This window comes from the organism of the source record quoted next, unplaced genomic scaffold (genome assembly GCF_019419815.1).
Source record: "Pyrus x bretschneideri cultivar Hongxiangsu unplaced genomic scaffold, Pyrus_bretschneideri_v1 Contig35, whole genome shotgun sequence".
Classification (NCBI taxonomy): domain Eukaryota; kingdom Viridiplantae; phylum Streptophyta; class Magnoliopsida; order Rosales; family Rosaceae; genus Pyrus; species Pyrus x bretschneideri.
The window spans coordinates 3,840,349-3,896,559 of NW_025999668.1; the positions used below are offsets into that span (position 1 = coordinate 3,840,349).

Genomic DNA, 56,211 nt, shown 5'->3' on the forward strand with positions numbered 1-56,211 from the left:
ACATCTTCAAGAGGCACTTTTAGGAGTGGAAGTATGACGTTGAGCGAGATGCAGAACTACATCGAAGTCCTAAAAGAATAGCGGAGTAAAAGTGTTATTATTTTGTTTTTCAATAGTTATGGATGAACAATAATTTTTTTAGGTAAATGTTTTGTGGATGGTATTTTTAAATATTTGTTTAATTTGTATTTGGATTTAAATTTACATTTAATTGTTTATTTGGTTAATATAATTTGGTTTAAGTTTTTATTTGAATTAACTTTAAAGGAGTATGAATTAAATTTAATAATAATTAAAAACTTGCGCGACGATTCATCGTCACAAAAAGTTTATAGAACGAAATTCGTGCGAGCAATGTGGTAATTGTTGCGCAAGATTTCAAAGAGAAAAACTTTGCACTACGAATCCTTCGCCGCGCAAAGATCGTTGTGTTTATAAACAAATTGCTTAGCTACAAAGGCAGAAACTGTAGAAATTTACAACAGCAACCTCTGCACCCTTGTCTCCCATCGCTTTCCTTCAATCCGGAGTCCCTCCCTCCTTTTCTCTTACTTTCATCCTCTAATACTCCCTCCACCTCAATCTCCATATTCTCTTCGTACATCGATCTATTCCGGTGTATTGGGTAGACGATTTGATTTTGTATTTAAAAGTATCATTGTCAATTCATATTAACACCATTAATTTTGTTGTCTATAGCGCTGTTGTATACAAGTAGGGATCGGTGGGTAAAGATTTTGGAGGTATTATTTTTATTTTTTCTAATAACATAAATAAATTAAAATATATGTATATTATATTGTCATTTAATTTATTTGTATGGAGATTGGGCCGGGATCAGTTTTATTACAAAAAGAAGGAAACTTGACTCGACTGCTGAGAAGGGGGGATACAACTGTCCCACACCGGGTACAGCGCTGGTTATTAGTCCTAACTGCGCAACGAAGAATGTCCCTTCGGACCTTCGATAAAATTGGAACGATACAGAGAAGATTAGCATCGCTCCAGCGCAAGGATGTCACGCATAAATCGAGAAATGGTTCAAATTTTTTCCATGAAATTGAATGGATTTTGAAGCTTTTTCCTTCTGTATTTTTTTCCACCCAGTTTGGGTCAATTGGAATGCAGATTGAGGATCTTTTGGTGTTGGGAAGTATTTCGCGCTTTGGTGGCTCTGTCTCACTGTCTGACAGTCTGAGTTTTCATATTCCAGGTTTGCCTACTAACTGTTTGATAAAATGACTTTGTTACAGTGGCCCTTAAACGATTGTTAAGCTTAAGCATTTAGTTTTCTATGATCTCTGGACGATCCCTCTATATATATATATATGTTGTGTTTATATATGTGTGCGGGCGTGTGCACATTGTATTTGTGTACCAGTTTCACTTGGTTGAAGCTCTTGAAAGACTCCATTTGGGTTTTGCTTGTTTTAGTTCAATAACAAATCCAAGATATGATTCTTTTAGTTAGTTTACGTAACGTGGATGTTAAAAGTTTCGAACTTTCATTTTGGTTGTTTGAGACATTTGTAAATCACAGTCGTAGTCATTTAGGATAGACAATTTCTCCAAAGAAGATGATGTATGCATTGCGATTGCAGGTAATGTATGTCGTATACGAATCTCATTGAGTTTCTAGTTCCAGATTTGCAAGTACATAGTTGGGAATACAAATGAATGTATTTCTCAAATCTCTAGTAAAGTTGAGGTGGTAGATTATATTTTACAATATTTTTCAACTCCCTCACATTCCGTACCTAACTCTTCCCCTCATTTCATTCTTTTAAGATACTGTCACGCATAGCCTGATACCTGGCAATAAGTTTGTCTCTAGACGGCAAATTGTCTTTGATGATAGGAACATCTGCAAAAGTCGCCGCCCATGCTGATAACAATGGAAACTCTTCTTTGGTTACCACTTTCATTCCCGCTATGTCTTCAAACAAACTCTCATAGTATGTAAGCCATCCAAGTGCAATATCCACAAATCCAACTTTCTCTCCGCCAAAGAATTTCTTTCCCTTTAGCTCTTCTTCCAAGTACTTCAAGTTCTCCTTGGCTTTTACAATACCTTCCTCTTGCTCTTTCCCTTCCTTGGTAAAGGATTCCCAAATAGATGGCAAAACCTTCATAAAAAATCACAAACCAAACCGAATAATCAAATATCGAAACTAAATTATGATATGAACTACAATTTTCTTTTAATTTGCTTCAGGCATGCGCAAGTAGAGTGAGGTCATATACATAATACACCACTGAACGAAAAAGTGCAGCCAAATATCTGCAATTTACTGCGGAAATTTGCAAACTGATCCGACAGCGCATTTTCTTACTATTTCAGGTAAATAATGATGGTTCAGTTCAGCTATCTGATGCACTTTCACTCGATGGGTATACTTATTGTGCAAGAAACTATCTGATTACGAAAGGCTAGTTCAGATTACCTTATCATCGATATATCTGGCCCAAAAGCGTGCAGTGGCTCGGTCAAGAGGATCTTCCGGCAGTAAGGGATTCTCCTTCCATGTTTCGTCAACATATTCGAGAATTATGAGTGACTCAACAACTGCATTTCCATTGTGCAGGAGCACTGGAACTTTCTTATGAACAGGATTAGACTGAAGAAGTAAAGGGCTTTTGTTTGAAAGATCTTCGTAGATTGTTTCGTAAGGGATGCCTTTAAGTTGCAGCGCCCAAACGATTCTCAGGCCAAAACGGCTTGACCATGTCCTAAGGAGTTTAACTTCTGCCATTTTTGCTGGTAGTTTGAGCTATCTTGTGCTAGGCAGGCCTTTTATGCTCAACTTTCAGTGTGGAATTTGGAAAAAAAATGGGGGAGAAAGTGAGTGGAGAGAAAAAGTAAAGGGTTTTTGTGTGAAATTAAATGACGATTGGGTTCAGTGATGTAAGCTGTGATGTAACCAAAGGAGAGAAGGTTCTGTTGGTTTTCTTCCAAGTTTGGACGTTTGTTTTGGTCCAAGGTGCCGGCTGTTTTGAGATGCCCATTGTTAGCAGAAGAAATCGTTTAAGCCCACTTCACGACAAAATCTTAAAGGGGTGTAATATCCACATACTTCTTTTATAGTTTTAAAAATACTTCTTGAATAACTATCATTTATGTGGCTTTTTAAAGGGATTTGGATACTCTCCTGAGCCAATGGAGAGGATCTTCCTGACCAACCATCGTGGGCCGTTGAATTTTCATCCAACGGTTATAATTATTATAACTTTAAAGGGATCTCCCTGTTACAATATGCGGAAAGCTAAAACTAGATTGAGCATGTGTGTGGTTCAATTACAATATTTGATAAGGAAAGCTAAACCTAAAAGTCTTGACTTCACACAAAGAAAATGTGGGAGGTTTCGGGTTTGATGCTTCGAGTTGATGAGTTTGCTTGACCTAGCCATGGACAGAGTGAAATTCCCCATAGCCTCTCCAGGCCCAGAAGGGGTGGATAACTGTGGCTTACCACCAGTTGTCCCCCTTTTTGTGAAACAAAAATAACGTAAACTAAAACATTAAGAAATTCAAATTAATCAGTCTACTACGTTAATGAATTCCAACATACTTCATATTTAGCATGAAATTTTGTAATATTCTCCACATGCGTAACAATTTCACCATGAATAAACTTTATAATTCGATACTAGCAGCTCAAAAACCAGGGAATTACTTTATTGGCTTGAGACTTTCCCTCCTAGAGGCCTAACATGACAAATTGGCTACCAGTATGCATCCAACAAGGTTGCTCTAGTGTAATATCGAGAGTATATTTGGATCATGTTCCGCCCATTTTGTGGGCAAACATCGGACGCATCCCTACAGAGAATACCATTCAGTTGATATTGTCTGCATGAGCAAGTCTCTGTCTCCATGTTGACTTCACCATTATACTCACCGGTCATGTACCTCGGAATGCATATTACTTACTGGGCAAACAATGAGCCTAGAGCTTTCGTTATTAGTTCTGTAATGATTTCCTGCACGTAGTTCAACGTTAGTTGTGATGTACTGGTCTTAGCCACAAATCGCCGTGCATGCATGGTACCAATGTTGCATTGTGCCCCTGATGTAATTAACCAACCAAGCTAAAGGAAGCAGACTAGCCTATTTGAGCAACCTATTCAATGCTCTAGAATGTTAGTGGTCATTATGTTGTACCTCGACGTGGGACAATACAACCCAGTCCACCGCTGGAGTCTGACATCCTTGGTCAAGTATTTCTAGTACGGAGGGTTTCAACATTAGTACGGAAAATAGCTTGTGGGACGACACTTTTGCCCAACAACGAAAATTTCGTCGCTTAAAGTGTGTTTGCATAACAAAAATGGAATCCATCGCGCACAAACGTGTTGCCTACCAAAAATGTTAAAAACTTTATGCGGCAAAAGATTTTGTCGAAAGGGATCTTTGCTCGACGAATCAAACCATTCAACGCGCAAAGTCCCATAAGAAAATGCAGATTTCGTCACGCAAAAGGAGTCTAAAAAGGTTAGTGTCGTCGTATTTGTTGCGTAGTTTACATGACAAAGGTTCTTTAAAAGCATTGTTTCACTTTCACTTTTTCTCACATTGGTAAATTTTCCCCCATTTTCTTTTTCCCCAAACGCTCTCATACCCCAAGTTCTTGTTTTAATTTTCGAGACGATGGCCGATTCCGCTCCTCTTCCAACTAAAGGATGTGAGGGAGAAGGCTCTCAGAAAGGTAATACTAAATTTTATGTGGAATTTAATTGTTTATTTTTTATTTTTTGTTGAAAAGAAATTTTGGATGAATTACTTATATATTTTTTAGTAGACAAAAAAACCAAGAGAGCTGGGGTGCAGGTGCGCATGGGGGTCGATTGCCGCTATAAGCGAATCACCTATGATGATTTAACGGGATATGGCGTGTCAGAGTCGCACGCCATGTTGCGACATGACATTATGGTGCTAGTGTGGACCAATTGTTCTGCGAAGTGGGCATCTTGGAAAATGGTGTCGGATGAGTTGAAGAAGTATATGGTGCAAGAGTTATTTGTAAATTCGAATTAGTGAATTAATAATTGTTTTTGTTAAATAGTACATTAGAGTGATTACTAATTTATTATTTTTTGCATAACAGGGTTATTAGGATATTGATGAAACCGATTCAAAGCTGTTAAAGTTCATCGATAACATCTTCAAATAGCACTTTTGGGAGTGGAAGTATGACGTCAAGCGAGATGTAGAACTACAGCAAAATCCTGAAAAACCAACGGAATATGAGTGTTATTATCTTGTTTTTTAGTTATGGACGAATAATAATTTTTTTTTTAAGTAAATGTATTTGTGGACAATATTTTTAAATATTTGTTTAATTTCTATGTGGATTTAATTTTGAGTTTAATTATTTATTTGGTTACAAATTGTTTTAAGTATTTATTTGAATAAATTTCAAAGGAACACGAATTAAATTTAAAAAATAATTAAAACTTGCATGATGAATTGTCCTCTCAAAAAGTTTTTAGGGATGAACTTCGCGATAAATGTGGTAATCGTCGCGCAAGATTTCGAAGGGAAAAACATTGCACGACAAATGTTTATAAACAGATTGCTCAGCTACAAATGCAGCAATTGTAGAAATTACAACAGTTCGCTCTGCACCCTTCTCCCCCATTGACTTTCTTCAATCCGGCGCCCCTCCCTTATTTTCCCTCAATTTCATCCTCTAATATTCCTTCCATCTCAATCTCCATCTACATCGATCTATCCTAGTGTATTCGGTAGGCGTTTTGGTTTTGTATTTAAAAGCATCATTGTTAATTCAAAGTTGTTGAGAATGAATCTTACATTGATGGTTAGAGTAACCTTGCATAAGCTTATAACTAAGTTGGATTACTCGCTATATTGCCAATAGGTGTATGATGGAATCTCAACTTTCGTCAATAGTGATATCATTAAATTTGTTGTATACGAGTAGCAATCGGTGGAGAACGATTTTGGAAGTAATTTTTTTTTTAATAACATAAATATATTATATTATATTTTATCCGTTAAAAAAAAAAAAAAAAGGTGAAAAAGACCACTGTTGAGAAGGGGATGCAATTGTCCCACACCGGCAAAGAGCGCTTGCTCGTCAGTCTTTTATATACAGAAACTGCACAGCAAAGCTTATCCTTCCGGGGACATCGATAAAATTGGAACTGACAAGATTAGCAGCGCTCCTGCGCAAGGATGACACATAAATCGAGAAATTGTCCAATTTTTTTCCCATTAAATTGAATGGATTTTGAAGCTTTTTCCTGTTTCTTTTTTTATTTTTCTTTTTCCACACCCAGTTTGCGTCTTTTTTCTTTTTCCACACCCAGTTTGCGTCAATTGGAATGCAGATTGAGGATTTGGTGTTGGGAAGTATTTCACGCTTTGATGGCTCTGTCTCACTGTCTGACAGTCTGAGTTTTCATATTCCAGGTTTGCCTACTAACTGTTTGATAAAATGACTCTGTTACTGTGGCCCTTAAACAATTGTTAAGCATTTAGTTTTCTATGATCTTTTGGTGTTGGGAAGTATATTCTTGATGCTATATTTATGTAAACTCACCAATAACTTTGGCAGGATTTATTAAAAATGGTTTTGATAGATTGTCCACATTCCGTACCTAACTCTTTCCCTCATATCCATTCATGAAATGATCATAGACCAGATCATTTCATTCTTTTAAGATACTGTCACGGATAGCCTGAAACTTGGCAATAAGTTTGTCTCTAGACGGCCAATTGTCTTTGATGATAGGAACATCTGCAAAAGTCGCCGCCCATGCTGATAACAATGGAAACTCTTCTTTGGTTACCACTTTCATTCCCGCTATGTCTTCAAACAAACTCTCATAGTATGTAAGCCATCCAAGTGCAATATCCACAAATCCAACTTTCTCTCCGCCAAAGAATTTCTTTCCCTTTAGCTCTTCTTCCAAGTACTTCAAGTTCTCCTTGGCTTTTACAATACCTTCCTCTTGCTCTTTCCCTTCCTTGGTAAAGGATTCCCAAATAGATGGCAAAACCTTCATAAAAATCACAAACCAAACCGAATAATCAAATATCGAAACTAAATTATGATATGAACTACAATTTTCTTTTAATTTGCTTCAGGCATGCGCAAGTAGAGTGAGGTCATATACATAATACACCACTGAACGAAAAAGTGCAGCCAAATATCTGCAATTTACTGCGGAAATTTGCAAACTGATCCGACAACGCATTTTCTTACTATTTCAGGTAAATAATGATGGTTCAGTTCAGCTATCTGATGCACTTTCACTCGATGGGTATACTTATTGTGCAAAAAACTATCTGATTACGAAAGGCTAGTTCAGATTACCTTATCATCGATATATCTGGCCCAAAAGCGTGCAGTGGCTCGCTCAAGAGGATCTTCCGGCAGTAAGGGATTCTCCTTCCATGTTTCGTCAACATATTCGAGAATTATGAGCGACTCAACAATTGCATTTCCATTGTGCAGGAGCACTGGAACTTTCTTATGAACAGGGTTAGACTGAAGAAGTAAAGGGCTTTTGTTCGAAAGATCTTCGTAGATTGTTTCGTAAGGGACGCCTTTAAATTGCAGCGCCCAAATGATTCTCAGAGGAAAAGGGCTTGACCATGTCCTAAGGAGTTTAACTTCTGCCATTTTTGCTGGTAGTTTGAGCTATCTTCTGCTAGGCAGGCCTTTTATGGTTAACTTTCAGTGTAGAATTTCGCATGGTCTCCCTAGACTTCATTGTATTTATTATTGAAGCCTTATATATTGTAAAATTTGAATTGCTCCCCTGTAGATGGATATATATATATATATATATATATATATCACTCATTGCCACGTAATTTTACATGATTTTTCATTTTCAATTAATTTTCTCTAAAAAATCAAACTCTAGTTAGTTTAATGTTTAGAAATGATAAGACACGCTATTTTTGTGTCTATGACACAATCTTTATTTTAGTTATTGAATTAAATAAATCAAACTCAAACAAAAGACAAATGATATGGTTGCTTAGGGGGAGAGAAAAAGTATGGAATTTGGAAAAAAATGGGGGAGAAAGTGAGTGGAGAGAAAAAGTAAAGGGTTTTTGTGTGAAATTAAATGATGATTGGGTTCTGTGATGTAACCGAAGGAGAGAAGGTTTTGTTGGTTTTCTTCCAAGTTTGGACGTTTGTTTTGGTCCAAGGTGCCGGCTGTGTTGAGATGCCCATTGATAGCAGAAGGAATCATTTAAGCCCACTTCACGACAAAATCTTAAAGGATGTGATATTCACACACTTCTTTTTACTTTTCACATATCTTTTTAATTTTCGACCGTCAGATCAGATGAATTAAAGAAGATCAACGGACAGAAATTAACAAATGGTGTGTAAAAAGTAAAAAAATATATGTGGATAACACATCCCTTTGAGATTTTGTCGTGAAGTGGGCTTAAATGATTCCTTCTGCTAAACTATTCTGTTGTGATTCCGCTTGACAACTGATCAAATAATTTTATTTGAGGGAGCCTTATGTCAAAATGTATATTATTTTTAAAGGAATGAAGAGGGTTTGAAATTATTATAATAATTTAGAAAATGAAAATTTTCAAATTCTGGACGTATGTGTGTAAACTAGGTCTGACATTTTCAACCCGACCCGTTAACCTCACCTGACCAGTTAAAATTAGCACTCGGGTGAGTGATAAATGAGTCGGGTGGTTAACGAGTCAACTCGTTAATCACCTGTTAAATAACGAGAGCGTGGAAGTTGAGGGGTCTAATGGACTCAAGGATGACGCCGAATATGAGGTTTGCGAGGAGGCAATAGAGACACAGGAAAATTTGCAGGATCAGGGGAGCAAAAATAATTTAGTGGATGCTACTGCTGTTGGTGAAGAAAGAAAGGCTGAGATGGTTGGTGGTTTGGAAAAAAAAAAATTTGTTAACGGGTGACCTATTAGCTTAACGGGTGACTTATTAGCTTAACGGGTGACTTATTAACATAATGTAAGCTGTGATGTAAGCAAAGGAGAGAAGGTTCTGTTGGTTTTCTTCCAAGTTGTGACTTTTGTTTTGGTCCAAGGTGCCGGCTGTGTAGAGATGCCCCTTGTTATGAGATTTTGTCGTGAAGTGGCCTTAAATGATTCTTTCTGCTAAACTATTTTGTTGTGATTCCACTTGACAATTGATCAAATAATTTTATTTGAGGAGCCCCGTGTGTCAAAATGTATATTATTATGAAGGAGATGAGAGTTTGAAATTATTACAGTAATTTAGAAAATGGGAATTTTCAAAACCTGAATGCATGTGTGTAAACTAACACTATATCCACTAGAATATTAAACCACATGCAGGACAAATTGATTTTTTTTTCTTTTTTGAACAAACAATATTTTCTACATTAAAGGGGAGAAGATGAACTGAGCCACACAATGAGATAACAATAATGTGATCCAAATTTGCTTTTGACGAGAATCGAAACTAAGACCTCTCACCAACAAGTAAAAAGAGGAATACCTCTAGACCGTAGTACTAAATGACATAGAACAAATTGATTTGGCTAAGGCAAGACTGGGAAAGCTGAATTCTTGATATGACTTGGCTTGCGGAAAATAGGAAGTGCTAAGAGGACCAACTGCCAAAAAGCTTGCAGAGTTTTGGGTTAAGGAAACGACTTTGCTCCAATCCATCCCTTTAAGGGGGCATTCCTCCGGTTACCGGATAAATCATGTGTGCAAACAATTTTCTTTATGTGCTTTTCATTTATGCATCGGACTATGAGTTGTGAGTCATGAATGACTCCCTTCATAGTCCGACCTTATGAGGAAGGAGTCAAATAGTGTTAAGAAAGTTTAGTGTCAGTGACAAGGATGAACTAAAATGGTTAACTTCCAAAAGACAACTATTTGTATATGATTAAGACACGATCCACTATATTTGAGACACGATCCACTATATTGGAGCATTCTATTGACTTTGTCAGGCAGCGTAATCATTAAGACACGATCCACTATATTTGAGACACTTAGAATAAATTAGTAAATTTATAAACATATTTTTGACTCAAGGGATTATATGAAAGAGAATTAAAACTTGAAGGGTAGTTAGTGTAATGTTTCAAACATGAGGGGGTTTTGTGAAAACGCGATAAACCTTAGGGGGGTGTTAGTCTCTTGACTATTTCCACGTCAGACTTTTATAATAAATATTTTACATGTCAGCAATTTGTATTGGTATTTAAAAATAATATCTATTTATTCCCCATTTTATAGCCTTGGCTGTTGGAAAATTATTTTTGATAAGCTTTTTTTTTTTTTTAATTTTGAATGACTTATTCCTAGCTAATCAACAAGATTATATCATTCAATTTTATTTTATTTTTGTTAAAACAAGATTATTCATTCCCTATTTTATTGTTCACGGAATATGTATCAAGTTTGTACCCACAAATCACTATCTCATGACTTATATACCCATATATATTACTTGCATGCACATTTGAGGATGGCAATTTGAAAATGTTCTTTCCAAAACATTAAAATGTTAAGGGCACTCAACTCAAATATTGTCTTAATATTGTCCTTTTATACACACCCTACGATATTAAAATCCAGTAATTCAAAAACAAAAAAAAAGATCATAAACTGTAGCATGAAAGAACGCACCTTTAATCTCATAGCCACCTGTCATCAAAATTAACTTGTTAAACATGCAACAAAGGTGAAATGGTCTAATAAAAGTTCATTTTATCAAACAAAGAGCAAGCAACAATCCATGTTCTCACCAATGAAAACAGTGCTGAAAGCCCAACACCAATGCCAATGCAAAACAGAGGCGACCCTCTAGAACATAAGAGGAAAATGAAGGTGTAAAAATGAAATGGTTATGAGCATTATTTTGGAGGTATTATTTTTATTTTTTCTAATAACATAAATAAATTAAATTATTTTGGAGGTATTATTTTGGAGGTGTAAAAATGAAGGTGTAAAAATTAACACCATTAATTTTGTTGTCTATAGCGCTGTTGTATACGAGTAGGGATCGGTGGGTAAAGATTTTGGAGGTATTATTTTTATTTTTTCTAATAACATAAATAAGTTAAATTATATGTATATTATGTTGTCATTTAATTTATTTGTATGGAGATTGGGCCGGAATCAGTTTTATTACAAAAAGAAGGAAACTTGACTCGACTGCTGAGAAGGGGGATACAATTGTCCCACACCGGGGACAGCGCTGGTTATTAGTCCTAACTGCGCAACGAAGAATGTCCCTTCGGGACCTTCGATAAAATTGGAACTGATACAGAGAAGATTAGCATGGCTCCTGCGCAAGGATGACACGCATAAATCGAGAAATGGTTCAAATTTTCTCCATGAAATTGAATGGATTTTGAAGCTTTTTCCTTCTGTTTTTTTCCACCCAGTTTGGGTCAATTGGAATGCAGATTGAGGATCCTTTGGTGTTGGGAAGTATTTCACGCTTTGGTGGCTCTGTCTCACTGTCTGACAGTCTGAGTTTTCATATTCCAGGTTTGCCTACTAACTGTTTGATAAAATGACTTTGTTACTGTGCCCCTTAAACGATTGTTAAGCTTAAGCATTTAGTTTTCTATGATCTCTGGACGATCCCTCTATATATATATATATATGTTGTGTTTATATATGTGTGCGGGCGTGTGCACATTGTGTTTGTGTACCAGTTTCACTTGGTTGAAGCTCTTGAAAGACTCCATTTGGGTTTTGCTTGTTTTAGTTCAATAACAAATCCAAGATATGATTCTTTTAGTTAGTTTACGTAACGTGGATGTTAAAAGTTTCGAACTTTCATTTTGGTTGTTTGAGACATTTGTAAATCACAGTCGTAGTCATTTAGGATAGAAAATTTCTCCAAAGAAGATGATGTATGCATTGCGATTGCAGGTAATGTATGTCGTATACGAATCTCATTGAGTTTCTAGTTCCAGATTTGCAAGTACATAGTTGGGAATACAAATGAATGATTTCTCAAATCTCTAGTAAAGTTGAGGTAGTAGATTATATTTTACAAAATTTTTCAACTCCCTCACATTTTTTTTTCTTTTAGCCAAGACACCATAGATTTGATTGCTAGATCGATTCCTAGCCATAGATTTGATTCCAGCGTATTGAGTTTCACCTTTATTTCTACTAAGCAGGGTTTTCTCTTAGTCAAAAATCAAGTGTCATCATAGTATTGTGGAACCTAATGGGTTAAGGTATAGTAACTATAGTAGACATATTTTAAAGAAATTAATCTCGACGAATAATCTCTCTTCAGTTTCCATTAATGCGCATCTATAAGGTAAGCAGTGATGTTGTTTTGTTCCGTTTCTCTTCAGTGATTCCTCTACTTATTTGGTAAATGCTTAATCGAAGTAAGTGTAGTTACGACTCGTTTGGTAATGTTTCTGTTTCGTGTAAACATGAAACATTTACTTTAGAATCTCCCAGAAAACACTTTGATATATATATATTTTAACCAGACATTACTTATTTTTCCAAAATCCATGATCATCTCTGTAATTCTTGATACTACAGCTATATAAACTCACCAATAACTTTGGCAGGATTTATTAAAAATGGTTTTGATAGATTGTCCACATTCCGTACCTAACTCTTCCCCTCATATGCATTCATGAAATGATCACAGACCAGATCATTTCATTCTTTTAAGATACTGTCACGCATAGCCTGATACTTGGCAATAAGTTTGTCTCTAGACGGCCAATTGTCTTTGATGATGGGAAGATCTGCAAAAGTCACCGCCCATGCTGATAACAATGGAAACTCTTCTTTGGTTACCACTTTCATTCCCGCTACGTCTTCAAACAAACTCTCATTGTATGCAAACCATCCAAGTGCAATATCCACAAATCCAACTTTCTCTCCGCCAAAGAATTTCTTTCCCTTTAGCTCTTCTTCCAAGTACTTCAAGTTCTCCTTGGCTTTTACAATAGCTTCCTCTTGCTCTTTCCCTTCCTTGGTAAAGGATTCCCAAATAGATGGCAAAACCTTCATAAAAAATCACAAACCAAACCGAATAATCAAATATCGAAACTAAATTATGATATGAACTACAATTTTCTTTTAATTTGTTTCAGGCATGCGCAAGTAGAGTAAGGTCATATACATAATACACCACTGAACGAAAAAGTGCAGCCAAATATCTGCAATTTACAGCGGAAATTTGCAAACTGATCCGACAACGCATTTTCTTACTATTTCAGGTAAATAATGATGGTTCAGTTCAGCTATCTGATGCACTTTCACTCGATGGGTATACTTTTGTGCAAGAAACTATCTGATTACGAAAGGCTAGTTCAGATTACCTTATCATCGATATATCTGGCCCAAAAGCGTGCAGCGGCTCGCTCAAGAGGATCTTCCGGCAGTAAGGGATTCTCCTTCCATGTTTCGTCAACATATTCGAGAATTATGAGCGACTCAACAATTGCATTTCCATTGTGCAGGAGCACTGGAACTTTCTTATGAACAGGGTTAGACTGAAGAAGTAAAGGGCTTTTGTTCGAAAGATCTTCGTAGATTGTTTCGTAAGGGACGCCTTTAAGTTGCAGCGCCCAAACGATTCTCAGAGGAAAAGGGCTTGACCATGTCCTAAGGAGTTTAACTTCTGCCATTTTTGCTGGTAGTTTGAGCTATCTTGTGCTAGGCAGGCCTTTTATGGTTAACTTTCAGTGTAGAATTTCGCATGGTCTCCCTAGACTTCATTGTATTTATTATTGAAGCCTTATATATTGTAAAATTTGAATTGCTCCCCTGTAGATGATATATATCACTTATTGCCACGTAATTTTACATGATTTTTCATTTTCAATTATTTTTCTCTAAAAAATCAAACTCTAGTTAGTTTAATGTTTAGAAATGATAAGACACGCTATTTTTGTGTCTATGACACAATCTTTATTTTAGTTATTGAATTAAATAAATTAAACTCAAACAAAAGACAAATGATATGGTTGCTTAGGGGGAGAGAAAAAGTATGGAATTTGGAAAAAAATGGGGGAGAAAGTGAGTGGAGAGAAAAAGTAAAGGGTTTTTGTGTGAAATTAAATGATGATTGGGTTCTGTGATGTAACCGAAGGAGAGAAGGTTTTGTTGGTTTTCTTCCAAGTTTGGACGTTTGTTTTGGTCCAAGGTGCCGGCTGTGTTGAGATGCCCATTGATAGCAGAAGGAATCATTTAAGCCCACTTCACGACAAAATCTTAAAGGATGTGATATTCACACACTTCTTTTTACTTTTCATATATCTTTTTAATTTTCGACCGTCAGATCAGATGAATTAAAGAAGATCAACGGACAGAAATTAACAAATGGTGTGTAAAAAGTAAAAAAATATATGTGGATAACACATCCCTTTGAGATTTTGTCGTGAAGTGGGCTTAAATGATTCCTTCTGCTAAACTATTCTGTTGTGATTCCGCTTGACAACTGATCAAATAATTTTATTTGAGGGAGCCTTATGTCAAAATGTATATTATTTTTAAAGGAATGAAGAGGGTTTGAAATTATTATAATAATTTAGAAAATGAAAATTTTCAAATTCTGGACGTATGTGTGTAAACTAGGTCTGACATTTTCAACCCGACCCGTTAACCTCACCTGACCAGTTAAAATTAGCACTCGGGTGAGTGATAAATGAGTCGGGTGGTTAACGGGTCAACTCGTTAATCACCTGTTAAATAACAGGTCATTTTGGATGAACCCGCAAAACCTGTTACCACCCGTTATTGAGAACTTTTGTGTAATTTTAATAGTCCTAAAAAGGTTTTTGTATGTTAATTCCAAAGTTTGATAATTGGGGTTTTCCGGATTTTTGTGAATCTAGGGTTTTGAGGCTGCATTTTGAGGATTTGGGGATGGAAAATGGTGATAAGATTGCTGGTGGGTCTGAAGTGGTGGAGAACGAGAGCGTGGAAGTTGAGGTTGTTGAGGAGAGGGTTGTTGAGGGGTCTAATGGACTCAAGGATGACGCCGAATATGAGGTTTTCGAGGAGGCAATAGAGACACAGGAAAATTTGCAGGATCAGGGGAGCAAAAATAATTTAGTGGATGCTACTGCTGTTGGTGAAGAAAGAAAGGCTGAGATGGTTGGTGGTTTGGAAAAAAAAAAATTTGTTAACGGGTGACCTATTAGCTTAACGGGTGACTTATTAGCTTAACGGGTGACTTATTAACATAATGTAAGCTGTGATGTAAGCAAAGGAGAGAAGGTTCTGTTGGTTTTCTTCCAAGTTGTGACTTTTGTTTTGGTCCAAGGTGCCGGCTGTGTAGAGATGCCCCTTGTTATGAGATTTTGTCGTGAAGTGGCCTTAAATGATTCTTTCTGCTAAACTATTTTGTTGTGATTCCACTTGACAATTGATCAAATAATTTTATTTGAGGAGCCCCGTGTGTCAAAATGTATATTATTATGAAGGAGATGAGAGTTTGAAATTATTACAGTAATTTAGAAAATGGGAATTTTCAAACCCTGAATGCATGTGTGTAAACTAACACTATATCCACTAGAATATTAAACCACATGCAGGACAAATTGATTTTTTTTTCTTTTTTCAACAAACGATATTTTCTACATTAAAGGGGAGAAGATGAACTGAGCCACACAATGGGATAACAATAATGTGATCCAAATTTGCTTTTGACGAGAATCGAAACTAAGACCTCTCACCAACAAGTAAAAAGAGGAATACCTCTAGACCGTAATACTAAATGACATAGAACAAATTGATTTGGCTAAGGCAAGACTGGGAAAGCTGAATTCTTGATATGACTTGGCTTGCGGAAAATAGGAAGTGCTAAGAGGACCAACTGCCAAAAAGCTTGCAGAGTTTTGGGTTAAGGAAACGGCTTTGCTCCAATCCATCCCTTTAAGGGGGCATTCCTCCCGTTACCGGATAAATCATGTGTGCAAACAATTTTCTTTATGTGCTTTTCATTTATGCATCGGACTATGAGTTGTGAGTCATGAATGACTCCTTCATAGTCCGACCTTATGAGGAAGGAGCCAAGTAGTGTTAAGAAAGTTTAGTGTCAGTGACAAGGATGAACTAAAACGGTTAACTTCCAAAAGACAACTATTTGTATATGATTAGTTCAAACACCATTCTCCTTGTACATTATTATGCAGCCATAATTACCCAACCGAAGGGACTAATTTTTTAACCCAAAACATATATATAATCAAGTCTTTTAAATAAACCATAGAAGGATTGAATAGAGAACAAACTTGCAGCTAATCAAACTCCTGGCGCACTTGTTGAAACAACAAAACAGTAAGAGTTAGAAGTGATGCATAAACTGAATTGGGTAATCTCTGCACAACCTTTCCGACACCCGGTAAACCCTCGGTAGCCCTCTTTGTCACCATTGCAAACACCGGTGCTGCAACCAGCGTGAGGATCAGTCCTTGACTGACAACAACGAATGTCTCCGCTGTCAACTGCTTGATGAACTTTGCAAACTCTTCACTGTCAATCTCTTCATCAAGATTGGGATCGTTTTCCTGCAAATATTAGGGGTAAACGTTATTAAACAAATCAAACGAGTTTCGCTGAAGACAAGTCATTGATTCAACATTTTCTAAAAGAGAATAACGAGCTCATATCCAAACGGTTTCTATAGGTTTTCTAAACGGGTACGACAACTTGACTTTTGCAGCACAACACCTTAACTCAAGAAACATAGCAGATGTCATATGAAATCCCCTGCTAAATTGGATATATACCATTGAAATTTCAAAAGATATTATCTTTCTTGTAAATGGCTCGAGTCTAACAAACTTCATTTCAACCGTTTGATTGTATCCAACGAAAAAATCCCTGTATTAGAAAACTGATCGTGATTCTAATTTATTCTCATGTCTCATTAAACGACTAGAGTACCTTCATCATAGCTCTGACAGTATCTTTGGAGGGTGGATCAAAATGCCGGCCGGGTAAATGCTTATTGATATCACTAGAACAGGAAGATTAAAAAACAATCAGCTAAAATTAGCAGCATGATTTGTCAATCAGTTAAAAAAAAAGGGAATACGTTTAGCATGAAAAGCTCCTCACTTGTACACAAGTAGTACACCGATATACAGATCCTCAAAAGTCAAGTTAGCCCTTCCTCTCTCATTTTTAAAATGATCAAACACCTTATCTGTAATCCTGCTTATTTGCTTTCGCCTCCATTGCTTACCTGCAATCCGGAAAATTATCAGACACAGGAAAATTTGCAGTTAAAATTAGCACTCGGGTGAGTGATAAACGGGTCGGATGGTTAACGGGTCAACTTGTTAATCACCTGTTAAATAACGGGTTATTTTGGGTGAACCCGCAAAACCCGTTAACCACCCGTTATTGAGAACTTTTGTGTAATTTCAATAGTCCTAAAAAGGTTTTTGTATGTTAATTCCAAAGTTTGATAATTGGGGTTTTCCCGATTTTTGTGAATCTAGGGTTTTGAGGCTGCATTTTGAGGATTTGGGGATGGAAAATGGTGATAAGATTGCTGGTGGGTCTGAAGTGGGGGAGAACGAGAGCGTGGAAGTTGAGGTTGTTGAGGGTCTAATGGACTCAAGGATGACGCCGAAGATGAGGTTTTCGAGGAGGCAATAGAGACACAAGAAATTTTGCAGGATCAGGGGAGCAAAAATAATTTAGTGGATGCTGCTGCTGCTGTTGGTGAAGAAAGAAAGGCTGAGATGGTTGGTGGTTTGGAAAAAAAAAAAAATTGTTAACGGGTGACCTATTAGTTTTATGGGTGACTTATTAGCTTAACGGATTGAGTTTAGATGATCTGTTAAATTAACGGATCGGGTTGAACCCGACTCAAACCCAATAAACGCGATCTGTCTACTGGTCTAGTGTAAATTCACACTTTGTCAATTAGGATATTGGACCACAATTACACTTATAAAAATAATTTTCTAACACTCTTTCTCACATACTCTTTTTTTATTTCTATTTATCGAATTAAATAAATAAAACAAAATTAACACACATTATTAAACAACAATACATGAGCGACTAAAAAGCGTGTATGTGCCAGTTTATCGTTTCTCACACACTTACGAACCCCTCTAGTTTAGGGCCATTGAGCATGCCTTTTTAAAGGCCTATTAAACGAGTTGAAATACAATCAAGTTTGAGAGCCCAAACCAACTTCATGGCCCAAATGAATTCGAACATCACACAGCTTCTCTTTACCGATCAGTGGCGAAGAAGATTAAAGAAACCCAAAAGAGATTCAGAGATGCAGCCGTTCCTCTGTCGTCGTTTAGGTATCGTTTGGTATGCAAACGGGACGGGACGGGAAGGGACAGGACGGAACGGAACGGAACGGGAGCAAAGATGCCCTCGGATGGAAACAAGGAGGAAGAAGAAGGAGACATAGAGTTTATAATTTTGTTTTCCACGGATGTGAAACGAGTCGTTCCAGGGGGTGAGGTTGAACAAAAATTGATCACCCAAAACTCGTCCCGTGGAACAGCTCGTTCCACCCGTTTTAGGCGCACCAAACGTGGAACGGAACGTCTTGTCCTACTCTGTTCCATCCCGTCCCATGTACCAAACGGTACCTTAAGGAAAATACGTGCTCTTTCACAATGGCAGGCCCCAAACTCAGCCTTGTGAAGCAAATACGAGCCACGAAGTTGCAATTGCAGAACTCAATGCTTTTTCATTGCTAACATTGTGCAGAACAAATTGATTTTTTTTTCAACAAATGATATTTTCTACACTAAAGGGGAGGGGATGAGCTGAGCCTTACAATAAGCTAGCAATAATGTGGTTCAAATTCGCCTTTGGCAAGAATCGAACCTAAGACCTTTCACTAAAAAGTGAAGAAGAATATCACTAGACCATAGTATTAAGTGGCGTTTTATAGTTTTAAAAATACTTCTAGAATAACTATCATTTATGTGGCTTTTTAAAGGGATTTGGATACTCTCCTGAGCCAATGGAGAGGATCCTCCTGACCAACCATCGTGGGCCGTTGAATTTTCATCTAACGGTTATAATTATTATAACTTTAAAGGGATCTCCTTGTTACAATATGCGGAAAGCCAAAACTAGATTCAGCATGTGTGTGGTTCAATTACAATATTTGATAAGGAAAGTTAAACCTAAAAGTCTTGACTTCACACAAAGAAAATGTGGAAGGTTTCGGGTTTGATGCTTCGAGTTGATGAGTTTGCTTGACCTAGCCATGGACAAAGTGAAATTCCCCATAGCCTCTCTAGGCCCATAAGAGGTGGATAACTGTGGCTTACTACTAGTTGTCCCCCTTTGTGTGAAACAAAAATAACATAAACTAAAACATTAAGAAATTCAAATTAATCAGTCTACTACGTTAATGAATTCCAACATAGTTCATATTTAGCATGAAATTTTGTAATATTCTCCACATGCGTAACAATTTCACCATGAATAAACTTTATAATTCGATACTAGCAGCTCAAAAACCAGGGAATTACTTTATTGGCTTGAGACTTTCCCTCCTAGAGGCCTAACATGACAAATTGGCTACCAGTACGCATCCAGCAAGGTTGCTCTAGTGTAATATCGAGAGTATATTTGGATCATGTTCCGCCTATTTTGTGGGCAAACATCGAACGCATCCCTACAGAGAATACCATTCAGTTGATATTGTCTATAGGAGCAAGTCTCTGTCTCCATGTTGACTTCACCATTATACTCACCGGTCATGTACCTCGGAATGCATATTACTTATTGGGCAAACAATGAGCCTAGAGTTTTCGTTATTAGTTCTGTAATGATTTCCTGCACGTAGTTCGACGTTAGTTGGGATGTGCTGGTCTTAGACACCAATCGTCGTGCATGCATGGTACCAATGTTGCATTGTGCCCCTGATGTAATTAACCAGCCAAGCTACATGAAGCGGACTTACCTATTTGAGCAACCTATTCAATGCTCTAGAATGTTAGTGGTCATTATGTTGTACCTCGACGTGGGACAACCCAGTCCACCGCTGGAGTCTGACATCCTTGGTCAAGTATTTCTAGTACGGAGGGTTTCAACATTAGTACAACAAATAGCTTGCACGACGAGACTTTTGCCCAACAACGAAAATTTCGTCTCTTAAAATGTGTTTGCACAACAAAAATGGATTCCATCGCGCACAAACGTGTTGCCTACCAAAAATGTCAAAAACTTTATGCGACAAAAGATTTTGTCGAAAGGGATCTTTGCTTGACGAACCAAACCATTCAACCCGCAAAGTCCCACTCAGATTTCGTCACGCAAAAGGACTTAGTGTCGTCGTATTTGATGCATAGTTTACATGACAAAGGTTTCGTCGCACAAGGTTGTGCAATGAAGTTTGTGCAAACAAAACTTTGACGTGCAAAGTCCTTCAAGTTCTTTAAAAGCATTGTTTCACTTTCACTTTTTCTCACATTGGTTTCCCACAACCCTAAATTTTGCCCCATTTTCTTTTTCCCCAAACGCTCTCATACCCCAAGTTCTTGTTTTAATTTTCGAGACGATGACCGATTCCACTCCTCTTCCAACTAAGGATGTGAGGGAGAAGGCTCTCAGAAAGGTAATACTAAATTTTATGTGGAATTTAATTGTTTTTTTTTCTTTTTTTGTTGAAAAGAAATTTTGGATGAATTACTTATATATTTTTTAGTGGACAAAAAAACCAATAGAGTTGGGGTGCAGGTGCACATGGGGGTTGATTGCCGCTATAAGCGAATCACATATGATGATTTAACGGGATATGGCGTGTCGGAGTCGCACGCCATGTTGCGACATCACATTGCGGTGCTAGTGTGGACCAATTTTTCTGCGGAGTGGACATCTTGGAAAATGGTGTCGATTGAGCTGAAGAAGTATATGGTGCAAGAGTTATCTGTAAATTCGAATTAGTGAATTAATAATTTTTTTTTGTTAAATAGTACATTAGAGTGATTACTAATTTATTATTTTTGGCATAACAGGGTTATTAGAATATTGATGAAACCGACTCAAAGCTGTTAAAGTTCATCGATAACATATTTAAATAACACTTTTGAGAGTGGAAGTATGACGTCAAGCGAGATGTAGAACTATAGCAAAATCCTGAAAAACCAACGGAATATGAGTGTTATTATCTTGTTTTTTTAGTTATGGGCGAATAATAATTTTTTTTTGAAGTAAATGTATTTGTGGACAATATTTTTAAGTATTTGTTTAATTTGTATGTGGATTTAATTTTGAGTTTAATTATTTATTTGGTTACTATAATTTGGTTTAAGTTTTTATTTGAATAAATTTCAAAGGAATACGAATTAAATTTAAAAAATAATTAAAACCTGCATGATGAATTGTTCTCTCAAAAAGTTTTTAGGGATGAACTTCGCGACAAATGCGGTAATCGTCGCGCAAGGTTTCGAAGGGAAAAACTTTGCACGACAAATGTTTATAAACAAATTGCTCAGCTACAAAGGCAGCAACTGTAGAAATTTACAGTAGTTTGCTCTGCACCCTTCTTCCCCATTGACTTCCTTTCAATCTAGCGCCCCTCCCTCATTTTCTCTCAATTTCATCCTCTAATATTCCTTCCATCTCAATCTCCATCTACATCGATCTATCCTAGTGTATTCGGTAGGTGTTTTGGTTTTGTATTTAAAAGTATCATTGTCAATTCAAAGTTGTAGAGAATGAATCTCACATTGATGGTTGGAGAAACCTTACATAAGCTTATAAGTAAGTTGGACTACTCGCTATATTGCCAATTGGTGTATGGTGGAATCTTAACTTTCGTCAATAGTGACATCATTAAATTTGTTGTATACGAGTATCAATCGATGAAGAACGATTTTGGAAGTAATTTTTTTTTAATAACATAAATAAATTATATTATATTTGGATCCATTTTATAAAAAAAAAAAAAAAAAAAAAAGTGAAAAAGACCACTGCTGAGAAGGGGATGCAATTGTCCCACACCGGCAAAGAGCGTTGCTTGTCAGTCCTTTATATACAGACTGCACAACAAAGCTTATCCTTCCGGGAACATCCGATAAAATTGGAACTGACACAAGATTAGCAGCGCTCCTGCGCAGGATGACACACATAAATAGAGAAATTGTTCAAATTTTTTTCCATTAAATTGAATGGATTTTGAAGCTTTTTCCTATTTCTTTTTTATTTTTTTATTATTTTTATTATTTTTATTTATTATTTTTTTCTTTTTCCACCCAGTTTGCGTCAATTGGAATGCAGATTGAGGATCTTTTGGTGTTGGGAAGTATTTCACGCTTTAATGGCTCTGTCTCACTGTCTGACAGTCTGAGTTTTCAATTCCAGGTTTGCTTACTGTTTGATAAAATGACTCTGTCACTGTGGCCCTTAAAAAATTGTTAAGCATTTAGTTTTCTATGATCTCTGGACGATTCCTGCGTATATTATAATATTTGTACGCATTGGATTTATACATCAGTTTCACATGGTTGAAGGTCTTGAAAGACTCCATGTTGGTTTTGAGATAGTTTACGTAACATGGGTGTTAAAGTTTTGAACTTTTATGTTGGTTGTTTGTGACATTCATAAATCGCAATCGTAGCCATTTAGGATAGAAAATTTCTCAACTCATATGGTAAAGAAGATATTGTATGCATTGCGCATGCAGATTATGTAAGTCATAATATATATATTATATCAAATTATCAAAGAGACAGGCCGAATACCTACTTCCAACAATACCAATATTGTCTCTAACTTAGTAATTATCACATGCACAATTCATCATGTGGGAGATTTTATCACAAAATATCTTGGTATTAGTTGGGATGGGGTTATGATTTTTTTTTTTTCCCGAGTATAACGATATATTTTACATTAAGGGGAGGTGGAATTCGACTAAGTCACACAATGGACAACCTAATTTGGTATCGAATTCACCATCCACAAAATTTGAACCTGAGACCTCTCACTTACAAGTGAAGAAGAATGTCACCAGATCGTAGTACTAAGTGGCTAGGATATTTAAACTCTTCTAGTTCTAGATTTGAAAGTTCATAGTTGGGAATACATATGAATATATTTCTCAAATCTCTAGTAAGTTGAGTTAGTAGATTATATTTTCCAATATTTTTCAACCCTCTCATACTTTTTTTCTTTTAGCTAAGACACCACAGATCTGATTGCTAGATCGATTCCTAGCCTTAGATTTGATTCCAGCTTATCGAGTTTCACCTTTATTTCTACCAAGCAGGGTTTTCTCTTGAGTAAAAAATAAGTGTAATCATAGTGTGGTGGAACATAATGGGTTTTATTTATTTATTTTTAATTTTAAAGACATTAAATCTTGACGAATAATTTCTCTTCAGTTTTCATTAATGCGCATCTATAAGGAATAAAACAGAAATCTGGTAAGCAGTGCCGTTGTTTTGTTCTGTTTCTCCTTCAATGATTTCCTCTACTTATTTGGTAAATGCGTAATCGAAGTCAGTGCAGTTCCGACTCGTGTCGTGTATACATGAAACAATTACTATAGAATCTCCCAGAAAACACTTTGATATATATTTCAACCAGACATTACTTATTTCTCCAAAATCCATGATCATCTCTGTAATTCTTGATGCTATATTTATGTAAACTCACCAATAACTTTGGCAGGATTTATTAAAAATGGTTCCGTAGATTGTCCACATTCCGTACCTAACTCTTTCCCTCATGTCCATTCATGAAATGATCACAGACCAGATCATTTCATTCTTTTAAGATACTGTCACGGATAGCCTGAAGCTTGGCAATAAGTTTGTCTTTAGGCGGCCAATTATCTTTGATGATAGGAGCATCTGCAAAAGTCCCCGCCCATGCTGATAACAATGGAAACTCTTCTTTGGTTACCACTTTCATTCCTGCTATGTCTTCCAACAAACTCTCATAGTATGCAAGCCATCCAAGTGCAATATCCGCAAATCCAACTCTCTCTCCGCCAAAGAATTTCTTTCCCTTTAGCTCTTCTTCCAAGTACTTCAAGTTCTCCTTGGCTTTTACAATACCTTCCTCTTGCTCTTTCCCTTCCTTGGTAAAGGATTCCCAAATAGATGCGAAAACCTTCATAAAAAATCACAAACCAAACCGAATAATCAAATATGGAAACTAAATTATGATATGAACTACAATTTTCTTTTAATTTGCTTCAGGCATGAGCAAGTAGAGTAAGGTCATATACATAATACACCACCGAATGAAAAAATGGAGCCAAATATCTGCAATTTACTACGGACATTTGCAAACTGATCAGACAGCGCATTTTCTTACTCTTTCTGGTAAATAATGATGGTTCAGTTCAGCTATCTGATGCACTTTCACTCGATGCGTCTACTTATTGTGCAAGAAACTATCTGATTATGAAAGGCTAGTTCAGATTACCTTCTCATCACCATATCTGGCCCAAAAGCGTGCAGTGGCTCGCTCAAGAGGATCTTCCGGCAGTAAGGGATTCTCCTTCCATGTTTCGTCGACGTATTCAAGAATTATGAGTGACTCAACAACTGCATTTCCATTGTGCAGGAGCACTGGAATTTTCTTATGAATAGGGTTAGACTGAAGAAGTAAAGGGCTTTTGTTTGAAAGATCTTCGTAGATTGTTTCGTAAGGGATGCCTTTAAGTTGCAGCGCCCAAACGATTCTCAGGCCAAAAGCGCTTGACCATGTCCTAAGGAGTTTCACTTCTGCCATTTTTGCTGGTAGTTTGAGCTATCTTCTTGTAGGCAGGCCTTTTATGCTCAACTTTCAGTGTGGAATTTGGAAAAAAATGGGGGACAAAGTGAGTGGAGAGAAAAAGTAAAGGGTTTTTGTGTGAAATTAAATGATGATTGGGTTCAGTGATGTAAGCTGTGATGTAAGCAAAGGAGAGAAGGTTCTGTTGGTTTTCTTCCAAGTTGTGACTTTTGTTTTGGTCCAAGGTGCCGGCTGTGTAGAGATGCCCCTTGTTATGAGATTTTGTCGACAACTGATCAAATAATTTTATTTGAGGAACCCCTGTGTCAAAATGTATAGTATTACGAAGGAGATGAGAGTTTGAAATTATTACAGTAATTTAGAAAATGGGAATTTTCGAACCCTGAATGCATGTGTGTAAACTAACACTATATCCACTAGAATATTAAACCACATGCAAAAACTAGCCACAATTACACTTACAAAAATGATTTTCTAACACTCTTATTATCTTCTTACATACTCCTTTTTTAATTAAATAAATAAAACAAAATTATCCCGCATTAGTAAACAAAAATACACGAGAGACTAAAAAGCCTGTGTGTGTCAGTTTATCATTTCTCGCACGCTTACGAACACCTCTAGTTTAGGGCCATTGAGTGTGCCTTTTTAAAGGCCTACTAAACGAGGCAAAATACAATCAAGTCTGTGAGCCCAAACCAACTTCATGGCCCAAACGTATGCGAACATCACACAGCTTCTCTTTACTGATCAGTGGCGAAGAAGATTAAAGAAACCCAAAAGAGATTTAGAGATGGCAGCCGTTCCTCCATCGTCGTTTAAGGAAAATACGTGCTCTCCCACGGCAGCGGGCCCTAAACTCGGCCTTGTGAAGCAGATACAAGCCACAAAGTTGCAATTGTAGAACTCAGTGCACTTTCATTGCTAACATTGTGCAGGACAAATTGATTTTTTTTTTCTTTTTTGAACAAACGATATTTTCTACATTAAAGGGGAGAAGATGGACTGAGCCTCACAATGGGTTAACAATAATGTGATCCAAATTTGCTTTTGGCGATAATCGAAACTAAGGTCTCTCACCAACAAGTAAAAGAGGAATATCTCTAGACCGTAGTACTAAATGACACAGAACAAATTGATTTGGCAAAGGCAAGACTGGGAAAGCTGAATTCTTGATATGACTTGGCTTGCGGAAAATAGGAAGTGCTAAGAGGACCAACTGCCACAAAGCTTGCAGAGTTTTGGGTTAAGGAAACGGCTTTGCTCCAATCCATCCCTTTAAGGGGGCATTCCTACCGTTACCGGATAAATCATGTGTGCAAACAATTTTCTTTATGTGCTTTTCATTTATGCATCCGACTATGAGTTGTGAGTCATGAATGACTCCTTCATAGTCCGACCTTATGAGGAAGGAGCCAAGTAGTGTTAAGAAAGTTTAGTGTCAGCGACAACGATGAACTAAAACGGTTAACTTCCAAAAGACAACTATTTGTATATGATAAGTTCAAACACCATTCTCCTTGTACATTATTATGCAGCCATAATTACCCAACCGAAGGGACTAATTTTTTAACCCAAAACATATATATAATCAAGTCTTCTAAATAAACCATAGAAGGATTGAACAGAGAACAAACTTGCAGCTAATCAAACTCCTGGCGCACTTGTTGAAACAATAGAACAGTAAGAGTCAGAAGGGATGCATAAACTGAATTGGGTAATCTCTGCACAACCTTTCCGACACCTGGTAAACCCTCGGTAGCCCTCTTTGTCGCCATTGCAAACACCGGTGCTGCAACCAGCGTGAGGATCAGTCCTTGACTGACTACAACGAATGTCTCCGCTGTCAACTGCTTGATGAACTTTGCAAACTCTTCACTGTCAATCTCTTCATCAAGATTGAGATCGTTTTCCTGCAAATATTAGGGGTAAACGTTATTAAACGAATCAAATGAGTTTCACTGAAGACAAGTCATTGATTCAACATGTTCTAAAAGAGAATAATGAGCTCATATCTGAACGGTTTCTATAGGTTTTCTAAACGGGAAACCTTAGACAAATTCTCAACATGGATTCTTACCTACCAAACAGCAGCAACGACAGTATTTCTTTATATAACAAACAGCGGAAACTTGAACATACAAAGTTGACAAAGAGACATGAACGAAAGTAAACTCACAAAATTTTATAACATCCGACCTGACATACAAGTCATAAATGCAATATAGACATTCGCATCATCTCATGCCTTCAGGAAGATATCTCGACGGAAATTATACATAAAGTAGACTACAGACATTAGAATCAGTTTATGAAAGAGGTGCCAATCTTTTTAGAGAACTGGCAAGGCGAAGACTTTCTTCAGTGCCTGCACAATAGGCCTACTGAAACAAGATGATGAATTTTGCAGTCAAACAGACTTATCTTCAAAATTTCTAACATTTAAGTGCTTAATCAGAACAAAAGTGAACTTAGGTAATCAGAAGACGAAGAAACTTAAAAGTCTACGGACCAGAATAAATTGGTCATGTATATAGAGCCTCAAACAAACTGTCATATCTTGCTAAACCAGAGTACATAAAGAAGGACAAAGAGTAGCTTCTATCTGACCACAGCAACTTAAACGTGCTTCAGTTCATTTTCCATGCATAAGAGAGAGTATGGTTTATTGATCTAACTGTCTGAAGTTTAAAATTGAAATTTACACACCAAAGATATGAATCAAAGCTACACAGCTAGTGAGAGTAATAACTTACTGTACTCTATTAGATTGAAAAACATAATATGTGTGGATAACGAGCTTTCCCTAACCTAGAACGAAAATTGGATAACAAATCTTATTCGCCTAATACTTGGTACGACAACTTGACTTTTGCAGCACAACACCTTAACTCAAGAAACATAACAGATGTCATATAAAATCCCCTGCTAAATTGGATATATACCGTTGAAATTTCAAAAGATATTATCTTACTTGTAAATGGCTTGAGTCTAACAAATTTCATTTCAACCGTTTGATTGTATCCAACGAAAAAATCTCTGTATTAGAAAATTGATCGTGATTCTAATTCATCCTCATGTCTTATTAAACGACTAGAGTACCTTCATCATAGCTCTGACAGTATCTTTGGAGGGTGGATCAAAATGCCGGCCGGGTAAACGCTTATTGATATCACTAGAACAGGAAGATTAAAAAACAATGAGCAAAAATTAGCAGCATGATTTGTCAATCAGTTAAAAAAAAAGGGAATACGTTTAGCACGAAAAGCTCCTCACTTGTACACAAGTAGTACACCGATGTACAGATCCTCAAAATTCAAGTTAGCCCTTCCTCTCTCATTTTTAAAATGATCAAACACCTTATCTGTAATCCTGCTTATTTGCTTTCGCCTCCATTGCTTACCTGCAATCCGAAAAATTATCAGACACCTTATAAACATACATGTAATTAACGTTTATGTTCCATCTCTGGTAATTTAACATAACATGTCAGACTATCTGTGCCAGTGAATATTTACAATTTACTTATAGATCCTATAAGTGTGGAAGGATGGAGAAGCCATCAAAACTAAAACCCAACAGAAAACAGGGAAAATTCAGAACCGGAAAGAAAACAACATTAACGATGTCAAAGGAATAGAGAGATACCTTGTAACCTATCGAGGACCTGTCCAATGGTGCAGTAGTGAGCTCAGAACAGAGCTTTTTGCGAGTTGGATTGGATGATAAATTAAGAATAAGAGAGTAAGAGGAAGGAGGATTGGAGCATTCTATTGACTTTGTCAGGCAGCGTAATCATTAAGACACGATCCACTATATTTGAGACACTTAGAATAAATTAGTAAATTTATAAACATATTTTTGACTCAAGGGATTATATGAAAGAGAATTAAAACTTGAAGGGTAGTTAGTGTAATGTTTCAAACATGAGGGGGTTTTGTGAAAACGCGATAAACCTCAGGGGGTGTTAGTGTAATTAAAAGTCTCTTGACTATTTCCATGTCAGACTTTTATAATAAATATTTTATGTCAGCAATTTTTATTTGGTATTTAAAAATAGTATCTATTTATTCCCTATTTTATAGCCTTGGCTGTTGGAAAATTATTTTTGATAAGCTTTTTTTTTTTTAATTTTGAATGACTTATTCCTAGCTAATCAACAAGATTATCTCATTCAATTTTATTTTATTTTTGTTAAAACAAGATTATTCATTCCCTATTTTATTGTTCATGGAATATGTATCAAGTTTGTACCCACAAATCACTATCTCATGACTTATATACCCATATATATTACTTGCATGCACATTTGAGGATGGCAATTTGAAAATGTTCTTTCACAAACATTAAAATGTTAAGGGCACTCAACTCAAATATTGTCTTGATATTGTCTTTTTATACACACCCTACGATATTAAAATCCAGTAATTCAAAAAAAAAAAAAAAAAAAAAAAAAAAAGATCATAAACTGTAACATGAAAGAACGCACCTTTAATCTCATAGCCACCTGTCATCAAAATTAACTTGTCAAACATGCAACAAAGGTGAAATGGTCTAATAAAAGTTCATTTCATCAAACAAAGAGCAAGCAACAATCCATGTTCTCACCAATGAAAATAGTGCTGAAAGCCCAACACCAATGCCAATGCAAAACAGAGGCAACCCTCTAGAACATAATAGGAAAAATGAAGGTGTAAAAATGAAATGGTTATGAGTATTTGGGCACAAGGACGAAAGAAAAAGCAACCACAAAAGCTCATAAAATACATGATTAGTTATAAAAATAAATAAAAACTGAGAAAGTGACGAAAACAAATCATTACACATTTGAGGGTGGGGGAGGTATTGAGATTTGTGGGTTGACACCAATTGAAGATGTTTCTTGGGTACTTGAAGAAGAAATGCTCGCAAAACATTCGACTTCTAACTTTGCTACAATAGTATCAGAAAAATAACCCATGTAAGTACAACTGTATTGAAAACTTGCACAACCTGGAGATCATATGAAATACGGCGTCATAGAATCAGCAAGATACATTAGCACTTCTGATGAAAAGTAAAACAATATCCTTAAAATCTAGCTTCTTTTTTTTTCCCACCTTCGAGCTATCCTTATAGTCTTATTGATACACAATGCAGGGTAAGTAAGTGTTCTAGAAGGGCTACAAGCACTTTTGACTATGTTTGAAACAGTCAACCGTGCTTCTTCACAAAACACTTTCAAGTGCATTTTCAGGAATCAACTGGATGTTGATTAAATTCTGACATGCTTTTAACAGAAGCACATATGATCAGAAATGTTTTTTACATAAGCACTCCTAACCCCAATTCTTGTCTCCGAAAGTGCTCAATTCCTGAAATTGTTCCGATTATAACTACTTTGAGAACACATATAACTCAACTAGCATCTCTTCTCCATATGCATGCGCCTGTGTGCAGCACTGCAGACATGACGTGAAGGTTATCTTTTTCCGAAATACAGCCATTTTCTACAAACCAACTCATCCGCTCTCTACAACCCGCTACAAGTAGAAATTTCAGTGGAACTATGCATGGTTTTGAAGACCTTTCAAAACCCAATTCATTAACGCTTGAAAAATTAAGAAAATTCAAATTCAAAAAAGTCATAGTCATGCACTTCAAACCTAAAAAACCAATTCATACAACATATTTCATGTCCTCGAAACCGTATGCATCAATTTAGACTCACAATTCAACATAGAACCCTAACAAGTAAATAAATTTCTATATTTCGAAAAATAAAAAGCGAACCTCTGTGTTTTCTGCACTAAATTTTGAAAGGAGAAGCTAAAAATTTTCTTACTTGAGACAGTCAACAGTAAATTGAATCAGTAAAATTAGAACCTGGGAGGCGAGTGGTAGTGAAGCGACCATTGGCTCTGGAATTTTGGTGATTTTTGGAGTTTCTGAGATTGGCGGAGCATCGAAGGAGAGGGAATCGATTGAATGAGGGAGCGATAATTCTTGGTTGGTTTGAAGGGAGGAGCGGCGGCGTGTTAGGAAGCGAGTGAGGAAGAGACACAGACGCCATGATTTGCCACGAGAAAATCATGGAAAAGGGCACTGCAATTGTACCAACCCAGAAGCAGTACAAAGCAACCAGAAGGATTAGTAGGTTTTTTTTTATAAAAAAAAAAAATTATTTTTAATACTATGATTTAGTAGTATTCTTTTTATTTGTAAGAAAGAAGTCGTTTGATTCTCCCATGAGAATGTAAACCACATTATTGATATCCAATTACGAGGCTAAAGGCTACTTTGGTATTGCTGTGCTTTAAAAAAAAACTATTTCTGCTTTGTTGTGAGAATAAATAGCTGTAAAATAAAGTTGTTAAGTGTTCTAAATTTATTGGTATTATTTATTTTTTTGTAAAAGTGCTTCTAATAAAAATAAACAGTGTTTAAGTATTTGATAAACTTTTATATAAATTGCTTTGAATATGTTAAATGATTAAAAATGATATGATATTTAATGTAATATAATAATTGTCAAATACAATAATGTAGGGGCAAAAATTCTAATTTTGTAAAACATATGGAAGTATACTTGTTATTTGAAAATTTTATTAAATAAGCACCGCTTACTATGCTTTAGGATTTTGTTTTATAAATTATGGTAAACCATGCTTCTGCTTTTTTATGCTTTTCTATTGTTGTTAACAATAGTTTTTTGAAAAAAACATTTTTTTTTTGTTTTACCAAACACATTTAACATTCCAGATTTTTTAATAAGAAGTTTTTTTTTTTTTTTTTTTTTTTTTTTTTTTAAAACACACAATAATTTCAAACCAGCCCTAAACCCACTCCCTCCCCCCTCCCACTCCGTCATAGTCCGACATTACAAGGAAGGAGTCAAGTAGCGTTGTTAAGAAAATTTAGTGGCAGTAACAACGATGAACTAAAATGGTTAACTTCCAAAAGACAACTATTTGTATATGATAAGTTCAAACACCATTCTCCTTGTACATTATTATGCAGCTACAATTACCCAACTGATGAGGCTAACTTTTTAACCCAAAACGTAGTCTTTTAAGAGCTAGTTTGGAGTTGCGGTGCTTTAGAAAAAAGAAATAGCTTATCATAAAATCCGGTACATCAAATGCCTTTAGTAAAATAAAAAAGTAAATGTTTTTATTTTTATTTTTAAAATGTTGTTACTTTTAGTAGAAAAGCATAGAAAAATAGAAGTAAGGTCTATTACGTTTCTTTAAAAAATGCAGGTGTTTTGTAAAAGTGCTTCTAATAAAAATAAACAGTATTTGAGTGTTTGGTATTTTTTTTTTTTGTAAAAGTGCTTCTAATAAAAATAAACAGTATTTGAGTGTTTGGTAAACGTTTATATAAATTGCTTTGAATATGTTAAATGATTAAAAATGATATGGTATTTAATGTGATATAATAATTGTCCAATACAATAATGTAGGGGCAAAAATTCTAATTTTGTAAAACATGTGGAGGTATACTTGTTATTTGAAAATTTTATTAAATAAGCACCGATTACTATGCTTTGGGATTTTTTTTTTCCAAAAAACTATGGTAAACCATGCTTCTGTTTTTTTTTATCTTTTTATGCTTTTCTATTGTTATTAACAATAGTTTTTTGAAAAAATATTTTTTTTTGTTTTACCAAACACATTTAACATTCCAGATTTTTTAATAAGCAGATTTATTAACAATAGTCTTTTCACGCGTACGTTTTAAAATTTTCGGAACAGGCTGTCACAACTATGCTTTGGGATTTTGTTTTATAAATTATGGTAAACCATGCTTCTGCTTTTTTTTATTTTATTTTTTTTTATGCTTTTCTATTGTTGTTAACAATAGTTTTTTGAAAAAAACATTGTTTTTTGTTTTACCAAATACATTTAACATTCCAGATTTTTTTAATAAGTAGTTTTTTAAAAAAAAAAAAAAAGAAAAACACAATAATCTCAAACCAACCCTAAACCCACTCCCTCCCCCTCCCACTCCGTCATAGTCCGACATTACGAGGAAGGAGTCAAGTAGTTTTTTTAAGAAAATTTAGTGGCAGTAACAACGATGAACTAAAATGGTTAACTTCCAAAAGACAACTATTTGTATATGATAAGTTCAAACACCAATCTCCTTGTACATTATTATGCAGCTACAATTACCCAACTGACGAGGCTAACTTTTTAACCCAAAACGTAGTCTTTTAAGAGCTAGTTTGGAGTTACGCTGCTTTAGAAAAAAGAAATAGCTTATCATAAAATCTGGTACATCAAATGCCTTTGGTAAAATAAAAAAGAAAATGTTTTTATTTTTATTTTTAAAATGTTGTTATTTTTAGTAGAAAAGCATAGAAAAACAGAAGTAAGGTCTACTACGTTTCTTTAAAAAATGCAGGTGTTTTGTAATATATGCGAGGATGGACTTGTCATTTAATGAAATTTTTAAATAACAAGTCCACTCTCGCATATATTACAAAAGTACAACCTTTGCCTATACATTTATCATATTACATTTAACAACATATTATTTTTAATCATTTGCCAAACATTAAATAATTTTATTTTAGATCTTTGTATTCTCACAGCACAATATAAAATAATTTTTTTAAAAATACAACAATACCAAACTAGACCTACGTAGAAGTACTGAAGTTAAAACAAACTTGCGGCTAACCGAACTCCTGGTACGCTTGTTGAAACAGCACAACCGTAAGAGTCACAAGGGATGCATAAACTGAATCGGGTAACCTTTGCACGACCTTTCCGATCCCCGGTACACCCTCGGTAACCGTCTTTGTCGCCATTGCAACCGCCGGTGCTGCAATCAGTGTGAGGATCAGTTGATCGAGAACAACCAAATTGTCCGCTGTCAAGTACTCAATGAACTTTGCAAACTCTTCGCGGTCAATTTCTCCATCAAGATTTAAATCGCTTTCCTGCAAATATTAAGGGTTAACATTATTAAACGAATCAAACGAGTTTCGCTGAAGGCAAATGATTGAATCAAGGTTTTCTGAACGGGACACCACGGACGGATTCTCAACAAGGATTCTTACCTACCAAACAGCTACAACAACAGTATTTCTTTGTATAACAAACAGCAGAAATTTCAACATAGGTAAGCAGAAGACGAAGAAACTTAGAAGTCTACACGGAGCAGAATAAATTGGTCATGTATATAGAACCTCAAACAAACTGGTCACATCTTGCTAAACCAGACTACATAAAGGACAAGGACTTGCTTCTCTCTGACCACAGCATCTTAAACGTGTTTCAGTTCATTTTCCATGCATGAGAGAGAGAGAGAGAGAGAGAGAGAGAGAGAGAGAGAGAGAGAGAGAGAGAGAGAGAGAGTAGGTTTATTGATCTGTCTGAAATTTAAAATTGAAATTTACACACCAAAAATTCGAATCAAAACTACGTTTGTGAGAGTAATTACCAACTGTATTAGATTGATCATTGATGTGTGGATAACGAGCTTTCCCTAATGCAAAACGAAAATTGGATAACAAATCTTATTTGCCTAATATGCGGTACGACAACTTGACTTTTGCAGCACAACACCTTAACTTAATAAGCATAACAGATGTTATATGAAATCCCCTGCTAAATTGCATATATACTGTTGAAATTTCATGAGACATCATCTTGCTTGTTAATGGTTTCATGTCTTATTAAACAACTAGAGTACCTTCATCATTTCTCTGACTTGATCTTTCGAGGGTGGATCAAAATGCTTGCCGGATAAATGCTTATTGATATCACTAGAACAGGAAGATTAAAAAACAATCAGCTAAAATTAGCAGCATGATTTGTCAATCAGTTTAAAAAAAGGGAATACGTTTAGCATGAAAAGCTCCTCACTTGTACACAAGTAGTACACCGATGTACAGATCATTGATTTTCAAGTTATCCGTTCTTCTATCATTTCTAAATTGTTCAAACAACTTCTCTGAAATCCTTTTTATTTGCTTTCGCCTCCATTGCTTACCTGCAATCCAGAAACTTATCAGATACCTTATAAACATATATGTAATTAACGGTTGCTTCATGTCCGGTAATCTAACATAACATTTCACACTAAAGCCCAACAGAAAACAGGGAAAATTCAGAACTGGGACGAAAACAACATTAACGATGTCGAAGGAATATAGGGATACCTTGTAACCTGTCGAGGACTTGTCCCATGGCGCAGTAGTGAGCTACAGAGCTTTTTGCGATTTGGATTGGATGATAAGTTAAGAATAAAAGCAAGAGGAGGGAGGATCTTTGGTATTGTAGCATTCTTTTCACATTGTCAGGCAGCGTAATCATTAAGACACGATCCACTGTATTTAAGGAGAAATTTTAAGTGTTCTGGCACTTGAGCTAGGGGATGTTCTTTATCCGTGGAAATTTAACACTTAAATTTAGTTAATTGAAAATAAAGTAAAGAAGCTACTTAAGTGAGAGGTCTTAGGTTCGATTCTCACTTAAGGCAAATTTGAACCATATTATTACTTGTTCATTGTGAGACTTTGCTAACTCTCCATCCTCTAGTGTAGGTAAATATCGTTTATTCAAAAAAAAAAAAAAAACAAAAAACAAAAACAAAAACAAAAAAAAGAAAAAAAAAAGAAAAAGGTAAAGAATATCTAAGTGTTAGATTTCCACAGGTGGCAACACCACTGGCACTACTAAAAATTTATCGTATTTAAGACAGTTAGACCTATTAATGCTCAAAATTATAAGGTTAACAAACTTAATCAAAGATTTTAGATGGGCTTATGAGATGGGTTGAAATTAAATGGACTCAAAGATGTAAGTTTGTCAGGTTAACAAACTTAATTAAATGACTTTAGATGCGCTTATGAGATGGGATGCAATTAAATGGACTCAAAGATGTAATTGGTTCACCCCTCAAAATTGGGTTACATTCAAAGTATTGATCTCAATATGGTGATTTTGTGGCTAGATAGCTCTCAGCTAATACATTCACTCTATACTCTTTGATTCGTTCGACCCCACAATGAAGGTCTTTACCCATTTATATAGGCCTTTACCCCTTTGTATAGGCCTCGCCCTATTGAGGCCTCCCAAACAGGCATTTAATGTGCCCACCACTTATAATAGCTTACTACAACGTTTCACCTATTCGGCTAGGCCTTCGTTAGTGAAGTGATGTTTTAGCATTTGGATAGCACGTCTTTTAAGTCCTAGGTGGCTTGAGCATCTCGCTCGAACCTTGGTCCGTCTCGCCTTGCGGGGCACTACTCTGACTACCCTTATGTCCCATCCTAGGTTTCTATTGTTGTTTGCACGTTGTTGAATGGTCTGAGTTGCACTTGAGTAGTTCTACTCTTGGAGACTTATGTCGAAAAGTTGTCAGCTTTGCCCACGTGTTCTACATAGTCGGTTAGTTCTTCTTTTGTCTCAGTCGATTAGAGCATTCGGGTTGGCCCTTTTCAAACTCTCTGGGCTTTGGACTTTTTGGCCTTTCCTTGTGCTTACATCGAGGGGTGGGCCTAAATGGGCCCGACGTTAACAATACCGTGGCAAGTGCCAAGTCCAATAAAAATAAATATACTGCTTGTACCACAGTTCACAAATCCTGAAATTATAGAGTACTAGTCAACTTTATACCTTTAGGGACCCATTGAAGGATTTGTGTCGAGGCACCATTGCCAAAGCACAAGAGTTTATCATCAACCAGGAGGCCAATAACAATGCAAATAAAGCTCATAGAGTCCCACATCGATCGTGGATGAAAATGTGTGACTTTCCTCCACTGTAAAAGGAGACCATTCACTTACAATTAGTCTATAATGTCATTATTGTACTTAATTCGTAATCAGAATTCACTAATGATGGTTATGCTTATACCTTTGTATCATGTATACTCTACATTATCAATGAGAACTCATCTACCCTTGTGGACATAGCCTAACTTTGGGTAGTATATTATGTGTTTACTTCCCTATCTCTATCTCTTTACATATTACCCTCATTAACAACTAGAGTAACCTTCAAGAACAATATTACCTCATCAACTAGAGTTCTTTAATTAAATTCGTGAAATGATATGTTATCTCACTAATTGATTAACGTAATTAAATGTTAATATTGTACTTCGTGATTCCTTGATATGTTACAAGCTATGTATTGGAATATAATGTTGGAAGTAGAGTGATTAGTATGATGAAGTGAAATGTGATTTGACTTGTGTATTGGAAATGGTTGTGACATGTGATTGAAACGCATATTGAATTGCTTGGGAGATGTGAGGTCTAGTAAATGACCGATGACCCATTGTGATGTGAATTTTGCTCAATATTGCTTCGTTTCGTTGAGTTTCGTGAATTGGGTAACTTGAATCATGTCTTGTTCCTTCGAGCCATTGTTATGTTTCTTGGACTTCCGTTCAATTCGGTTGGGTGGATTGGAACTGAGTTCTGTTTGAATTCCGTTGAGTGATGGTCCGGAATCCCCTTTGGAGCCTTGGTCCGTTGGGTGGTCCAAAATCCTTTTTTTCCAAAGATGTAGTATTCAACTGAATTGTGTTACTCTAGCCTTGCGTTTCGACTTGTTGTATGTGTTATTGATTGATGTGATTATGGAATGACGTTGGATATGAGTGGAGTTATCATGAGTATTTTAGTTGATTAATATTTCTAGAGAATAATATGTACTTTGTTAATTCTTAAATATGTTACACGCTATGAAACGCGAATTTATGTGGGAAAAGTGATGATTTATGTGATGGATGAAGTGGAAATGTTAATCGTCATGTGGGATTGTTATGTTGGATATCATTGTTATTGTTATGATTAGACTTGTTGATAAATGTGGCTCGAGAATGGTATTGTACATAGTTGGTTCTTTGAAATGATATATGTTGTGAATTGCGGTATCATGTTGTGACATAATTGCCTATATATTGATGGAGGGGAAATCATGATTTTCAGATGGGTTGTTATGTAACCCTGAGTCAAGTAATTTCATGCTTGTCGAGTTCTATTGATTGATTGAGAAACGTTATACCTTTCGACTTAATTGGACTGTGTTATATGTCAATTATTGTGCATGACGAACTATGAATGGCTTGATCCCTGTTTAGGGTACGTAGGCAGTCTAACGAGGAGGTTAGATGCAGCCATAAAACATACGAAAAATAACTATGTGATTCGATTATTGAGTTGTGCTTGCCCTTATCCCGGAGGTGAGATATGATAGATACGGAATTTTGGTGACGTCACGTGTCAATTCTGGACGTATGTCGGGATTGGGGCGTGACAAGTTAGCTATATATGTTTGATGGGCATATATATTACTTGGAAAGTATACCTCAACGAGTTGGCCGAGCTCGGCCTTTAATAAAAACTTTTGTCGCTTCCCCAATGGTATTCTGACATAACTTGGAAGCAAATCATGATTCCCCTCCTGCAACCGTATGGCCATAGAGTGAAGCCTACTGCCATTCTTGTCTAGAAATCACATCACACTGTGAAGCAAGCTATATATAAAACCCCATGGAAATATTGGAACCACGTGAAGACGTACCACCTAATAAAGGTGGCTTTTCCCAAATGGCTTTGTTAAAACCAAGACTTATATATATTTATATATATGGGTCATGATAGTACCATATTTGAGTCACATCAAATCTTTTTGCTTCACCAAATCAGTGCCCACCTTTCAACTATTATAAAATAAAGGGAAAGTGGAACCATGTCAGGGAAAATGGAATCATGACGTCCAAGGAAAGTGGAATCATGACATCCACTTTTTAAAATTTTCTCGGCCTTCTCGACCTACCCTCGACTTCGGCCTAATGGTTTATCTTGGCCGAATCCTTATGCATAATCACATGCATCGGCCTGCGACTGACTGCACACTGCACCAAGGTTTTTTTTTTTTTTTTTGGGCCAAAAGCTTCCATCTTCCATTCCTTTGGCAATGACATTTTTGTACGAGGTACGAAATATGGATCAATCATTGCCCTCTATTTTCTTATACACCATCGGCTCAAATAGCCAGATGGTTAAGAAAATAATTTATTCATTATATATATATATATATATATATATATATATATTAGCAAACGAAAATAAAAGTGGCGTAACCATAAAGTGGAGGAGGCCAACGATGTTTTATTCCGAGCCGAGATCTTTTTACATCAAAATTCTCAAATTGATTTCGCTCTAGGCCGAGAAAATAATTTTCTCCAAATATTGTTGACTTGGCGGAATATTTTTCATTTCCGGCCGCCGAATGTGTTGGACAATTATTATGCCCCCCAGGCATAATAATTTCGCCAATTTCGGCTTTTAACCCGAACAACTGAGCTGAACGGGATTACTCTATATGTGCTTTATCACCAATAATCATATCGATTGGCGTGGTTTGTTCAACTGAAACCATGAATTGGTCTTGTTCATCATTGGAACACTTTTCTATCGAATTATTTTCTGAGTCAGTTTTTGGCACAGAAATTTGAACATTTTCTTCTAGGCCTACCACACTTTCAGCCTCGACCGAAAAAATAGGTGGCCTTTATTCTTCGGCCAAAGTAACAATTTTCTTAGGCCGATGTCTGATTACGACCGAAGAGGAAAATTGCCCCCCGGCCTTTTCAACCAACCATTCCTCAAATGGAATCGATTTGTAGTCGAAAACGTAAGGAAAATATTTTCCATCGAGCCAGGTATTAAATTGAGCCCTGTCTTCATTTACCATTGCTCTTGCAGGGTAACATGAGCTTTTATTCTCAACATGTAAACGAATGACTTTTGCATCTTTGTATGGCCACGAAGAATTTTTTCCACTTCCAAAGATCTTTTTCGCTCCTCATTGTCTTGTTTCAATTCCTCTAGGAGCTCGTACAATCCGCTACGTGGAGCCAGATTGGAATCTTGATATATCATATGAACTTCGTAGTTTTAGCACTGAGTCCCACTGGGCGTGCCAAAATGTTGACCCTAAAAATTACAAAACCTACATGGCGTGCATGCCGAGTAACTAATAAGCCAACTACGTCCTTCGGTTAAATGCGGGGTGTGCCAACTCGTCGGCCGAGCTCGACCGAGGAGTAAAATTTGTTGACGTTGCATTGAGCACGTTGCTGACTTCTTTATCTTGTGACTGCAGCTGAGGAAGGAACAAATCTCGGCCTTTGGATTCTCGAGCCTGAAGACAAGGCTGCTAGTTCTGCGAAGTTCACAAATCGTCGGCGCCGGATTCGGTCATGGTGATTATATTCGTGAGAGTATAAGCATGTCGAATCGACACTAGACTGTACGAACACAAGTATTCAAAGGTGATGTATGTCTTGATGGTGAATGTGGTTCGGCCGTCAAAATGCCGAACTCTGAAACTCACTTGTGAGTATTTTGTTGTGTGTAAATCATGTGTATTCCTCCCGGTCCTGGATAAATCATGTGTGCAAATATTTTGTTGTGTGTGTTTTTCTTTTATGCATCGTACTATGAGTTGCGAGTAAAGAGAAATGACTCTGTCATCGTCCGACCCTACGAGGAACGAGTCAAGTAGTGTTAAGGAAATTTAGTGGAACTACAAGGATGAACTAAAGTGGTTAACTTCCAAAAGACAACTATTTATATACGATAAGTTCAAACACCATTCTCCTTGTATCTTATTGTGCAGCCACAAATAATCAAGTCTTTTAAATAGACCATCGAAGGCTTGAACTGAGAACAAACTTGCGGCTAATTGAACTCATGACGCGCTTGTTGAAACAGCACAACAGTAAAAGTCAGAAGGGATGCATAAACTGAATTGGGTAACCTTTGCACGACCTTTCCAACCCCCGGTACACCCTCGGTAGCCCTCTTTGTCGCCATTGCAAACGCCGGTGCTGCAACCAGTGTGATGATCAGTCCTTGACTGACAATAACGAATGTGTCCGCTGTCAACTGCTTGATGAAGTTTGCAAACTCTTCGCGGTCAATTTCTCCATCAAGATTGAGATCGTTTTCCTGCAAATATTAGGGGTAAACATTATTAGACAAATCAAACGAGTTTCGCTGAAGATAAATCCTTGATTCAACATTTCTAGAAGAGAATAATGAGCTCATATCCGAACAGTTTCTTTACGTTTTCTGAACGGGAATCTTAGATTCTCAACATGGATTCTTACCTAACAAACAGCAGCAACAACAGTATTCAACAAACAGCAGAAACTTGAACATACAAAATTGACACGCACATTTTCAATCCTGAATTAGAGACTTGGTTCTGTTTTAGTCAGTCAAAGAGATGAATGATACTAAACTGCGACCTGACATACAAGTCACAAACAACAATAGACCTTCTCATCATCTCATGCTTTCAGGATGATATCTCGACGGAAATTTTACATATAAGTAGAGTGCAGACATTAGAATCAGTTTATGAAAGAGGTGCCATCTTTTCAGATAACTAGCCAGGCGAAGACTTTATTTAGTGCCTCGGCCAATAGGCCTACTGAAACATGATGATGAATTTTGCAGTCAAATGAACTTGTCTTCAAAATTTCTAACATTTTAGTTCTTAATCGGAACAAAAGTGAACTTAGGTAATTGGAACACGAAGAAACATAAAAGTCTAAACTGAGCAGGAAAAATTGGTCATTTATGTAGAACCTCAAACAAACCGGTACTCTGTCACATCCTGCTAAACCAGACTACATAAAGAAGGACAAAAAGTTGCTTCTTTTTTCTCACGGCAACTTAAACATGTTCAAATCATTTTCCATGCATAAGAGAAAGAGTATATATGTTGTATTGATCTAACAGTCTGAAGTTTAAAATTGCAATTTACACAACAAAGATACGAATAAAAGCTAGGTCGCTTGTGAGAGTAATTACCAATTACTAATTGTACTCTATTCGATTGAAAAACTTATAAGAATATGAGCAGATAACGAGCTTTCCGTAACCTAAAACAAAAATTGGATCACAAATCTTATTTGCCTAATACTTGGTACGACAACTTGACTTTTGCAGCACAACACCTCAACACAAGAAACGTAACAGATGTTATTGGGTATATACTGTTGAAATTTCAAAAGATATTATCTTACTTGTAGATGGTTTGAGTCTACCAAATTTCATTTCAACTGTTTGATTGTATCCAACGAGAAAATCCCTGTATCAGAAAACTGATTCTGATTCTAATTCATCCTTATGTTTTATTAAACAACTAGAGTACCTTCATCATATCTAAGACAATATCTTTGGAGGGTGGATCAATATGCGGGCCGGGTAAACGCTTATTGAGTTCACTAGAACAGGAAGATTAAACAACAATCAGTTAAAATTAGCAGCATGATTTGTCAATCAGTTAAAAAAAATGGGAATACGTTTACCACGAAAAGCTCCTCACTTGAACACAAGTAGTACGCCGATGTACAGATCGTCAAAATTCAAGTTAACGCTTCCTGTGTCACTTTTAAAATAAAGATCAAACACCTCATCTGTAATCCTGCGTATTTGCTTTCGCCTCCATTGCTTATCTGCAATCCAGAAAATTATCAGATACCTTATAAACGTGTATGTAATTGACGGTTGCTTCATGTCCAGTAATGTAACATAACATGTGAGACTGTCTGTACCGATGGATATCTACAAACTTACGGATAATAATGCTATTTTTTGATGTCGCATCGAGAAATATCAAACTGACGATATCATACTATAAATTCGTACATAAAATCCAGTACAAGAACAAGATAAATGGAAACATGCGTATTCAAAACGGTAACTTTCTGCTGCATCTGAGAAAACCCATCGCCCAAGCAACTAATAGATGACTACAGTCCACAACTAAAAGTCATTTGCAGATTCTACAAGTGTGGAGCGATGGAGAAGCCATCGAAACTAGAACCCAACAGAAAATAACATTAACGATGTCGAAGGAACAGAGAGGTACCTCGCAACCTGTCGAGGACCTGTCCCATGGCGCAGCAGTGAGCTCAGTACAGAGCTTTTTGCGCTTGGGTTGGATGATAAGTACAACAAATAAAGATAGATAACTCGCCAAGCAGCGTATTGACGTTGTCAGGCAGCGTAATTATTAAGACAAAATATTAAAAAATAAATACAACAAATAAAGATAGATAACTTGCCAAGCACTCGCGGGCACTTGTAAATTTAAAAAATAATTATTAAGTTACCATGCTCCGATACCAAAGAATAATTATGTATTATGAATGTTTTAACTGTTATATTTAATTTGCATAGCTATGAAATTTTTTTTTCAATATTTTTTTTTGTGAAGAAAATTACGGTATGTCATTCATTGATAAAAAGGCATTACAAGTACATATTATGAAAAACTCGGTCCTAAAAGGGTCTTTGCAAGCTAGATCTAAAAATATAACAATAAAGCATCACTAATCATAGAGTAATGAGCAAACTTCAAGCACTTGTCCGAGCTTATCGGGAATCGCAAGATTACACAGATCAATAAAACTGTTAAATTTCGTGTTATAAGGAGTATGATGCCCATGGGTAGATTGCATCACCTAATCACTGCCATGATCCTAAAGAGCTAGCACACCAAAACGAAAATTTAAATTATGCACTCTCCTATAGAGAGAGAAATCAAACCAAACTCTATGACAATTCTTGGAAATTATTAAACAGAAACAAAATAAAAGGATAAATTATGTCACGCTCCACATCTTGTGGACATCTGAAAGTCATATCACTGCATCGGCTAAACCCAAAGTGTCATACTGACTAAACTCAATCCCGACGCAATTTGACATCTTCCATGGCTTCCTGGTTCACCCACATATCGAATGTGATAACTGGATACAAAACCTTTTGTTAACTGTGTGTTTGGACGAAAAGATAATGCTTATTACGGTGACTACAATGTCACATCAATAATTCAACATCAAATAAAAATAAACGAAAAGTAAGAGCAAAGAGACGATGATCTATTAATTTTTCATATCAATAAACACTACGTATAATTAAAGAAAAAAAAAAATTGTATTTCTCGTTATTTTCTTTTATATATCAATATAAATAGTTTTTAAATTTTAATTAGAGACGAAAACAGTTTTACCAATAATAATAAAAAAAAAAAATCAATTCGACGCAAGCGTGCCAAAAGAGTAGTTCAGTTTAAATTTTATAAGTTGTATTGTGATTTCAATTTTATATAACTCGAACCCAGAAGTCAAAGCATACCTTAATTCCTAGTTTTGGTTTGCTACACCGACGAGGAGTGATGTTGATTGTAATAAAAAAATTAGAGTGAATTGCTAATTTAATTCTTGAATTATCATTTGAGTAAAAATTAGGTTATTAAATTACTTTTTTAGAAAAATTAGTCCTTGAATTATAAAAATATGTCAATTACGTCCCTAACATTAGATTTGAAGATACCATATTCAATTTTTCGTCAATTTATGTCACGTTACTTACATGTGATACATATTGGTGGGTAGATTGGTAATTTTTCAAAAAGAAATAGTGTATGGAGTCAATTTAGAGGGTAAATTAGACGTTAGATTCACAACTTATATGAAATGTTAAGAGCTTATAGGCGGAAAATGATGTTATTACATTCTAAAGTGTGTCAAGTGACTTAAGTCGATGAAAAATTGGATAAAATAGTTTTGAATATAATAGTAGGGATGAAATTAGCAATTTTAATGAATTTAGGTACTTATTTTACCAAAAAAATAATTCAGGGACCTAATTTTCATTGAGATGATAGTTCAAGGACTAAATTGGCACTTCACCCTAAGAATTATAGGATTGAGTACCTAAAACTTCCCAACTTTTTAGTGTTATTTCAAATTAGTCTCAATTTTTAAAACATTTCAAACAAGTAGCCAATCTATTGAAAATGTCACATTCGTTAAGCCCCAGTTAAAAATTTGTTAAATTAACTAGAGATTACTATGTCTCCAAAAACAATTGAAGGTCATGGAAGCATGGCCTCCACCAATTAACATCACCACAACCACCACCACCACCATCAGGTCATCACCTCCAAACCCAATGCAAGACCAACAACTCCACCCTACAGCTCAAGCAGCCAACATTAAGAAGAATGTCATGACAGTTGCGGAAATGTCATGGATGTTGCGGAAATGGTATAGATTGCCATGCCCGCATAGAAGAACTCAAAGCTTTATGACCGAAAATCAACAAAGGAGGAAATCACATGAGCATAAACAAGCTCCTTGAAGATCTATATGAATTCTTAACCCTCTTCTTTGTTAGGAGATTGTCCCCTGACGTAACTTCAATTTGAGTCCATTTTTTATTCAGTTCAATACCATTTGAACATTGGGTTCCTTATTATATAATCTATGTTTGAAATTTAGATTTTGAGTCAACTAATATTAATGTTGACCATGATATACCTTGTTGGTGAGTTTTGAATATAAACTATGTTTGAAAAATTAACTGGGGCTTAATGGCTATGATATTTTCAATAAGTTGAGTAATAGTTTAGAATATTTAAAACTGTTGAGACCAATTTGAAATAACACTAAAAAGTTGGGGAGTTTTAGGTACTTCATCCAAAATAATATTTAAACCATAATCTAATTCCAAGTCTTGGTTTGCTACATCAGTTGTTCACCAGCAACCTGTCTTTCCGGCTGCTTTCCAGCACACGCTCAGGACTTCGTTGGCTTCAACCAGTTGCGTTGCTTGACGAGCTTGCGCACGCACTTGGTAAGCCGGGGCGGTGCTCGGCTCGGGATCTCGTGGAGACAATGATGGGGATGCAGGATGGCTTGCTCCTTCGTCATCGTCGGTGGACTTCCTTTTGCAACTGTTCGGTTTGCTTGGACTGTTTGGATTGTTTTGGTGCAGTTGTGGTGAGTATAGTACGGGTTACGGTGACAGAGCGTCGGCCATGGCGGCGTCGCTGCAGAGTGAGAGGACCAAGTTGATAAAAAAAAAAAAAAAAAACGAGAATTTAAGTCAGGATGGTTTTGGATTTTCCAGAAATGAGCTGCTTGGAGTTTTGTTGAGCTATTTCGAACAATAAATTCAAAAAATAAAAATATAAAATATAAAAAAATAAAAAAAAATAAAAAAAAAAAGAAAGAAGATTTTTCGCTTCCTGGAGTTGAACTCGGTAGATCAATAATCCAAGTTTAATAATATTTAAACAAAATCTCAAGAGTCATTTGTTCATTTGTTTATTTTTCTACTAGGAGAGGGATTTTATGTACAATTTTTTTTCTTTACATTTTGAAAAGAAATTTTTTTTTATTTGAATCCATATAGCATCTGTGACATCCCGTCCCGGAGTTATCGGAACCGTACGCGTGAAATTACCATTTTACCCCTAGTTACTTTGTTATGTTGTTTGGTTGTTTGTGTGGTGTTGGCAAACTTGGGCCACACACACACACACACACACACACCTGCACTCTCTGCCCTTCCCTTTCCCTCTGTCTCTCTCCCTCCCGTGTCTCTCTCTTTCCCCTTCTTCTTCACCATATATGTACGGACCAAACCCAAAACAACCCAAAACCTTGCAGATCGAGGGAACCAAGTACACCATCGTGATGGTGAGGCCGAGAGGAGTCTAGTGGTGCCATTTTCAGGTGAGAAACCAGTCGTTTTCACGTCGATCTCGTAAGCTCCGTTTTGAGCACTGTTCATGCAAACCTAATCTAGTATGTTTTTGGACATTCTAAGCTTGTAGATGTGTTAGTGAGGCCTCAAGGAGCTTGGGAATGCTTCGTTGGGTGAATTTGGACGTCGGGAAAGCTTAGTTCAAAGTTGGCCGAACTTGGATCGTTGTTGCAGGTGAGATTCTTTGATTTTTAGGCCTTAAAAGTAGTCTAACGTGATTCTACTAGTCCTAAGCTTCATTTTGGTATAAAGAACGTGAAAAATGGTTGAAAAACGAGTGAGAAAACAAAGTTTGAAAATTTTCCAGTTTTCCGGCGACGGCGCCGGCGCCGGCGGCGGCGCAGACGGCGGCGGCTCGCCGGAGAAGACAGGGGAATATTCCGTTAAGGCTAACGGAATATTCCTAACAGAAGCTAACGGCGTCAGTCAAGGTTAACGGAATATTCCAGGGAATATTCCTGACGGCGTCACCTGACGCCGTCAGTGTGCAGGTCACGTGGCCGCGCGTGGGGGCGCGTGGACCCGTGCCTGTGCTGGCGCGTGGGGGCGCGTGCGTGATCCAAAAATTATTTTAAAAATATGGTTGTGATCGTGAGGTTGTGTAGGTCACGTGGGTATATTCATTTGTCCATTTTGAGCAATGTATGAGAAGTTATTTTGAATGGACGGTTTTGTGCTTTAAAGTTAACGTTTTTGTAGTTAATTCGCATATAGGTGACACGTATCCCGAGGACGAGCGTGCACATTCGAGGCAGGGGGGCTACGACCCTTCTACATACCAGTGAGTGGGCTTTTGTTTTCCGTATATACCTATATACATTTATATTCCCAGAAATTGATTTAAAAAGGGTTATTTGCCTTATGCCATGTACTTTATTATTTATCGTTTATGCATCGTTGCATGCATTAATTGTGGCATACATATACATATGCATATGTTACATATATTTATGTGTGGGTGCTGTGGAGGCATAGGTAAGTGCCAGGTAAGCGTTAATTAACGATTGCATTACATAGTGTTCAGAGATGCTTAGAGAGCTCATAACCTGCACCCCCGGTGTTAGTGCTCCCGCCCAGAGTAGGGCACAGTCCTTCACGTGTTGTTCACCTCCCGCACCATACGCTCAGCTTGGATCCAAGTTAGGTGCATAGGCCTGTCGTACAGACCACAGTAGGTGGTTCCGACTCGTAGGTGACCCGCGATTATTCGCACAGCCTTCACGTGATCGTAGCACTAGAGCGTATATACATGTTACACCCAGGCCTGTCGTACAGACCCTTTAGGTGGTTCCGACTCGTGGGCAGGTTTAGTTATTGAGATTGACGGTTGAGCTCTATATACAGCCGTACAGGTCACGTTAGGTGACTCCGGCTGCCAGAGAATTGTGTGATTGATACGACTTACACCTGAGCACTTGCATATCATTAGGAGATCTTGACATAGCATATTTTGAGCATGTTTGGCATACCCTTGAGCATGTTTGGGCATATCTATACATACGTACATATGTTATTTTCTGGGAAGTATACAGGTTTTACGGCGAGGGGTTAGATTGTGTTTTGTTAAATGGTTTTCAAAGAGCTTTGTTTTGCCCACTCACACTTTTGTTTTGCGCCCCTCCAGGTTCTAGTAGCTTAGCCGTTGCGGTGGTTTCCCTTGCGAGCTTTTCGGCGTTCTGACAGACACTCTACATTGTAGGTTCGCCTTCGGGCGTACTACGGTTGTTATTTTATTTGGACTGCTATAGACCTGCTCTGATTTTGTATCGCACTAACTAGCACTTATTCTAGTACTTGAATACTAGTTTTTAATTATTCGTACTTTTATTTTACTACTCTATTAGCTTCCGCACGTGCACATGGCTACGTCGCCTTTGTGTGACGGCCAGCACGCTCCTACCTCGGTCGGGGTGTGTCAGTTTGGTATCAGAGCCTAGGTTTGGCAGTCCTGTGTCCTTGTGAGTATTCTAATAATTTTGGTGTCTTCTGTCAGAACTATGCCGCCTCGTCGGGAACCCCGTCGCTCTTCTGAGCCTACGTTCCCCGATATTACTCAATTGGGGGAAGCTTTTGCTACAGCCCTTCAGGCAGTGATGCGCCCTCCCCAGAGGACTCCTCTGGAAACTATGTACAATCTGAAGTTGGATAAGTTTAAGGGCAGTGAGGGACCCGAGAACGCAGAGCGCTGGCTAGAACATATAGAGAAGACTTTTCGGGTGCTACATAATCAGGGGAACTTGCCTATGGAGAGATGGGTTGAGACGACCGCTTGGTTTCTTGATACGGAGTCGGCAGCTTGGTGGGAGCAGGAGCTTCGTAGGTTGACTCCGGATCAGAGGGTCGAGTGGAATGTTTTTACGAGGTTGTTTAGAAGAAGGTATGTGCCCCCTGAGTATATTGACCGTAAGAAACAGGAGTTTTCCGAACTGAAACAGCGGAAGATGTCAGCGAATGAGTACTACCGTAAGTTTACGGACTTGTCCCGTTACCACCCTGATGTCGCTGGTAATCCGGCGGAGATGCTCCGTCTTTTCCGTTTGGGCACTAGGAAGAAGTGGCGTTCTATGGCGTCTGCAATCCACAGCGAGACTTATCGGGACTTTTATGAGATACTACTGAGGATCGAGGATTCGGAGAATATGTCGAGCGATACTGATGAAGAAAAGGACGGCAACCAGAAGAAAGATGACAAAGGTAAAGGTCAAGCATCGCTTGGGCCCCGTCAGACTCAGAACTTCAAGAGAGGTGGAACTAGTTCTAGTTCTTCGAGTGGTGGCTTCAGTGCCACTGGGCAGGGTCGTGGAGGTAGATTTTCCGGTGGCGCTAGAGGCCAGAGGCAGGGCGATGGTGGGCGAGGCAGAGCCCCAGTTTGTCGTAGGTGTAACAACCGGCATTTCGGGGAGTGTAGACGTGGTAGCAATGGTTGCTTCACATGTGGACAGGTGGGACATAGAGCGGCACATTGTCCCCAGGGCCAGCAGCAGCAGAAACCACAGCAGACCTTTATGCCACCACCTGCACCACTACAGCAAATCCAGGGTCCTAGTGGTTACGGACAGGCAGGTCGAGGTGGTGCCTACCACTACCAGGGTGATGCTGTACCCTATGCCTCGGGACAGTATCAGTATCCTCAGGACCCCTACTCCCAGGGTAGTTACCCTCAGTATTCGGGCGGCTATATGCCGTATCCTCCAGCTTCCGCCGGCGGTTCTCAATGGTATCAAGGAGGACAGTTTCAGACAGGAGAGATTGCTACCAGTAGTGCAGGGTCTTCGAGACAGACCGGTCAGCCCAGTCAGGGGCGTGGTACACAGAGTCGTGGTGCTCAGACGAGCAGAGGTCGTGGCGGACGGCAGCAGGGCCAGGGGCGTATACACAACATTTCTTTGCAGGATGCTCAGAACAACCCGGATCTGATTATGGGTACGTTAAATATTCTTGGTTATTTTGCTAGAGTCTTAATTGATTGTGGAGCTACACATTCTGTGATTTCTCATACATTTGCTCAAGTGACGCAACCTCGCCCCACACCCCTAGGGTATGATTTAGAGTTCGCTATGCCTAGAGGGGAGAGATGTATTGTGGATCGCGTGTACCCAGGTTGTCCAGTGATAGTGGAGGGCGTGGTTATGCCCGCTGATCTTATCCCGTTAGATATTGTGGATTTTGATGTGATTTTGGGCGCGGATTGGTTGCACCCCAATCGTGCCAATATCGATTGTTACGGGAAGATAGTTACATTTCGTCGTCCTGGACTACCCGTGGTTACCCTTGTTGGTGAGCAGAGTGGGGTGAGACATGGTGTTATTTCGGCGCTACGAGCGAAAAAGTTGTTGACTAAGGGTTGTCAGGGGTATTTAGCCCATGTGGTGTTGGATGAGGTTCCTCCTTGTGGTGTTGAGGACGTGAGGGTCGTCCGACACTTTCCAGATGTTTTTCCCGAGGAATTGCCTGGATTACCACCAGATCGAGATTTGGAGTTCACTATCGAGTTGCTTCCAGGTACTAATCCTATTTCGTTGACTCCTTACCGTATGGCACCTGCTGAATTAAGGGAATTGAAAGTGCAACTGCAAGAATTAGTGGATAAGGGTTTTATTCAGCCTAGTACTTCACCTTGGGGCGCTCCAGTGTTATTCGTAAGGAAGAAGGATGGAACTTTGAGGCTGTGCATCGACTACAGGCAACTCAATCGGGTGACGATTAAAAACCGTTATCCCTTGCCTCGTATCGATGATTTGTTTGATCAGCTGAGAGGTGCTTGCGTGTTCTCTAAGATAGACTTGAGGTCTGGTTACTATCAGCTGAAGATCAGTAGGGATGATGTCCCTAAGACGGCGTTCAGGACTCGTTACGGTCATTACGAGTTTCTGGTTATGCCATTTGGGTTGACGAATGCACCAGCCGCTTTCATGGATTTGATGAACCGAGTATTCCAGCCTTACTTGGATAGATTTGTCATTGTCTTTATTGACGATATTCTGGTGTATTCTAAGTCGAAAGCGGAGCATGTTCGACATCTTACTTTGGTGTTAAAGAGGTTGAGGGAACACCAACTATATGCTAAGTTTAGCAAGTGCCAGTTCTGGTTAGACCAAGTTGCGTTCTTGGGGCACGTCATTTCTGCTCAGGGTATTTTGGTTGACCCTCAGAAAGTTGCAGCGGTAGAGAATTGGGAGCAACCGCGAACCGTCACCGAGGTGAGAAGTTTCCTTGGATTGGCAGGGTATTATCGGAGATTCGTTAAGGATTTTTCGGTGATTGCATTACCACTGACGAGGTTAACAAGGAAGGATGTTAAATTTGAGTGGGATGATAGGTGTGAACAGAGTTTCCAACAGTTGAAGCATTGTCTCACTCATGCACCTGTTTTGGCACTCCCAGACGATAGCGGGGATTTCGAAGTTTATAGCGATGCTTCCTTGAATGGTTTGGGATGTGTATTGATGCAGCAGGGTAGGGTGATTGCTTATGCTTCGCGGCAGTTGAAACCTCATGAGATGAATTACCCTACACATGATTTGGAGTTGGCTGCTATCATTTTTGCGTTGAAGTTGTGGAGACACTATCTTTACGGAGAAAAGTGCAGGATCTTTACAGATCACAAGAGTCTCCAGTATCTCTTTACTCAGAAGGAACTTAATCTTCGTCAGCGGAGGTGGTTGGAGTTGCTCAGCGATTACGACTGTACGATTGATTATCACCCTGGTCGTGCGAATGTAGTTGCTGATGCACTTAGCCGGAAGTCTCAAGGCCGCATTAATGCGTTGTATGCAAGCCGTATTCCTCTTTTGGCGGACTTGCGTGCTACAGGAGTGAGGTTAGAAGTTGAAGATCGAGATGTGGCTTTACTTGCTAATTTTCAGGTTAGGCCTATCTTAGTCGATCGGGTGCTTGCGGCTCAAGTAGCTGATGAGCAGACTCAAGAATTAATCCAAGCTCGAGAGCAAGGAAGGAGGCGAGACCTCAGAGTTCGTGATTCGGATGGCATGTTGATGCTAGAGGGTAGAATGTTCGTGCCGAATGTCGTGGATTTAAAGAAAGAAATTCTGGATGAAGCACATATCTCGGCTTACGCCATGCATCCAGGAGCTACTAAAATGTACCATACCATTCGACCATTTTATTATTGGCCGGGTATGAAAAGGGAGATAGCCGAGTATGTGAGTAGGTGTGCCGTTTGTCAGCAGGTTAAGGCGGAAAGGAAAAAGCCGTTTGGATTATTGCAGCCGCTTCCCGTTCCCGAGTGGAAATGGGAGAATATTACCATGGATTTTGTGTACAAGTTGCCGCGTACACATAATGGCTTTGACGGCATTTGGGTGATCGTTGATCGACTCACTAAGTCGGCTCATTTTATTCCAGTGAGAGAGAAGTATTCTTTGAGCCGTTTAGCGGAGTTGTTCATCTCGAAGGTTGTGAAGTACCACGGTGTCCCTGTGAGTATTGTCTCGGATCGTGACCCACGATTTACATCGAAGTTTTGGGTAGCTTTCCAAGAAGCCTTGGGCACGAGATTACTTTATAGTACGGCGTATCATCCACAGACCGACGGACAGTCAGAGAGAACTATACAGACTTTGGAGGATATGCTGCGAGCTTCGGTGTTGCAGTTTGGTGATGCTTGGCACCAGCGGTTGGATTTGATGGAATTTGCCTATAATAATAGTTTTCATTCCAGTATTGGCATGGCACCATTTGAGGCTTTGTATGGTAGAGCTTGTCGTACACCGTTGTGTTGGTCAGAAGTCGGAGAAAGGGTCTTAGTAGGTCCGGAAATTGTTGAGGAGACTACCCAGAACGTCCAGGTAATCAAGACTAATTTGAAAGCGGCACAAGACAGACAAAAGAGTTTAGCGGATCGGCATGCTACAGACAGGGTGTACGAAGTCGGAGATTGGGTATTTTTGAAGCTTTCGCCGTGGAGAGGTGTAGTGAGATTTGGTAAGAAAGGCAAATTAAGTCCACGGTACATCGGACCATACATGGTCGTGGAGCGAGTTGGTGAGGTAGCTTACAGGTTGGAGTTACCTCCGGAGCTAGCCAGAGTGCATAACGTTTTCCACGTGTCTATGCTCCGACACTATGTTGCTGATCCATCTCATGTGATACCTCCTCAACCGTTAGAAATTAATCCAGACTTGACGTATGACGAGGAACCGGTGACGATCGTCGATTGGAAAGAGAAGGTTCTGCGGAACAAGACGGTGAAATTAGTGAAGGTTTTGTGGAGGAACCATTCCGTTGAGGAAGCGACGTGGGAGACAGAAGATCGGATGAGGGATTTGTATCCTAGATTGTTCTTTGGTTACTAGGGGCATTATTTGGTCATTTTGAATTTCGGGACGAAATTTTATTAAGGTGGGTAGGTTGTGACATCCCGTCCCGGAGTTATCGGAACCGTACGCGTGAAATTACCATTTTACCCCTAGTTACTTTGTTATGTTGTTTGGTTGTTTGTGTGGTGTTGGCAAACTTGGGCCACACACACACACACACACACACACCTGCACTCTCTGCCCTTCCCTTTCCCTCTGTCTCTCTCCCTCCCGTGTCTCTCTCTTTCCCCTTCTTCTTCACCATATATGTACGGACCAAACCCAAAACAACCCAAAACCTTGCAGATCGAGGGAACCAAGTACACCATCGTGATGGTGAGGCCGAGAGGAGTCTAGTGGTGCCATTTTCAGGTGAGAAACCAGTCGTTTTCACGTCGATCTCGTAAGCTCCGTTTTGAGCACTGTTCATGCAAACCTAATCTAGTATGTTTTTGGACATTCTAAGCTTGTAGATGTGTTAGTGAGGCCTCAAGGAGCTTGGGAATGCTTCGTTGGGTGAATTTGGACGTCGGGAAAGCTTAGTTCAAAGTTGGCCGAACTTGGATCGTTGTTGCAGGTGAGATTCTTTGATTTTTAGGCCTTAAAAGTAGTCTAACGTGATTCTACTAGTCCTAAGCTTCATTTTGGTATAAAGAACGTGAAAAATGGTTGAAAAACGAGTGAGAAAACAAAGTTTGAAAATTTTCCAGTTTTCCGGCGACGGCGCCGGCGACGGCGCCGGCGCCGGCGGCGGCGCAGACGGCGGCGGCTCGCCGGAGAAGACAGGGGAATATTCCGTTAAGGCTAACGGAATATTCCTAACAGAAGCTAACGGCGTCAGTCAAGGTTAACGGAATATTCCAGGGAATATTCCTGACGGCGTCACCTGACGCCGTCAGTGTGCAGGTCACGTGGCCGCGCGTGGGGGCGCGTGGACCCGTGCCTGTGCTGGCGCGTGGGGGCGCGTGCGTGATCCAAAAATTATTTTAAAAATATGGTTGTGATCGTGAGGTTGTGTAGGTCACGTGGGTATATTCATTTGTCCATTTTGAGCAATGTATGAGAAGTTATTTTGAATGGACGGTTTTGTGCTTTAAAGTTAACGTTTTTGTAGTTAATTCGCATATAGGTGACACGTATCCCGAGGACGAGCGTGCACATTCGAGGCAGGGGGGCTACGACCCTTCTACATACCAGTGAGTGGGCTTTTGTTTTCCGTATATACCTATATACATTTATATTCCCAGAAATTGATTTAAAAAGGGTTATTTGCCTTATGCCATGTACTTTATTATTTATCGTTTATGCATCGTTGCATGCATTAATTGTGGCATACATATACATATGCATATGTTACATATATTTATGTGTGGGTGCTGTGGAGGCATAGGTAAGTGCCAGGTAAGCGTTAATTAACGATTGCATTACATAGTGTTCAGAGATGCTTAGAGAGCTCATAACCTGCACCCCCGGTGTTAGTGCTCCCGCCCAGAGTAGGGCACAGTCCTTCACGTGTTGTTCACCTCCCGCACCATACGCTCAGCTTGGATCCAAGTTAGGTGCATAGGCCTGTCGTACAGACCACAGTAGGTGGTTCCGACTCGTAGGTGACCCGCGATTATTCGCACAGCCTTCACGTGATCGTAGCACTAGAGCGTATATACATGTTACACCCAGGCCTGTCGTACAGACCCTTTAGGTGGTTCCGACTCGTGGGCAGGTTTAGTTATTGAGATTGACGGTTGAGCTCTATATACAGCCGTACAGGTCACGTTAGGTGACTCCGGCTGCCAGAGAATTGTGTGATTGATACGACTTACACCTGAGCACTTGCATATCATTAGGAGATCTTGACATAGCATATTTTGAGCATGTTTGGCATACCCTTGAGCATGTTTGGGCATATCTATACATACGTACATATGTTATTTTCTGGGAAGTATACAGGTTTTACGGCGAGGGGTTAGATTGTGTTTTGTTAAATGGTTTTCAAAGAGCTTTGTTTTGCCCACTCACACTTTTGTTTTGCGCCCCTCCAGGTTCTAGTAGCTTAGCCGTTGCGGTGGTTTCCCTTGCGAGCTTTTCGGCGTTCTGACAGACACTCTACATTGTAGGTTCGCCTTCGGGCGTACTACGGTTGTTATTTTATTTGGACTGCTATAGACCTGCTCTGATTTTGTATCGCACTAACTAGCACTTATTCTAGTACTTGAATACTAGTTTTTAATTATTCGTACTTTTATTTTACTACTCTATTAGCTTCCGCACGTGCACATGGCTACGTCGCCTTTGTGTGACGGCCAGCACGCTCCTACCTCGGTCGGGGTGTGTCAGCATCGCTCTATATCCAATTTATCCATTTCACTCGTAATATTTTTAATTAAAATCTACATTTCTTTAAACTTAAATTTACCATCTAAACTACATTCATAAACCAAATTCACCATGTAAATTTATCTTTATTTAAAAAATAAAAAATCAAACTCAAAACATATGTGCTCTCCTTCCAATTTAGACCATCAATCCTAGTACAATCGCCTTGTAAAGATATATAAAAATAATAAAAGATAAATATAACAAATAAAAATGGATAACTTGTCAAGTATTCACTGGTGTGGAGCCAAAAATAATCTCAAAAATCCTAGAGATGACATGTGTACTTTATCCCGAAGAAGACAAGATTGGCTTCATTAAATTGGCAGGGCACACAAATATTCCCACGCATAGCTCAGCATCCCTGGAAGTAGCAGATTACAACTGCTCAAAACTCCTTGCTTATGAGTCATCAAAGATAGGATTAAGACCACAATGAATAGAACATCCTATGTTCAAGGATATAGACTAGACAATGGAGATCGTGATGTGGCCCCACGCTATCCTTCCGTGAGGCTTAACACAACAACTTTACCGCCACGAAACACTGCCACTACAGTTGCTCAGGGTGTGGATCCAGTGGCCACAAGGACTGCCCAAGTAGTAAACCAAGGCCAACAACCCACGATGGAGAAACAACAATAGCTGTAGTCCATAAGCTGCATGCCCAGGCACGAGAGGCGGCCCAAACTTGAGCTTCATGCAAGGCCCATAGTACACCATAG

General features: G+C 38.0%; 8 protein-coding genes, 1 long non-coding RNA gene, 3 other non-coding genes and 1 pseudogene across 16 annotated transcripts; 5 read left to right on the forward strand and 8 right to left on the reverse strand.

The window, feature by feature from the left end:
- Positions 1-950: 950 nt before the first annotated feature.
- On the forward strand, positions 951-1,051 carry LOC125480767. Its single transcript, XR_007261032.1, has one exon. It is a non-coding gene; the product is annotated as a U6 spliceosomal RNA (small nuclear RNA).
- A 706-nt stretch (positions 1,052-1,757) lies between these two features.
- On the reverse strand, positions 1,758-2,768 carry LOC125468002 (probable glutathione S-transferase). Its single transcript, XM_048591681.1, has 2 exons — positions 2,445-2,768; positions 1,758-2,126 (listed from the first exon to the last, which is right to left on the reverse strand). Exons 1-2 carry the CDS (start codon positions 2,751-2,753, stop codon positions 1,776-1,778), a joined length of 660 nt encoding a protein of 219 aa, XP_048447638.1. The 5' UTR covers positions 2,754-2,768; the 3' UTR covers positions 1,758-1,775.
- Positions 2,769-6,134: 3,366 nt separating this feature from the next.
- On the forward strand, positions 6,135-6,230 carry LOC125480768 (annotated as a pseudogene).
- A 318-nt stretch (positions 6,231-6,548) lies between these two features.
- LOC103935192 (probable glutathione S-transferase) lies at positions 6,549-7,677 on the reverse strand. Of its 2 annotated transcripts, none has more exons than XM_048591684.1 (2): positions 7,346-7,677; positions 6,549-7,025 (listed from the first exon to the last, which is right to left on the reverse strand). In XM_048591684.1, exons 1-2 carry the CDS (start codon positions 7,647-7,649, stop codon positions 6,673-6,675), a joined length of 657 nt encoding a protein of 218 aa, XP_048447641.1. In that variant the 5' UTR covers positions 7,650-7,677; the 3' UTR covers positions 6,549-6,672. The 2 variants fall into 2 exon arrangements, with proteins under 2 accessions (XP_048447641.1, XP_048447640.1); XM_048591683.1 differs by having other exon boundaries at positions 6,549-7,023; positions 7,341-7,677.
- Positions 7,678-9,939: 2,262 nt separating this feature from the next.
- Positions 9,940-30,833, reverse strand: LOC103935193 (protein TIC 40, chloroplastic-like). The gene is made up of 5 exons (XM_048591688.1): positions 30,572-30,833; positions 29,530-29,638; positions 10,768-10,825; positions 10,649-10,666; positions 9,940-9,993 (listed from the first exon to the last, which is right to left on the reverse strand). The coding sequence occupies exons 1-5, from the start codon at positions 30,777-30,779 to the stop codon at positions 9,979-9,981; spliced, it is 408 nt and encodes a 135-aa protein (XP_048447645.1). The 5' UTR covers positions 30,780-30,833; the 3' UTR covers positions 9,940-9,978.
- On the forward strand, positions 11,053-15,500 carry LOC125480664. Its single transcript, XR_007260985.1, has 2 exons — positions 11,053-11,515; positions 14,851-15,500. It is a non-coding gene; the product is annotated as an uncharacterized LOC125480664 (long non-coding RNA).
- LOC125480766 lies at positions 11,253-11,355 on the forward strand. The gene has a single exon (XR_007261031.1). It is a non-coding gene; the product is annotated as a U6 spliceosomal RNA (small nuclear RNA).
- Positions 11,967-13,668, reverse strand: LOC103927795 (glutathione transferase GST 23-like). Of its 2 annotated transcripts, XR_007260984.1 has the most exons (3): positions 13,333-13,668; positions 12,604-13,015; positions 11,967-12,099 (listed from the first exon to the last, which is right to left on the reverse strand). XR_007260984.1 is itself a non-coding variant. In XM_048591682.1 (2 exons), the coding sequence occupies exons 1-2, from the start codon at positions 13,639-13,641 to the stop codon at positions 12,665-12,667; spliced, it is 660 nt and encodes a 219-aa protein (XP_048447639.1). In that variant the 5' UTR covers positions 13,642-13,668; the 3' UTR covers positions 12,473-12,664. The 2 variants fall into 2 exon arrangements, 1 of the variants encoding a protein (XP_048447639.1); XM_048591682.1 differs by lacking the exon at positions 11,967-12,099 and having other exon boundaries at positions 12,473-13,015.
- Positions 16,082-28,342, reverse strand: LOC103927803. Its single transcript, XM_048591686.1, has 4 exons — positions 28,110-28,342; positions 17,081-17,207; positions 16,907-16,979; positions 16,082-16,527 (listed from the first exon to the last, which is right to left on the reverse strand). The coding sequence occupies exons 1-4, from the start codon at positions 28,144-28,146 to the stop codon at positions 16,258-16,260; spliced, it is 507 nt and encodes a 168-aa protein (XP_048447643.1). The 5' UTR covers positions 28,147-28,342; the 3' UTR covers positions 16,082-16,257.
- On the forward strand, positions 22,015-22,114 carry LOC125480769. The gene has a single exon (XR_007261033.1). It is a non-coding gene; the product is annotated as a U6 spliceosomal RNA (small nuclear RNA).
- Positions 23,515-24,747, reverse strand: LOC125468137 (probable glutathione S-transferase). Its single transcript, XM_048591685.1, has 2 exons — positions 24,395-24,747; positions 23,515-24,076 (listed from the first exon to the last, which is right to left on the reverse strand). Exons 1-2 carry the CDS (start codon positions 24,701-24,703, stop codon positions 23,726-23,728), a joined length of 660 nt encoding a protein of 219 aa, XP_048447642.1. The 5' UTR covers positions 24,704-24,747; the 3' UTR covers positions 23,515-23,725.
- Positions 30,834-33,201: 2,368 nt separating the features above from the next.
- Positions 33,202-35,269, reverse strand: LOC103935189. 2 transcript variants are annotated; one of them, XM_048591873.1, is made up of 4 exons: positions 34,860-35,269; positions 34,564-34,690; positions 34,409-34,463; positions 33,202-33,635 (listed from the first exon to the last, which is right to left on the reverse strand). In XM_048591873.1, exons 1-4 carry the CDS (start codon positions 35,011-35,013, stop codon positions 33,369-33,371), a joined length of 603 nt encoding a protein of 200 aa, XP_048447830.1. In that variant the 5' UTR covers positions 35,014-35,269; the 3' UTR covers positions 33,202-33,368. The 2 variants fall into 2 exon arrangements, with proteins under 2 accessions (XP_048447830.1, XP_009343218.2); XM_009344943.3 differs by having other exon boundaries at positions 33,206-33,635; positions 34,391-34,463.
- A 4,988-nt stretch (positions 35,270-40,257) lies between these two features.
- LOC103962818 lies at positions 40,258-42,722 on the reverse strand. 2 transcript variants are annotated; one of them, XM_009375587.3, is made up of 4 exons: positions 42,607-42,722; positions 42,061-42,190; positions 41,887-41,959; positions 40,258-40,673 (listed from the first exon to the last, which is right to left on the reverse strand). In XM_009375587.3, exons 1-4 carry the CDS (start codon positions 42,632-42,634, stop codon positions 40,404-40,406), a joined length of 501 nt encoding a protein of 166 aa, XP_009373862.2. In that variant the 5' UTR covers positions 42,635-42,722; the 3' UTR covers positions 40,258-40,403. The 2 variants fall into 2 exon arrangements, 1 of the variants encoding a protein (XP_009373862.2); XR_007261017.1 differs by lacking the exons at positions 41,887-41,959; positions 42,607-42,722 and adding an exon at positions 42,290-42,575 and having other exon boundaries at positions 40,536-40,673; positions 42,044-42,190.
- Between the last annotated feature and the right edge of the window lie 13,489 nt (positions 42,723-56,211).

What these genes read in the sequence shown, in the direction of transcription:
- LOC125468002 (XM_048591681.1), bottom strand. Translation starts at nt 2,753, where the DNA reads ATGGCAGAAGTTAAACTCCTTAGGACATGGTCAAGCCGTTTTGGCCTG. An exon ending in CCAGATATATCGATGATAAG is followed by an intron (nt 2,127 to 2,444) that starts GTAATCTGAACT and finishes TTTTTTATGAAG; the next exon opens with GTTTTGCCATCTATTTGGGA.
- LOC103935192 (XM_048591683.1), bottom strand. Translation starts at nt 7,649, where the DNA reads ATGGCAGAAGTTAAACTCCTTAGGACATGGTCAAGCCCTTTTCCTCTG. An exon ending in CCAGATATATCGATGATAAG is followed by an intron (nt 7,024 to 7,340) that starts GTAATCTGAACT and finishes ATTTTTATGAAG; the next exon opens with GTTTTGCCATCTATTTGGGA.
- LOC103927795 (XM_048591682.1), bottom strand. Translation starts at nt 13,641, where the DNA reads ATGGCAGAAGTTAAACTCCTTAGGACATGGTCAAGCCCTTTTCCTCTG. An exon ending in CCAGATATATCGATGATAAG is followed by an intron (nt 13,016 to 13,332) that starts GTAATCTGAACT and finishes TTTTTTATGAAG; the next exon opens with GTTTTGCCATCTATTTGGGA.
- LOC125468137 (XM_048591685.1), bottom strand. Translation starts at nt 24,703, where the DNA reads ATGGCAGAAGTGAAACTCCTTAGGACATGGTCAAGCGCTTTTGGCCTG. An exon ending in CCAGATATGGTGATGAGAAG is followed by an intron (nt 24,077 to 24,394) that starts GTAATCTGAACT and finishes TTTTTTATGAAG; the next exon opens with GTTTTCGCATCTATTTGGGA.
- LOC103927803 (XM_048591686.1), bottom strand. Translation starts at nt 28,146, where the DNA reads ATGTTTATAAGGTGTCTGATAATTTTTCGGATTGCAG. An exon ending in GATAATTTTTCGGATTGCAG is followed by an intron (nt 17,208 to 28,109) that starts GTAAGCAATGGA and finishes TCCGGATTGCAG; the next exon opens with GTAAGCAATGGAGGCGAAAG. An exon ending in CTGTCAGAGCTATGATGAAG is followed by an intron (nt 16,528 to 16,906) that starts GTACTCTAGTCG and finishes TAATATTTGCAG; the next exon opens with GAAAACGATCCCAATCTTGA.
- LOC103935193 (XM_048591688.1), bottom strand. Translation starts at nt 30,779, where the DNA reads ATGATTTTCTCGTGGCAAATCATGGCGTCTGTGTCTCTTCCTCACTCG. An exon ending in CACTACCACTCGCCTCCCAG is followed by an intron (nt 29,639 to 30,571) that starts GTTCTAATTTTA and finishes ATACTATTGTAG; the next exon opens with CAAAGTTAGAAGTCGAATGT. An exon ending in CCTCCCCCACCCTCAAATGT is followed by an intron (nt 10,826 to 29,529) that starts GTAATGATTTGT and finishes CTTATGTTCTAG; the next exon opens with AGGGTCGCCTCTGTTTTGCA.
- LOC103935189 (XM_009344943.3), bottom strand. Translation starts at nt 35,013, where the DNA reads ATGATTACGCTGCCTGACAATGTGAAAAGAATGCTACAATACCAAAGA. An exon ending in AGTCCTCGACAGGTTACAAG is followed by an intron (nt 34,691 to 34,859) that starts GTATCCCTATAT and finishes TCTGGATTGCAG; the next exon opens with GTAAGCAATGGAGGCGAAAG. An exon ending in GGTGTACTACTTGTGTACAA is followed by an intron (nt 34,464 to 34,563) that starts GTGAGGAGCTTT and finishes TTCCTGTTCTAG; the next exon opens with TGATATCAATAAGCATTTAT.
- LOC103962818 (XM_009375587.3), bottom strand. Translation starts at nt 42,634, where the DNA reads ATGGGACAGGTCCTCGACAGGTTGCGAG. An exon ending in GGTCCTCGACAGGTTGCGAG is followed by an intron (nt 42,191 to 42,606) that starts GTACCTCTCTGT and finishes TCTGGATTGCAG; the next exon opens with ATAAGCAATGGAGGCGAAAG. An exon ending in GGCGTACTACTTGTGTTCAA is followed by an intron (nt 41,960 to 42,060) that starts GTGAGGAGCTTT and finishes TTCCTGTTCTAG; the next exon opens with TGAACTCAATAAGCGTTTAC.